The following is a 62500-nucleotide window of genomic DNA, read 5'->3' as shown; positions in this document are numbered from 1 at the left end:
GTATATCTTTGATTTGAATGAAGTGGTTAACAGCTGCAATATTTGCTATGTGTTTATAACGTGTATCAGATATATTTTCGCTGAATGATGATCGAGCAAGTGATAACCTTTTGAATCAAACTCACACATACATACTACAGGTCAAGCATCTAGTGTTCACTTCCACGTAACTGGATGATGTTAAAGTCTTATAATCGAGCTAGTAAAGCCAGCATTCGTGAGTGGTAGATGTTACGAATAATGAACTTCTGTAACAAGTCTAAGAAACATTAGATAAAATGTTGCAGATATATGAGACGATAATTATAAATATTCTTATGACCTCGCCTGAAAGTTTAAGATGACAGGAATCTTGAGATATATTTGACCATTGTGCTGGACTTATTCAGAAAGTTTCTGTGGTTCAACAATTTTAGTCGACATGACTTATTGGAAAAGTTATAGATGTATTATGTGAGGTGTGTGGAAAGACACTTTTGTGTATGTCGTCAAAATTGCTTGTGGTATGACCAACTAGTCATAAACACAGATTTATTTTTGATAAAAAGCTGACCCTTAATAAGTACTCAAAAATGAGCAAATTTCATGTATAGAAAATATATGGAATAGAAAAGGATGGGTCGATTTTTGTCTGTTTCCTGGCGCTAACAAACTGAAGCTGGGAACGGCGTTCAAGTATAATAATGATTTTAAGGAAATAGATAGATAGTTAGATTAGATAGATAGATAGATGTTATCTACCTGAACTTTCGAAAGAGCTTTCGATAAGGTTCAGTATCAAATATCAATGGTAGAAATTAAGTCATATGGCTTATGATCAAGCTTCGATTGGTCTGTCATAACAAGTGGAGTGCCATAAGGTTCACTCTTGGGACCAGTTCTTGTTCTCATATACATCAGTGATATTGATAATAGGACAGCACCGCAAGATGTCAAGATACAAAAGTGTCTTTCCACACACCTCACATAATACATCTATAACTTCTCCAATAAGTCATGTCGACTAAAATTGTTGAACCACAGAAACTTTCTGAACAAGTCCAGCACAATGGTCAAATATATCTCAAGATTCCTGTCATCTTAAACTTTCAGGCGAGGTCATAAGAATATTTATAATTATCGTCTCATATATCTGCAACATTTTATCTAATGTTTCTTAGACTTGTTACAGAAGTTCATTATTCGTAACATCTACCACTCACGAATGCTGGCTTTACTAGCTCGATTATAAGACTTTAACATCATCCAGTTACGTGGAGGTGAACATTAGATGCTTGACCTGTAGTATGTATGTGTGAGTTTGATTCAAAGGTTATCACTTGCTCGATTATCATTCAGCGAAAATATATCTGATACACGTTATAAACACATAGCAAATATTGCAGCTGTTAACCACTTCATTCAAATCAAAGATATACAAGGGATAAGGTGAAGTAAGTTCATCAGATATTTGCAGTTTTATTGCCATCTTTACCATGGAGACATAGATGAAAAAAAGAAACAACAATGTTAAACTAGTGATGAATTTCTTTTTGTTTAAAAGCAGAAGCAAGCAGTTCTAAACATTTGCGAACTCAAAATCATCAGTATACTGAGGAAGATCCAAACAACGATGGGTTCGTCATCAAAAAAGACAATTTACGAAGAAGATTAGCGAAGGCTTCGATTCCAGGGTCTCTGATTTTCTTCTGTTGGTTTAGGTTCATCTCTGCTACTTACGACCTGAATCAACACAGCAAATACAGCTACTGCTTGAACATAAGCCAGGGAATCTCGTCCCACTACAGGCTCTTCTGCACCTGCCTCCAAGTTGATTACATAGATAGGTAGACGAGCAACCTTGAAAGGAAAAAGAATAGATTCAGGCAAATTTTGGATGGCTAGATATTCATTACAGTGTCACCAGGATCAGGACACATTACCTGTGTACACAGGGGAGGGCCAGGGAAGGTGATATCGGGAAAGTGCTTCCAGATATTTTTGACTGACATTTGTGAGTGAAACGACAAGGTGACAGATGATGTATACGGTCAAATGGGAGTGATAGAAATAAGGAGGTATTTATATATGTGCCCCTTCTTGAAATTCGTAATGATCAGTAGTGATATGTCATTGGAAGTGAGTGAAAGGTACAATAAGGTATTGCTAAATATACTACTGTCAATCACTAGGTAATAAGGGATTTAATTCACCATGTAAGATGGACTTTCACGTGCTAAGGTAACAAATGCAGTTCTATCATCATGAACTAAAGTCAACATATTGTATAAAAAAGAAAAACTTACCATTAACCTCCGCAATGATGGCTACCATGAACACCACCAGAACAAGCAGTATAATCGCCTTGGAGTTCATCTTTCAAGAAACCTGAAGAGAAGAGAGAATTTAGTCCTACTCTCATCCAAAAATATGAGATCAGAACCTGTTTAAATCATTGCACATCTTATCAGCTTCAGCTGCGAATCTGATATCACTCACCTAAAAATAATCATAACTACCTCTCACTAATGCCAAACAAGCATAACGTGTTGCACCATGATATTAAGCCACCATCGATTCTAACAATGTGAAGAGCAGCGGTGCATCAATATTATTGAATATCATTAAGTCTGATAAACTAACGGGAGGTAAACTCATATACAGGATGTTCTTCATATATATACATATGTGAGTATGTGAAATATAGATGATAAAGTAGTTCTTTTAAGATATATTCCTCACTACCAATACTTCGTATGGACATTGGAGTACGCTGAAAGATCCAACTCATAATTTCTCTAACCCTTTATGGATATTCTTGTTGTATGTTTATTTCCTTAGCGCTAGCAGGATGGGAGATGCTGGAACATAGCCCAATGGTGTAGTTTAATATGTTGCTGAGGTCAGAGACTGACGAAATAAATCATAGCAATATTGATCGTTGTTGATATCACTACCAATTACGAAAAACCTTACTCAGATTGGAGTACAATGAACTTATAATGAACCATGGAAAACGAGCGAGATGATAGGTGGTGTTATGTAAAATATTACATGTATCATTAACCCAAATGTTCTTAAGCTTACAAGTGAATCGGGAATAGCAGATACAGATGATCATTCTATCTTCATGAACACATAACTTCTGAAATGTTTCTTGACGCCATCATGGCTTCCCACCAGTTTTTAACCCTAGTGTGTAGGATAGGGACAATGGATGTGCTGCTAAGAGTACAACACCTCTCGATGAACAACACGGAGAGAGCAAGTTTAAAAAGAATAATTCTTGAAAACCTTGTGAGCTTTTACCTTCAAATCTAGATGGACCTGCTTTCAGTAGGAGACTGGTGTGCAACGGTTACTGCCCACTGTTTTTATACCTTAGAGCAAGTGAACCCGGGATGTCAGTTGGGAATATCTATTTCATATCTTCTATGCATATCAAGAATTTCTAAACGCTGACGGAATATCTGCTTACGTAAAATTACTTTGCAAAATAAATGAGGTAGATGCGGAAGTAAAATAACCCTTCAATTAGCTATGTCATCGACATAGTAAAATACATTATTCGATAACCGCTAGATTAACCAGAAAAAGAATAGAAGGTAAGTCTTTCTCAGAACTTGATATGCAAGACTTGCGTCACTCCTGCCCTATCACCTATGTTTGACGTCATGGACTCAAGACTGCGCCCCACCCAGGAGCAGTGAATGATAGATTTCTTTTGAAAGAGAAACTCTTCCATTGACGGAGTTAATGTCCTGACTTAACGTAACAAAATGACCTTTTGGTATATATATATATATATATATATATATATATATATATATATATATATATATATATATATATATTCATATCTATTTTCCTTTGTCGCTCTCTCCCGCGTTAGCGAGGTACCGCAAGAAAACAGACGAAAGAATGGCCCAACCCACCCACGTACACATGTATATACATACACGTCCACACACGCAAATATACATACCTATACATCTCAATGTACACATATATATACACACACAGACATATACATATATACACATGTACATAATTCATACTGTCTGCCTTTATTCATTCCCATCGCCACCTCGCCACACATGGAATAACAACCCCCTCCCCCCTCATGTGTGTGAGGTAGCGCTAGGAAAAGACAACAAAGGCCCCATTCGTTCACACTCAGTCTCTAGCTGGCCTGCCGAAACCACAGCTCCCTTTCCACATCCAGGCCCCACAGAACTTTCCATGGTTTACCCCAGACGCTTCACATGCCCTGGTTCAATCCATGGACAGCACGTCGACCCCAGTATACCACATCGTTCCAATTCACTCTATTCCTTGCACGCCTTTCACCCTCCTGCATGTTCAGGCCCCGATCACTCAAAATCTTTTTCACTCCATCTTTCCACCTCCAATTTGGTCTCCCACTTCTCCTCGTTCCCTCCACCTCTGACACATATATTCTCTTGGTCAATCTTTCCTCACTCATTCTCTCCATATGACCAAACTATTTCAAAACACCCTCTTCTGCTCTCTCAACCACACTCTTTTTATTACCACACATCTCTCTTACCCTATTATACTTACTCGATCAAACCACCTCACACCACATATTGTCCTCAAACATCTCATTTCCAGCACATCCACCCTCCTCCGCACAACTCTATCCATAGCCCATGCCTCGCAACCATATAACATTGTTGGAACCACTATTCCTTCAAACATACCCATTTTTGCTTTCCGACATAATGTTCTCGACTTCCACACATTCTTCAACGCTCCCAGAACCTTCGCCCCCTCACCCACACCATGATTCACTTCCGCTTCCATGGTTCCATCCGCTGCCAAGTCCACTCCCATTTATCTAAAACACTTCACTTCCTCCAGTTTTTCTCCATTCAAACTTACCTCCCACTTGACTTATCCTCAACCCTACTGTACCTAATAACCTTGCTCTTTTTCACATTTACTCTCAGCTTTCTTCTTTCACACACTTTACCAAACTCAGTCACCAGCTTCTGCAGTTTCTCACATGAATCAGCTACCAGCGCTGTATCATCAGCGAACAACAACTGACACTTCCCAAACTCTCTCATCCCCAACAGATTGCATACTTGCCCCTCTTTCCAAAACTCTTGCATTCACCTCCCTAACAACCCCCATCCGTAAACAAATTAAACAACCATGGAGACATCACACACCCCTGCCGCAAACCTACATTCACTGAGAACCAATCACTTTCCTCTCTTCCTACACGTACACATGCCTTACATCCTCGATAAAAACTTTTCACTGCTTCTAACAACTTGCCTCCCACACCATATATTCTTAATACCTTCCACAAAGCATCTCTATCAACTCTATCATATGCCTTCTCCAGATCCATCAATGCAACATACAAATCCATTTGCTTTTCCAAGTATTTCTCACATACATTCTTCAAAGCATACACCTGATCCACACATCCTCTACCACTTCTGAAACCACACTGCTCTTCCCCAGTCTGATGCTCTGTACATGCCTTCATCCTCTCAATCAATACCCTCCCATATAATTTCCCAGGAATACTCAACAAACTTATACCTCTGTAATGTGAGCACTCACTTTTATCCCTTTGCCTTTGTACAACGGCACTATGCAAGCATTCCGCCAATCCTCAGGCACCTCACCATGAGTCATACATACATTAAATAACTTTACCAACCAGTCAACAATACAGTCACCACCTTTTTTAATATATTCCACTGCAATACCATCCAAACCCGCTGCCTTTCCGGCTTTCATCTTCCGCAAAGCTTTTACTACCTCTTCTCTGTTTACCAAATCATTTCCCTAACCCTCTCACTTTGCACACCACCTCGACCAAAACACCCTATATCTGCGACTCTATCATCAAACACATTCAACAAACCTTCAAAATACTCACTCCATCTCCTTCTCACATCACCACTACTTGTTATCACCTCCCCATTTGCCCCCTTCACTGAAGTTCCCATTTGCTACCTTGTCTTACGCACTTTATTTACCTCCTTCCAAAACATCTTTTTATTTTCCCAAAAATTTAGTGATACTCTCTCACCCCAACTCTCATTTGCCCTCTTTTTCACCTCTTCCACCTTTCTCTTGACCTCCTGCCTCTTTCTTTTATACATCTCCCACTCATTTGCATTATTTCCCTGCAAAAATCGTCCAAATGCCTCTCTCTTCTCTTTCACTAATACTCTTACCTCTTCATCCCACCACTCACTACCCTTTCTAATCTGCCCACCTCCCACGCTTCTCATGCCACAAGCATCTTTTGCGCAAGCCATCACTGCTTCCCTAAATACATCCCATTCCTCCCCCACTCCCCTTACGTCCCCTGTTCTTACCTTTTTCCATTCTGTACTCAGTCTCTCCTGGTACTTCCTCACACAAGTTTCCTTCCCAAGCTCACTTCCTCTCACCACTCTTTTCACCTCAACATTCTCTCTTCTTTTCTGAAAACCTTTACAAATCTTCACCTTCGCCTCCACAAGATAATGATCAGACATCCCTCCAGTTGCACCTCTCAGTACATTAACATCCAAAAGTCTCTCTTTCGCGCGCCTATCAATTAACACGTAATCCAATAACGCTCTGTGGCCATCTCTCCTACTTACATGCGTATACATTCCCAAACCACTCTTCCCCTTTACCCTTGAGCTTCGTTTCACTCAGAGCCAAAACATCCAGGTTCCTTTCCTCAAACATACTACCTATCTTTCCTTTTTTCTCATCTTGGTTAAATCCACACACATTCAGACACCCCAATCTGAGCCTTCGAGGAGGATGAGCACTCACAGCGTGACTCCTTCTGTTTCCCCTTTTAGAAAGTTAAAATACAAGGAGGGGAGGGTTTCCAGCCCCCCCGCTCCCGTCCCCTTTAGTCGCCTTCTACGACACGTGAGGAATGCGTGGGAAGTTTTCTTTCTCCCCTATCCCCAGGGATAAATATTATATATACGTATATATGATATATATATATATATATATATATATATATATATATATATATATATATATATATATATATATATATATATATATATATATATATATATATATATATATATATATATATATATATATATATATATATATATATATATATAAAACCTTCCTTGTGGTTAAGACAAAGAAGTGACTGTGTTGATAATGAGATATTCTAAAGCGCCAGCGAGGCATTACTCTGTTGACTCATATTCATGAAGGTCATATAGTCATTACAGCAACATTGTTGTCACGGTAAATGCACAGTCATATATAAACACACACACACACACACACACACACACATATATATATATATATATATATATATATATATATATTATATATATATATATATATATATATATATATATATATATAATGAGGGGGGGTGGAAATATGGAGTAGAATGAGGAATTAAATCAAGGCTCGGCAGGTGTTTTTACACCTTACCCCTGAAGGCAGTGATGTTCATAGTGAAAAAAAAAAAAAAAAAAAAATAAAAAAAAGAAAAAGAAAAAAATAAAAAAGAGGGAGAAAGAAGAAAGTCGCAAGGAATACTTCGCTCTTCATTCAGTTCACGCGAGGGACGGAGAGAGAGAGAGAGAGAGAGAGAGAGAGAGAGAGAGAGAGAGAGAGAGAGAGAGAGAGAGAGAGAGAGAGAGAGAGAGAGAGAGAGAGAGAGAGAGAGAGAGAGAGAGAGAGATGAGTTAATAGTGGGAGAGAACACGGCATTCCGAGGCCAACACTAATCTTTTGCATATACTTCTGGCTTTAGGAAGTGGTTGCCGAGGGTGTTTTCAGTATCAGAACGAAGGAAAATTTCATATATTTCATCATTCCTTCATGTAACTTACTGAGTGGGCGGTTTTATATGTATATGTATAGTCATATATTTGACATTATTTGGCCTATCAACAATGATCCGCGTAATGAACAAGAAATATCAATCTATATTTTTTCTTAGTGGTAATATCTGGTTACATGTCTTTCAGTATATAAGTGAGTGAATGGGCTTGTCTCCCATCACAGTGTCCTGTCACCCGCAGTTCCAGCGACATCAAAAGGTAGGATAGCACGTCCAGTGCTTTCGAGAATCAAGTATAGATTTAAGTTAATATCTGTTTATCCAGAGATGCTGAAATATCTCTAGTCCTGACACTAGGTGCGTGTGACTGAAGGTTATAAGTCTATATCTTTCAGAAATATTAGTGACACATAGATCTTACAGCTGCATTTTTCTTATCTCTAGTCAGGTTTGAGGACATATTGCACACACGTCTTATGTGATACCGCGTCAACACTTATCTCCTTTTCTGGGTTGGTGAGGCCGTTCCTTTCCTGCTTTTGACAGCAAAATAAGCAAACGTGTTAGATACCGATCGTCCATACTACATCACACTGACGAGGCCTCTGTTCTTACAGAGTTCAGTCTCCTTTTTTTTTCCCACCCACGTCAGTTGTTCCTATGCGGTCTCTCTCACTCTTCCGTGAGGAGAGGCTGGCGGTCACCCAAGGTTATGGCGTTGCAGCACTGGCTGCCGGTGAGGGAGGCTATTCGCCCGGCGCACCACGCCGTAAGAAAAGAAGGAATATTGGTTTTTGTACTTTGACCTTTACAGCTTATGTCTTACTCCTCCCTCTCACTGTATCTGCAAAGAACTGATGTAGGCTTGGTGGAACCTGCAGGGATTCGTGGCCTAAGAGAGGTGGGTGTTGTGGATAGATTTGCAGTATCTATCATATTTTACTGCTCTTGGCTTTCCTCGGTATTTCTCCGTATGGTTGGCCATACGCTGTTTGCTCTACGCTTATTGAAGAGCCGCGGGAGTTCCGAGTTGACCAGCTTATCCAGTATTGTTCATGTCATGGATGATAATCGCATTGCTGACAAATATATCATGGGTATGTATTCATATATCATGGGTATGTATTCATATATCATGGGTATGTATTCATATATCATGGGTATGTATTCATATATCATAGGTATGTATTCATATATCATGGGTATGTATTCATATATCATGGGTATGTATTCATATATCATGGGTATGTATTCATATATCATAGGTATGTATTCATATATCACGGGTATGTATTCATATATCATAGGTATGTATTCATATATCATGGGTATGTATTCATATATCATGGGTATGTATTCATATATCATGGGTATGTATTCATATATCATGGGTATGTATTCATATATCACGGGTATGTATTCATATATCATGGGTATGTATTCATATATCATAGGTATGTATTCATATATCATGGGTATGTATTCATATATCATGGGTATGTATTCATATATCATGGGTATGTATTCATATATCATGGGTATGTATTCATATATCATGGGTATGTATTCATATATCATGGGTATGTATTCATATATCATGGGTATGTATTCATATATCATGGGTATGTATTCATATATCATGGGTATGTATTCATATATCATGGGTATGTATTCATATATCACGGGTATGTATTCATATGGTGTGTCAATATGTAAGTAACAATTGTTTCCTATACATGCGTCACTCACGCTGCTGACAGCCAAGACATTAACATAGCCACTCAGTAATAATCTCCTTCAGTAAATGTAACGTGCACAAAGAACCACAGCTATCCCTGAAAATCCTGGTCTTCCTTGAAGAAAGCCAATCTACGAGAAGTATAACCACAATATGTTATCTTTCGATAATTGTATGTTATCATCCATATCATTAGGAAAGATTGGGCAAAAAAAAATCGAATACTGAAGATGGAAACTGACTCATTTGTGGACTGCGTTTCAAATCCTTCATGGAGATTAATATCTTTGGGTTGAGTTCATGTCATATCACCATGCTGTACTTTCATGCATATCACAGATATATTTTCTTTTCTACCAGCTTGAAAATACTGTCATATTGAAAATACTGTCGCAACCACGCTGGTTTCAGCAGCTCCCTTTCTTGAAAAGGTCTTGTCAGGTAGAATCAAAGACAACAGCATCCTTGATATAAAATCTGACAGTGTATTTACCATAGAGAAGCAGCTACTATTAAGATTACAGAGCCACCATATCAGTTAATTTTAAGACTAAAGTGTTCAGCTACTGCTTAGATTACAGTATCCCTGTACCCGCTACTGGTAAGATTACAGTGTCGCTGTAAGAGCCATTATTGCTACTGTTAATACTGCAACGTAATTGTACCAACTGCCGTAAAACCTTCAGTGCTGCTGTACCAATATATCTTAAAAAGTTTCACTGCCCACCAAACCAGCTTCGACGGAGACTTCGATGCATCCGTAGCATGTAATCCAAAGACTTCAACGCTGCCACAGCAAGTAATCCTTACTTCGGCCCCTCCATTGCCGAGGCAGGGCTCAGAAATAAGTAGGTCCTCACTAAGATCTGGACGAAAAGCTTAAGTGAGAGTGGTTCCTTTTCATGGTACTAATATAAATATGTTCTTTCTATACCCCACCTATAGATAATGAAACATATAACCACTGGTTTAGCACCGAATGCATAATGTCATGAATGAGATACAAAAATTCTATTGAACCTTTTCTTTTGATTTACTTCTGCGTTTTATGTTTGATTTACCAAAAAGTGAATTATTTTCAATACACCTCGAATATCTATACTAATATTTTTATTTTTTTTTTCTAACAGGAATGGGAAAGATGAACACACAGGCCATACTGCTCCTACTGTCATTGGTGATGGTGGGAATGGTAATTGCCATCGAAGGATATGGTAAGTAACCTTTGTCCCTCACACGTAGCCTTTCTATAAGGTGACCTTGTTACCTGACAAGTGACATGTTTATACTAGTCTTTGGTTTATCTACGTAACGGCTTTTGTGCCCAGTAATTATGATTTCTTTGTACGTGATGACCGTAGGACTTTCAACATGACTAAATCGTATAGCATATTATGATCTGTGAACTTTGAATGATCCCAGTATATGTTGAGTGACCACAAAACTGATAACTATAAATCAAAATTACTTTAGTACCGCGTGTGGGAAACTTTATCATGAACATAGTGCAAAGGAGATGGTAAAGATGTGGAGGATTTAAAGCCTACTGCGATATAGACCTTATTTTCAATCTATTTTATTGCCTGTTATAGAGAAAAAATATCTGCGGAGTCTTTGGACAATATATTCTCATCTGGACAAATGATAATTTACAATTCCCTTAACTATAGTCGTGTCCTGGAATACTGTAGAACATTAGAATGGGAAATTAATACATTGTCTTAACCTTCGAGATGACATTGGTGTCTCACCAGTTGTTCTAACCGTGAAACATTACTCATTGGACAGTAAACACAATACCTTAACTTACCTCAGTTTGAATGAAAAGTTACTGTTTCGACCAAGAATTCATAGAACTCAAGAGATAATCATTATTTTCTGGATGGCAGATGACAATGATCGAGTGGTATGAAACACCTTCCGCGTAGATCTTTCTTCAGGGGATGGATAACTTCTTCTTGAGGTAGTATTGCCACCAGGGAATCTTCCACTCTTTTCTTTATCATTCTATTTACAATAGCCGAGCTAAAACGTTCCGCTCATGTGGGCGTAGAGGATCTGAGAGCCAAGTAGAAGGATCAGAGAGAGTGGTGAGGCGCTAGGGGAAGTGTACAGAAGGCTGAGGCACATTTGGTTGAATTTGGAAAATCAGTGTGACATATGGTCATTCTAACACCTTAGAATCATTGGTCCCTTTCCCTCGAGGTGGTTAACACGAGACATAGGGAGGTGTACGGTGGAATGAATACTTCTTCTAGTTCAAGGTAGCCAGTGTCCAGCCACTAACTTCCCTGACCCTCCTCTCTGTCCACAGGTAAAGTGGCAGGATGCTGGTGTCACAGTAGCCAGTGTCCAGCCACTAACTTCCCTGACCCTCCTCTCTGTCCACAGGTAAAGTGGCAGGATGCTGGTGTCACAGTAGCCAGTGTCCAGCCACTAACTTCCCTGACCCTCCTCTCTGTCCACAGGTAAGGTGGCAGGATGCTGGTGTCACAGTAGCCAGTAACTGATCCTGGAAACACTTGTAACCATTAATTTCCTTAACATCCCTTTTCTCATCTGTTTTCAGATGAATCGGCATAAGAGAAGAAAAGAATACCCGCTTTGCATATTTCTTAATGTTTCTTTTCTTACTACCCTCTCAGGCTGCCCCAGGTTTGATTATCAATGCCACAATGATGGAGGCTGGTGTGGGGATCCAGAAGGCTGTCCGAAGAATATACACAGTAATCTCGGCTTGTGTGGAAACTGCGTATGCTGTTTACCACTACAATATGGTTAAGGACGAAGGGAGTGGATCTGAAATCATCGGAGAGGTGTCTTCAAGACTGAGTCCCATGTCGTGCGTCTGATGAGCATGTCAGTGAAATGATTCCGAGTTCTCAAGTGTACTGAAAATTCCTACACTTCTCGGTCAATAATTCGGAATCATTTTTTCTTTTTTGTTACAGAGAAGAAAACATATACTGCAAGAGAATCATTTGCTGTTTGTATTATCTCAAGTTTGAAAATGAAGAAAATTCTTCATGATTCACCTTTCCTGTTTGAGCCTTTCTGTTGCTTTGTACTTCCAGGTGATAATAAATAAACTTTGGTAAATGTGTTAAGAAGACAAAGTATTTTTCATTTTATGGTTTATGATTGATTTGTGCCGGTGTCCCCAGCAAGTTTATTGTGCACCTCAGGTTCATCCTGTGAGTGGTAGCGCAAAAGGATTACAGAGGTCACAAAGGGTTTTAGTCAGACCCCAGTGGGTTGATATCACATAAGATGCTACAATTCGTATTTCAGTACATACATTACATAGTTTCATAGGGTACGTTTTACCAACTAGACGCAGAAAGTGGATAAAGACTTAAAAATTCAGGTATCTTGTTACTAACACATAAGATGTGGTGACATTTCTTGCAGGGTTTGTTTAGATCTATCCTAAAAAGGCTCTATTTTTTTCTCCATTCTAAGACATGGTGTTCCACTTTTGTATTAAAATCTTGACCACAAACTTTACAATTCACACGGTTAACATATCTAGTTAGGCCAAAGAGTCAATAGTACCTGTAGCCTTAGTCTAGCAGTTACATGATCACGTAATCTACTGATCTTATTACTTCCTCCATATACATGTTTTACTTTACACATTTTCACTGTGATGGAAAATGTTTCTACTTATGCTTATCTGAACTCGTCTTCGTGCTTCCAAGAGGTCAATCAATTCCTTTCTAATCGCAGTTTTCGAGACTTATAATTGACGACCCAAACATTGTTTTCAACATCAAGTTTGGCTAAGGCACCAGCTTTGTCATGCTCACGGTAAGGTTGGTGTTCAAGAATGAGTGAACACATGTCACCAAATATCACTCGTTTCACGCACGGCAAAATTGTACACAACTGTATCACGTACTTTCTAAACAGTTCATGGGAAACAGAAGGCATACGTAACACTACTTTGATTTGACGTAGAAGCTGCATTTGATACTGCCAATCAGCATTGGATATAAGTGGCCTACTCCATGCTTTATGACCATGTATGTTTCCTGTAACCCAGGCCAAACCCGAAACCCTCACAAACACACACACACACACACACACACACACGTGTGTGTGAGTGGACAACCCGAAGTCCATCTCTTGATACTATCATCGGAGGTCAGGCCCAGAGCTAGGTAAACATCCTGGCCCAGAGCTCTCTCCTCCCCCCCAAAAAAAACCCAGAGGCGCAGTAGCCTCTCACCCCAGGTGGAGGAGGGAATTACCCACCGACCCCTTATCACTGTCCTATCACCTGTGTCTTTCCCAGGTATCTAGACTTGAGGGCATCTTTGACGACGTAGGTCCTATGGGGGGGAGGGGGGGGCGGCCTGACCTTTAAACCGTAAGCGGGAGGAGGTGTTTTTGTTGTTGTTGTTGTTGTTGTTGTTGTTGTTTAGGTGGTGGTTGTGGTGTTGTTGTCGTTGACGGTGTTGGTCGTGGTGGTCTTGGGCGAGGGCTGTCGACACAGGATGTTCGGTGGTGTGATAAAGGAAGGGATTTACCAGACTCCACCCCAGGTGGAGAGGGATCTCTCTCTCTCTCTCTCTCTCTCTCTCTCTCTCTCTCTCTCTCTCTCTCTCTCTCTCTCTCTCTCTCTCTCTCTCTCTCTGAATATATATATATATATATATATATATATATATATATATATATATATATATATATATATATATATATATATATATATATTCTTTCTTTCATACTATTCGCCATTTCCCGCATCAGCGGGGTAGCATTAAGAACAGTGGACTGGGCCTTTGAGGGAATATCCTCACTTGGCCCCCTTCTCTGTTCCTCCTTTTGGAAAATTAAAAAAAAGAGAGAGGGGAGGATTTCCAGCCACCCACTCTCTCCCATTTTAGTCGCCTTCTACGACACGCAGGGAATACGTGGGGATGAGAGAGCTTGGGAAGTGAGTCAGTTGTTGTCCGCTGATGATACGGCGCTGGTGGCTGATTCATGTGAGAAACTGCAGAAGCTGGTGACTGAGTTTGGTAAAGTGTGTGAAAGAAGAAAGTTAAGAGTAAATGTGAATAAGAGCAAGGTTATTAGGTACAGTAGGGTTGAGGGTCAAGTCAATTGGAAGGTAAGTTTGAATGGAGGAAAACTTGAGGAAGTAAAGACTTTTAGATATCTGGGAGTGGATCTGGCAGCGGATGGAACCATGGAAGCGGAAGTGAATCATAGGGCGGGGGAGGGGGCGAAAATCCTGGGAGCCTTGAAGAATGTGTGGAAGTCGAGAACATTATCTCGGAAAGCAAAAATGTGTATGTTTGAAGGAATAGTGGTTCCAACAATGTTGTATGGTTGCGAGGCGTGGGATATGGATAGAGTTGTGCGCAGGAGGATGGATGTGCTGGAAATGAGATGTTTGAGGACAATGTGTGGTGTGAGGTGGTTTGATCGAGTAAGTAACGTAAGGGTAAGAGAGATGTGTGGCAATAAAAAGAGCGTGGTTGAGAGAGCAGAAGAGGGTGTTTTGAAATGGTTTGGGCACATGGAGAGAATGAGTGAGGAAAGATTGACCAAAAGGATGTATGTGTCGGAGGTGGAGGGAACGAGAAGTGGGAGACCAAATTGGAGGTGGAAAGATGGAGTGAGAAAGATTTTGTGATCGGGGCCTGAACATGCAGGAGGGTGAAAGGAGGGCAAGGAATAGAGTGAATTGGATCGATGTGGTATACCGGGGTTGACGTGCTGTCAGTGGATTGAATCAGGGCATTTGAAGCGTCTGGGGTAAACCATGGAAAGCTGTGTAGGTATGAATATTTGCGTGTGTGGACGCATGTATATACATGTGTATGGGGGTGGGTTGGGCCATTTCTTTCGTCTGTTTCCTTGCGCTACCTCGCAAACGCGGGAGACAGCGACAAAGCAAAAAAAAAAGAATGTTTATATATATATATATATATATATATATATATATATATATATATATATATATATATATATATATATATATATAATCGTCATTTCCCGCGGTAGCGAGGTAGAGCTAAGTACAGAGGACTGAGCCTATGGGGATAAATCTTCACTTGTCCCCCTTCTCTGTTCCTTCTTTTGAAAAAGTAAAAAAAAAAAAGAAAAAAGTAAATAGAGGTTAGAATTCCAGCCCCTTACTCCCTCCCCTTTAAGTCGCCTTCAACGACACACAGGGAATACGTGGGGAGTATACTTTCTCCCCTCTCCCCAGGGAGATAATTGAGGAGGTAGGGAGATAATTAGGTTGGTAGGTGATAATTAGAGTTAAGCAGAGATGGTTACGGTGATGGTTGAATCATTATCAAAGTGGTGCATAGATAAATAGGGTGATGCATAGATAATCAAGGTAGTGGGTAGGAGTGGCGAATAGATGATTAGGGCGGTGGATAGATAATTAGAGTTGTGATTAGATGACTAGGGTGATGGATAGATAATTAGAGTGTTGAATAGATGATTGAGGCGGTGGATAGATAATTAGAGTGGTGAATAAATCACTAGGGCGGTGGATAGATGATTAGGGTAATGAATAGATGATTAGGGCGGTGGATAGATAATTAGAGTGGTGAATAGATGATTTAGGGTGATGTATAGATAACTAGAGTGGCGAATAGATGATTTAGGACGATGGATAGATAATTAGAGTGGCGAATAGATGATCAGGGAGGTGGATAAATAATCAGAGTGGTGTATAGGTAATTAGGGTGGTGGATAGTTGATTAGAGTGGTGCATAGATTTGAATCAGGGTGGTGGATCAATAGTTTAGATAATGGAATAAGAACCATTGATAGTCACCAGCCACTTCTGTGAAGTGTGACGTCAAGCACATATTACATTGTGGTATTATGTAATGATGGGGAGAAAAGGGAGCCCGTGCTCGTGTGTTCGTGTGTGTGTGTGTGTGTGTGTGTGTGTGTGTGTGTGTGTGTACGTAATGACGTGGTTTTTCCCATAGGTGCTAGCTGTTGCCTAAGCCTCACTATATTTCGAATAGTATGAGAACTCATCAAAAGAAAAAACGAAATGAATAAGAATAATGTTATTTAAGATACAATGTTCCCTAATATCATCGTTTTTCATCAAATATCATCGTTTTCATCAAAATGAGCGATATTTTATGATCACGAAATTGATTGAATTCTTGGCTTCGTCACCCTGGACTTTCCCGACATCTTCGTATTAATACAGGGGGTCTAGGAAAACCGCCTTCATTCCTCGCTGGACGTTGTCGCACCTAACTACACTTTCAGACAACGTCATCAGGTCAGTATAGTCTCAACTACCATGGTTCTTTAATTTGTTTATGGATGGGGTGGTTAGGGAGGTGGATGCAAGAGTTTTGGAGAGAGGGGCAAGTATGGAGTCTGTTCTGGATGAAAGGGCTTGGGAAGTGAGTCACAGGGTGGTGGAGGGGACGAGGGTTCTGGGTGCGTTGAAGAATGTGTGGGATGCGAGAACGTTATCTCAGGGAGCAAAATTGGATATGTTTGAAGGAACAGTGTTGGAAATTAAATGTTTGAGGACAATATGTGGTGTGAGGTGGTTTGATCGAGTACGTAATGAAAGGATGAGAGAGATGTGTGGTAATAGACAGAGTGTGGCTGAGAGAGCAGAAGAGGGCATGTTGAAATGGCTTGGACACATGGAGGGAGTGAGTGAGGAAAGATTGACAATGAGGATATGTGTGTCAGAGGTGAAGGGAAGAAGGAGAAGCAGGAGACCAAATTGGAGGTGGAAGGATGGAGTAAAAAAGATTTTGAGCGATCCGGGCATGAAAATGCAGGTGGGTGAAAGGCGTGCAAGGAATAGAGTGAATTGGAACGCTGTGGTATACCGGGGTCGACGTGCTGTCAATGGATTGAACAAGGGCATGTGAAGCGTTTAGGGTAAACCATGGAAAGGTCTGTGGAGCCTGGATGTGGAAAAGGAATTGTGGTTTCGGTGCATTACACATGACAGCTAGAGACTGAGTGTGAACGGATGTAGGGGAGGGGGATGCTATTTTCTCATGTTACGAAAGCTTTCTCATTATTAATATTTTCTATATTTTCTTTGTGTCAAAATTTGGCATTTGTCTGCTTGCACCTCATTTCTTTTGTGCATTGCACTGTTCTTCTTTTCACAGAGAGAGAGAGAGAGAGAGAGAGAGAGAGAGAGAGAGAGAGAGAGAGAGAGAGAGAGAGAGAGAGAGAGAGAGAGAGAGAGAATTTCTACGGACCGCCTTTTACGGGAATGTAATGTTGATTCTTAATATTGCAGGTTGCTCAGCAATGCAGACCAATACATTGATCCTGCTTCTGTTTGTGATGGTGTTGATGACCGCCGATATGGCCTACGGTGAGTGACGTTAGTGCACACTGATTGACCTTAATGACTGACCGCATTTCATAATGACTCACCTTAATACAGAGAACGAGATTGGGTAGATGAAGAGGGACTTTGGTGCATGATCTTTCAGGCAGTGTAGTTTAGGGATGACCCAAGTACATGGTGAAGTGAATTTAATGCACAGTCGATAGTCTTGCTTTATGATGTTGATAAGTAAACTCTATGACTGCTGGCTGATTTCAGTGCGTGGAGAGCGATCTCGGTGGTGAATGAACATGTTTACCAAATGGCGTCCTAGCTACGTCTCTTCGTTGTATATCAACTGACTGTTATATTTCTCTCTTGTGTTCTCCCCTGATGATGTGATTATTACACGAAAGTGCACTTGAGAACTTATTGTGTTTCATTTCCCCGTAGACTCTAAGGAATATGTATATATATATATATATATATATATATATATATATATATATATATATATATATATATATATATATATATATATATATATATATATATATATATATATATATATATATATATATATATATATATATATATATATATATATATATATCCCAGTGCATGCGTTAATACGCATATCGGATCGCCACTAATCTTTCTAAATTACTATTCCTTTTCAGGCAGTTTCTTGTGCAGACTCAGAGGTGGTTCCTGTGAGACGGTCAGGACCTGTCTTTTTCAGCTAGACCCAGATGTGCGTTGTGGTGGAGGGACATTCTGCTGTGTGGCTGGTTAGCAATGACATAAGGAGGCGCAGTGGGACACGGGGAACGAGACGAGACCTCTTGCACCATCTTGGACTATGTTACATCAACCTGTTACATTATGAATCTGTTTACGTGTTACACCTGTTACATATTGAATCTGTTACGTGTTACACCTGTTATGTTATGAATCTGTTACATTTGCTTTGCAATCCTCTCCTTCTACTGCTCCTAAGACGACTGCGTGTTTTATTTTTTCTCAGGAAAGGTCAGACCGCTTCGTTTGTACCTTTGGCTCTAAGTGATGTGATGTGTGTGTGTGTGTGTGTGTGTGTGTGTGTGTGTGTGTGTGTGTGTGTGTGTGTGTGTATCTATGTCTATTGTTCCCAAGAGGCCTTGCATCATCAAGAGTTCAAGTTTTCCAGTTACTATGCTTATTTTCAGTGATTTTCCTTGTCCCTCATTGTTCCCAGCGTGTGTCTTGATGGAAATGTTCATTAAAAAGAAAAAAAAATGAACTTTTTTCTCTCCTTTTCGAGGTGAATTCACCATTATTTTAATGAGATACGAGTATATAAACGTCTGGAAGTGCCAAAGGTGTTCGGTACGAGTAGATGAAATCAAATTCTTGACTCAACACCTCTTCCCCATCTTGCTGCACATTTAAACACGACCCTTGGAAGTTCTGGAAAATTGTTGTTTTCTCTCTGTATGGTCAACAATTTCTTAGAAGTGCTACTATTGGATGACTATTATGTAAATGCTTTTTTATTTACCCTTGATCATTCCTTATCTGGAAATCTGTCTCATACCGCCTGGTACCCAGAGATTAAATGAGAGTCAGAACTAAAATGAAATAACGTCAAGATTGATACGAAGGAAAAAAAAAGAATACCGACAATGACAATAGAATGATTATCCCTAGTGTAAAAGAGACTATTTCTACCTAGTGTTTTCAGATAAGACCCTCGCCAAGGAAACACAGTATAGTTTGTGAGTTCACAGTGGAAAGGAAGACTCCATAATTCTGAGCCATGAACCGTAATGGTATGACATGCACGTCTCTCTCTCTCTCTCTCTCTCTCTCTCTCTCTCTCTCTCTCTCTCTCTCTCTCTCTCTCTCTCTCTCTCTCTCTCTCTCTCTCTCTCTCTCTCTCTCTCTCTCTCTCTCTCTCTCTCTCTCAATGGACATCACCACAGGGGCGCAAATCCGAGACGACTCACATGAGGAGCTATCCATTACTCACCAGACGGATCATGGATGAGAACACAACAAGAACTTTGATCACATTCGACGAAAGAAAAAGAGAAGTATATGAAGCCACAGACACCAGAGAAAAAGACATCTAAATCTGTCATATACATCATAGCTGCTGTAATACAGAATATATATATATATATATATATATATATATATATATATATATATATATATATATATATATATATATATATATATATATATATATATATATATATATATATATATATATATATAATACAATCTATATAGATATATTCCTATGAGCCCATGGGGAAAATGAAACACAATAAGTTCCCAAGTGCACTTTCGTGTAATAATCATATCATCAGGGGAGACACAAGAGAGAAATATAACAGTCAGTTGATACAAAACGAAGAGACGTAGGTAGGACGCCATTTGGTAAACATGGGATTGTCCAAGACAGACAACGAGCGTATCATAAACTTCTTATGTGGACAAGAAGGTGAACTGTTTACAAATTTCATCAACAATAAAGTCATTCAATTTGTATAGACCTTCACTGATATTAAGATTTACCAAATGGCGTAGTAGACCAAGGCGCCAACCAACAGTGGCTCGTACCTCCACAAGGTCATACCAAGTGCGCCACAGTGTTCATGCGAGGCCGGGTGGCTGGACAGCGAGTCTCCAGTCTTCCACAGGCGCCGGTGTATGACACACAGGTGAGAAGCGTAGCAGCTCTACCCACGGCAACCATGCGCGCGCGCGTGTGTGTGTGTGTGTGTGTGTGTGTGTGTGTGTGTGGGTAGATAGATATCAATCCTCAAATTTTTTTTATATATATATGTTTTTGCTCCTTAGTTGGCTTAGATCTACTTGAATTAAGGAAATATGACCTCAGAAACGTGTGTGGAATACTTGAAGGTGTTCATTGTTTTTCTTCGTTCCACTGGGTGGTTGGTGATGACACCTGTCAGTTGATGGTTTCAGGGCTGAAAATAACCCCTTAATCAACCAGCTCTTTCCATGGGTCGTTGACGTAGATTCCTTGAACAGCCACACACACACACACACACGCGCGCGCGGGTTTTGGCTTAAAGAGCCTTTCTTGTGTCCTGGATTGTTGTCGTCAGGAAAACTAGAGACAAACCATTAGCTTGTTTCGAGTACGCGAGGCAAGTCATGACTCACTCTATTGATGTATTACTCAACGACCGAACTCACTTCAGTGTCACGAAGAACGCTAGACATTCATAGTATCTCAATCTAGCGTCTTACTATCTCAATCTAGCGTCTTACTATCTCAATCTAGCGTCTTACTATCTCAATCTAGCGTCTTACTATCTTAATCTAGCGTCTTACTATCTTAATCTAGCGTCTTACTATCTTAATCTATCGTCTTACTATTAATCTAGCGTCTTACTATCTAATCTAGCGTCTTACTATCTTAATCAAGCGTCTTACTATCTTAATCTAGCGTCTTACAATCTTAATCTAGCGTCTTACTATGTTCTTTGGGGGATGGTGGTGGGGACCACTGTGTTTGTTTAGCGTCTGATGAGATCTGTCCTCTCGACAGAGCCCACGAGATGATGATGAAGATGATGATGATGATGATGAAGATGATGATGAAGATGATGAAGATGACGGCCAAGACGAATGCACTGCTGCTTGTGTTGGTGGTGGTGGCGGCCATGGTGACGCTAGTGGAAGGTGAGTTTCGTGTCTGGGGGAAGAAGAAAGGAGGAGGAGGAGGAGGAGGAAGTGGTGTGGTTAGGGCGGGTGTGTGTGACCTAAGTGGTAATTTCAAGACAGCGTGAACGATCTCAAGGGGTCAATTCACGCGTTGACGTCCCCTTACTGTATATATCCCCCTCCCCCTTTTCTTTAATGACTGCCATTATCACTGTCCATTTTTGTTTTCATTCATCAGGGGACGGGCAAGAGTGTTTTGAGAGAGAGGGAGTTTGTATCCCGTCAAAGTCTTGTGTGGGCACAGTGGTTCAGTCTGACTGCTCCTCTCCTCTGGCATGCTGCATTGGGTTGGTGTCATGAAGAGAATAGCCCATCCTACCTTCCCTACGACTTCTGTAGATACTGATTATACCACAACAAGAACAACGAGAAAATTACTACTACTACTACTACTACTACTACTACTACTACTACTACTACTACTACTACTACTACTACTACTACTACTACTACTACTACTACTACTGCTGCTGCTGCTGCTACTGCTACTGCTACTGCTACTGCTGCTACTGCTATTACTACTACTACTACAGTAGGAAATGGAGGAAGGAAGACGTAGTAAAGGCTCATAAAGCTAAGCCATTCTAAACGTGATTGATTCTCAAGTTTTGTATAATGTCAAGTGGAAATCCATGCTTTGTGGGGGAAGGAGGAGGTCTTTCCCTGTCTATCTCCAGTAACTGTAATGAAAGCTTATTCATGAAACTTAAGAAATCCATGATCTGTTTTTTACTAAATTCCTTTCTATCCATCTATATATCTATTTATTTTATTTATTTATTTTGCTTTGTCGCTGTCTCCCGCGTTAGCGAGGTAGCGCAAGGAAACAGACGAAAGAATGGCCCAACCCACCCACATACACATGTATATACATACACGTCCACACACGCAAATATACACACATATATACATACCTATACATCTCAATGTATACATATATATACACACACACAGACATATACATATATACACATGTACATAATTCATACTGTGTGTGTGTGTGTCTGTCTGTATGTCTGTCTGTCAGCGTGCGTCTTCCTCACAGACGCTTGAGAGAAAGCGACCCACAGACCACCTTTAACAAAGGAACTAGTTTCGTGTCCTTGGTCCTCGGGCAGCGGCGTTGCCTCACAGGGAGGGTCCTCCGCCACCACTGCAATCTTTTCCTAGTGTGGCTGGTGGGCCGTGAGCCACAACAGGAACAGGGGGTCTGACGTCAAGACCTCGCGAATGTAAACCAGTCATCATCGTTATCTAGTATTTGTCTGTCTGTCTCTCTCTCTCTCTCTCTCTCTCTCTCTCTCTCTCTCTCTCTCTCTCTCTCTCTCTCTCTCTCTCTCTCTCTCTCTCTCTCTCTCTCTCTCTCTCTCTCTCTCTCTCTCTCTGTGAATACATCAGCACCAACTTTTTCTTTCGATTTTTCTGTTGTCTTATAAGGCAACAGAGAAACGCATTAGGACCTCACGACTAGGAAAAGATGTGAATGGGGTAACGTTTATAGAGTATCAGTCTGTAAATGTTTATATATATATATCAGTTTATATGAATGCAGTTCCAGTGCAGTGCGGTATATATATATATACATCGTTGAATGTTGAGTTCAGAGTGATCTTATCGTCGATGAGGCGTTACCTAACGTACTGTAAGTAATCAACGAACAGACAACTGCTTGTTACCTATCCTGGATGTATATATATAAAGCGCAGCGGGACGATATTTACTTTCCACTCTTCAGCCACACGCCTCTCCGCGCACACTAAACGGTAGAAGCTCATGCTACTCTGAGTATATATATATATATATATATATATATATATATATATATATATATATATATATATATATATATATATATATATATATATACACATATGACCTTGGCTATAGCGTTTCGTTACGGTGTATTCTTCCATTGAATATAGATATGTTCCTTTTTTCCACATAGGTTGAGACACAATGAAGAACAGGTCTGCATTACTGTTGCTCTTGGCGATGCTCTTGGTGGCAGCGACCTTCGTGCATGGTGAGTGAACCTTAGAGTGTAGTATCTGACCTTTTCCAAATGGTCGCTGACCTTTAGCGTGTGTGTGAGAGAGTAACTTTCCGTCCAGGTGATTGTCCCTGTGCCGTTGTATGTGACCTCAGTGCACTTAGAGTTCCCTACTAAGAACTTTTTTTTTTTTTTTTGCATGACGTAAATTGGGAGAATCGAGTTACCCTTCGTGTGAGGTACAGGAAGGACCAGTGACCTTAGATATGACGGTGAGTGACGCTTTACATGAGTTACGTCGATGCAGGTGGAAGGACATGAGTTAACTTTGATGATAACTGTGATGTAAAGGCACCAAAGTGTATACCAAACTTGAATTCAGTACTTGGTAAGTGACCAACGTACAATATGAGTGAGCAGAGTGAATGGTGAGTGACTTGATTATATAATGACCTTATGTCGGCCTCAGTGAAGTTTAGTGACCTTAGTATCTGGTAATTGCTGACCTTGGTTTTGCAGTGACCTTAAAAGTTTCGTAAATAGTGCAAAAGGGGAACTTGATAAGGCCATTACGAACTTGAGTATTGGGTGAGTGACTTAGTTAAATGGTGGCTTCTTCTCATGATATGGTACTGAGTTTACATATGAAATGGCCTTGGAGTTTACCGAATTTAAACCAATGGTAAATCTACCTAGCAAGGTCAATTAGGTCATTCAACCTATGGTGCGTGTAAGACTCCTCCTCCACACGGTTTAAGCGTCAGTTCATCTCAAATGAGAGGATCAGACGACATTTTTTTTTATCTTTTAAAAGGTCCATCCTAATTAGTTCTACTCTCTCTCTCTCTCTCTCTCTCTCTCTCTCTCTCTCTCTCTCTCTCTCTCTCTCTCTCTCTCTCTCTCTCTCTCTCTCTCTCTCTCTCTCTCTCTAGCCCCGCAAGACTTTACAACTCTCACATCGTGACTGCGTGAGAGGATCGACCGATGCCCTGTGTATGAGGACGACATCCTACCTCATATCTCTATTTCTTTTTTTCCCTCCCTCTCCCAGGCAAGGCGGTCCTCATCGGCTGGCAGGCTTGCTGGGACGAAGGAGGTGAGTGTGAGAAGATGTCTATATACGACGCCTTTATCTACGTTACCCCTAACAATGTCTGTAGTCCAGGGTATGTGTGCTGCCTTCGAGACCATAACTAGTGAGGGTGAAGTCTGCTAGGATCACCATTTCTCGTTTTCCTTCATCTGCTCTGGATTTAGATTATAAGATAATGTGAATTTTATGATTATATATATATATATATATATATATATATATATATATATATATATATATATATATATATATATATATATATATATATATATATATATATATATATATATATATATATATATATATATATATATATATATATATATATATATATATATATCTTTTTTTTCTTTTTTTTCTAAGACTTTGTTTTTGTTTATTAAATAAACTTGTTAAGGACATTTGTTGACGTAGTTTCATTGACTGTCCCCCTAAAGGATATGTACATATCCTGACTCAGTGGAAGTTCATTGAAGTCCATCTTCGTCTACAATAACATCACTGAAGTGAGTATGGTTATCTGAGGAATTAGGGATCAGGTATCTGTTTCTGACACTCTTATTACCATAAACTCGAACGTAACATCAAAACTTGAGACATTTTCCATACAGGGACTTGGATGCTTCGGAATACAGCGGGCACGTCATCAGATGCGTTTTATTTAATGGGGATTTCAAGGGAGTTTTAGACAAAGGCGAACTGTAGGAGTTTCGACTTTATTCTGTGTGCATGCATTTTGAAAGGAACACTTCAGAAAACTGTTCATTAAAAGAGCCCAGTTCTGTTTGTCTTATATATATATATATATATATATATATATATATATATATATATATATATATATATATATATATATATATATATATATATATATATATATATATATGTATGTATGTATTTAAACAAGGCCTGTGATGGAGCAGCTAGCACCTTAACTTTATGACTGAGGACAATCAAGAATGCACAAGTCTGAAGCCAATGGAGGTCTGTAGACAGTAGAATCGTGAAGATAACAGAAAAAGTCTGAAGTGGTCAAGTGATCATTTCATCTGAAGTTGGCAGCATCTAGACGCTCTCCCTCGCCCATCGTCATTACTGGCAGCAGAGGTGACCCGCGGGGCAAGATTCCGCTGGGCAGCACAACCCCTTTGCAGTCTTGCCAAGGGACACAGATACCATCAGGACACACCTCGCCTGACCGGCCTAGATAAAGAGAGACGAACTTTTCAGGTGGTCGGAGAAATAAAGATTGGGTGGGGTTGTGTTGAGGTGAGGTGGGAGGAGGGAACGTGCTGAGAGAGAGAGAGAGAGAGAGAGAGAGAGAGAGAGAGAGAGAGAGAGAGAGAGAGAGAGAGAGAGAGAGAGAGAGAGAGAGAGAGAGAGAGAGAGAGAGAAAGAGAGAGAGAGAAGAAAACGAGGTAAGGATAGCTGATATTCAAAATGCACTTGATCATCTATATTCTGGAGTCTCCACGTGATGAAATATACATATATACGAAGGGCTTCTTTTATATGGTGACCTTATATATATATATATGATGACCCTATATGAAGGTCAATGTATGCTAGATATATGATACTAAAACACCAGCAGACTTAAGTTGATGTGCTATTGAGTAAATCCACTCACTTACCAGATATTAAGGTCACCATTACTAAGGTCACCAGGTAGGTATTAAGGTCATCTTCCTGTATATTCATGGCGTGCTAAAGGCACTTGCTATGTCATAAGCTAGCTATAGTTCTGTGTCCAGGTCTTCATGTTTAGGAGCGTCGTCAACTCGGACCTACATCTGTAAAGGTCAGCGAAGCGGTAAGACATCTTGCAGTAAGGTCATCTACCATACACCGTCAAGTTCAAAGGTCATCATTCACTAAGGTTATTCAGAGTAAACTAAGGTCATCATTCACTGAGGTCATTCAGAGTAAACTGAGGTCATCATTCACTCAGGTCATTCAGAGTAAACTGAGGTCATCATTCACTCAGGTCATTCAGAGTAAACTGAGGTCATCATTCACTGAGGTCATTCAGAGTAAACTAAGGTCATCATTCACTCAGGTCATTCAGAGTAAACTAAGGTCATCATTCACTCAGGTCATTCAGAGTAAACTGAGGTCATCAATCACTAAGGTCACGTCTCATGTAGTACAAGATCACTCCACTGGCGTTCAAAATGCTAAACACACCAAGGTCACTACACGCTAAGGTCACGCTCAAGATGTAATAGCGGACGCATGCGATGCACTAAGTTCACTCACCTTCCACTAAGGTCACCCCAAGCACCAGCATCGTCATCATCACCAGCAGCAGAAAAGTCTTGACCTTCATTGGCGCACAATCTGTTGAAACCCTAAGTTCATTAACTACCTCAAGAACCCTGAAGTTCTCGAGGGATCTGGTTCTTGATAACTGGTTTCTAGCAACAGATTGAAAACCTGGCGTGTCTCACAGTCGCTCTCTAACAGGAGGGATACACCTGCAATTAGCATCTAGCAAGAGAACATGTGTGGGGTTTGAACAAGCTTAAAAAAGGATTTAAGATGAGAAAATCCTTTCTATTTTTCCCTTCCACTTTTTCTGGGCACACACTCACACATACACACACACACATACGTATATGTATGGACGGATAGTTCAACGTAGGCGAAACGACATTTAGCAACTCAAATGCCTTATAATGATCACTGTAATCAATACACTCCGATCCTTGAGATTCTAACCTTTGTAAGTCGGTGGAGATAATTTTGAATTCATCTCTCGTTGTCCCTCTCTGCTTGACGCTGGTTAAGCGCGACTAAGACAGGTTCTTAATACCTAACTCGAAGGCAAGTCTCGCTGCTCCCCACACCAGACACCACCAGAAGAAGCAGCTCGATGCCCGCTGGGTAAATATACTTCAGTAATCTGTAATCACTTTACCGCCACTTTAGCGACTGAATTAGTCTTATTTCTATGATCTTATTTCATTAGACGGATGATTAGAACGTCCCTTCTTCGAGTGTAGCTTATTAAGCCATGATAACGAACTGGTAACTAGAAGGTGCATTTCTAAGAACACACACCCCGGTATCTTTTTTTTTTTTTTCTCACGCCACCGGAGACAATAATTCTGGGAACATCAGACTCAGGTGGTCGAAGGTTGAGACATCATCCTCGCCCTCAGTATTCCGTAGACCATCTCCTCATTACCAAGACCACTCATAGTTTACCTACATGCCGTAGACCATCTCCTCATTACCAAGACCACTCACAGTTTACCTACATGCTGTAGACCATCTCCTCATTACCAAGACCACTCACAGTTTACCTCCTTCATCACCATGTCCATAGACGGATTATACTACCGTAGTGACGTTTCAGATTTCAGCGGGTTAACACGAACTCACTGTAAAACCACAGACGTAGATAACAGATACTCCTGCCCAATTGAAGGTCGTGAAGTTCAGCAGGATCGTGTGAACTACGTTGGCATGACTACTGCATCGCTCAGCACAAATAGATAACCGTTGCATACGCGACGATGACCCCCCAGCCAGAGGAAGTGTAGAACTCCCCCACCCAGGCCGTCCGACGTAAACTGGTCATTACAGATGTGAAGGAAACCTCTGCTCGGGGGATCGGCAATGCAAGTTCAGCAGGAATCAGTGGATGTTCGTTTGAGTGTCGGAGGTGAGGGCTGGCTGGGATGCGATGCTCCCTCCGTGGCGTCTCGGCGAAAGTCGAGGTCCGCCGTTATCACGAGAGGAGGAGGAGGAAGACGTTCCCACAACAGATCCAACGAGAGAGAGAGGGAGAGAGAGAGAGAGAGAGAGAGAGAGAGAGAGAGAGAGAGAGAGAGAGAGAGAGAGAGAGAGAGAGAGAGAGAGAGAGAGAGAGAGAGAGAGAGAGTAGAGTTTGTACGAAGGAACGTATGAGGAAACAAGTGAACGTACGTGCTAAGGGTGGGCTGGGGTTGGGGGCGGTGGGCGACTGATGTAAACAGACACTGATGGTGAGATTCACTTCGGCTTCTCCTGCTTTAAGCTGTGTCCTCTTCTTACCCCCCCCCCTCTCTCTCTCTCTCTCTCTCTCTCTCTCTCTCTCTCTCTCTCTTGCACTCTCATCATGACCTTTTTAGCCTCCAGATGTGTGGCCTTCCCTTAACCTCCCCTTCATTTCTACCGCCTCACCAAACCCTTTTCCTCCCCACTTATCTTCCCTCCTTCCCTCCCTTTCCGTACCTCAAGTTTTACCTGCCCTCAACCGCATCTTCCTACCCTTCTGTACATACACACTCATCCTCCCTTGATGGATCTTGGTGTGTGTGTGTGTGGCTTTACACCTCCTGCACTTCTGCCTCTCCTCCTGCATTTGTGACCCACCTCCTACACTTGTCCCTTACCTCCTACACTCGTCCCCCGCCACGTACAATTGTCCCCATTTCTCCTACATTCGTCCTCCACCACCTACACTCGTCCTACACCTCCTACACTCGTCCCTCACCTCTTACACTCGCACCTCATCTTCGTAACGCGTCCCTCACCTCTTACACTCGCACCTCATCTTCGTACCTCGTCCCTCACCTCCAACACTTGTTCCTCACCGTCTACAGCCTCCGCGCCTCTCGACACAGTTCCCACTCCGAGCCACGGGCGACGTGTGCACATACCCCCTCGTAATTCCCTCAGTTTTCACTCGCCAGCAATCCTTCTCCGCCTCCCAGGAATCCGACGAACTCGTGGCGACGGACATCACCTGAAGCTCTCGTGGATCCTGTGATCCTTTCCCGCCACAAAGCTGGCCTGGGGCAGATCTGCATAAGGGATCAGGGCTCCTTGGAAAGGGCTGTAGGGAAGTGAGAACCAGAATTAGGAGGGTTATGATAAGGGTTCGAGCGCTCTAGGAGGTCGATGAATACACCCCTAGCTCTCTAAGGAGGTGCATAGGAGGCGGACTTAGCAGCGTATGAGATCTATAAAAAAAAAAAAAAAGTAAAGAGGAGGATTGAAGACTTTAGGACGTCTGTGAAAAGTCTATTAAAAGAGGATCGAAGTGAAACAGGCAGAACAGATGACGACCTCTGAATGAAGCGAAACTCTCTTGAGAGGAGAGGAATATGGAAAATCAATATTGAAATCAACTTTAGATTATTTATCGCTTTCATTTTTTTTAGAAAAGCTCTACGTGCTAAGTTTGGTGATGGTTCGAAATTCTTGAATATCGAAATTTTACTCCAGTGGTTTTAAGTCTTCTGTTCTTTAGCAATTCAAACCAACGAAGCTACAACGAAATGACTCATTTTTCTTTCATTAGTGTATTCAACCGCAAAGAACTATCACTAATTACTGTGAAATAGATATGTTTTTAAACGAAAACATTGTTATTTGTCACCGCATCACTCAAGCCAAGAAAAATCCAATACAATTGAACAAAAAGATAATAACGGTAATCTTAGTCGACCACAAAGAGGAAAAGAATCCTAATAATGTTCATTTGGCAGCCTATGGTGCGACCAAGACCTGGAGGCTATCCTGGGAATGCAAAAACCTGGTCGTGTTAATCCTAGGAAATCAAAGCTTGTTAGTCGTAATCCTAGGAAACCAAGACTTATTAGTCGTAATCCTAGAACTCCAGATCTTGTTAGTCGTATTTCTGGGACACCAAGACGTCACTGTTGGTCATCCTGGAAAACGATATCCTGGTGGAGGTGATCCTGGGAAAAGCACAAAAGCATTAGGGTCTGAATCTTTCATAGGCGTTATGATCTTCAAGCTCCCAAGTCGCGGGGATACACAAACGAACACAGACACACAGACATACAAACAATTAGACAAACATAAAAGCAATTAGACAAACATACAAGCAATTAGACAAACAGACAAGCAGTTAGACCAACTGACAAGCAGTTAAACAAAGACACAAGAAGTTACACAAACAAATAGGAGAAATACAAACACAAACAAAAAATATATCTCACCTTCTAGAATAAATTCAATACTGCAAGAAGAAGAAAAAAAAATTATTTCACTGACATACGAGAAGTTCGCGTGGATTCCCAGCCAACGACCCAACTCTGGAGGACCATAAAGATTACGCTGGATTTGCATATCATCAACACATTTATACCTACGGTTGTGGAGGCTCTAACCCCTTGATGGGGGTGTGTCCCTGGGCTGCAATGACGTGACCGTTGACCTAACCCTTATGGGGATTTTAGGTCGTCACACGCCAGGGTCGTTGTGACGTGCTCATGGGATACCTAAGGGTCGTCTTGACGTGCTCATGGGATACCTAAGGGTCGTCTTGACGTGCTCATGGGATACCTAAGGGTCGTCTTGACGTGCTCAAGGGATACCTAAGGGTCGTCTTGACGTGCTCATGGGATACACCCAAGGGTCGTCTTGACGTGCTCAAGGGATACCTAAGGGTCGTCGTCACGTGCTCAAGGGACACACCCAAGGGTCGTCGTGACGTACGCAAGGTTGGGAGAGGTAGTGAGAGTGGCAGTCTTGGTGTGGCCATTGTCTCGGGTTTGTGAGGATGCGGAGTGAGAGTGGTGACTCTCTCTCTCTCTCTCTCTCTCTCTCTCTCTCTCTCTCTCTCTCTCTCTCTCTCTCTCTCTCTCTCTCTCTCTCTCTCTCTCTCTCTCTCTCTCTCTCTCTCTCTCTCTCTCTCTCTCTCTCTCTGATGGCCAAGATGGAGCCCTAAACATCTGACGTCCCGAAGGAATGTCCTTCTGTTTCTCTGGCCGTTCCCCCCCCCTCACGCCCTACCCTCTTTCCCACCACTGGGAATAAAAATTTCCCTCCACTGGGAATAGATATCCCTTCCAACCCTCCCCCCTTCCCTTCTCCCTTTAACTCCCTCGCTGTTATTCTTCCTTTACCCCTCACCGTTCCTTAGCGCCCCTATCACTCCCCAACCATTCACCCTCATCCTTCCTCCCCTTCCACTGAAAGAAAATGACCATCTATCACTCTAACTACTATTGTTATGATACTTTCAAATACCTTCCCCTTTCCCATACACTCGTCCCTCCTTTCCTATCCTTTCCTTCTATGCTACTGGCTCCTCCCCCTCCCACCCTTTCCACCTATCCCCATCCCGCGTCATCCTGTCGTCTGTTCCGATCTACAGAGTCCTCCTCTCTACCCCCCCCCCCCCCTGTTCCATCCACCTTATTCCATCTTTTCCTTCCAGAGTTCCCATTCTCTTTCCTACGTCTTTCTGGTTGTGGGGGGGCACCAGCCTTGCTGAGCTAAGCTAATCCGTATCAGTCTAGCTGAGCTAAGCTGATCCATATCAGTCTAGCTGAGCCTGGTTAATCCACGTCAACCACCTGTCAGCTATGGGGGATATGTTCACTCTTGTATGATGTAACACTCTCTCTCTCTCTCTCTCTCTCTCTCTCTCTCTCTCTCTCTCTCTCTCTCTCTCTCTCTCTCTCTCTCTCTCTCTCTCTCTCTCTCTCTCTCTCACACACACACACACACACACATACAGAAGCCTACGTCATTTTCTATCTGAATTCTTTTCCATCTTAACGCATATGAAGATAAATGACCAGAAGGAGGAGAAGGGGATAGAAATATAGAAAAAGACTAATATGCGTCTAATATGGTGAAAGTCTGACTAAACCTATGATAAACATGATGTGCTGTAGGGAAAACGGACTTACACTTATCATTTCGCTTTCATAACATTGATCTGATGCTTTGATTTGCAGATGAGGCAGTTTTGGTGGTCGAAAAAAAAAGAGAGAATGTAGAATCAACTGGAAAGAACTCGCCATGCAAAATGACAACTTGAATTAGTAATTTAAGGAAGATAACCCGCCACAAAGGAGAACACGGAGGCTACATAAAGTGACCAACCCTACCCCCATTTTTTCTTTTAAAGAAAACCATATGAGTCAACTGGTCTTCTTCAAGTCCCTCAAGAGTGAGGAAGATGGAAGGCCACGGAGGAGACCCCGAGCTGCCAGGAGCCACTGTGGAATACTTGATGGATGTAGGGTGACCCGCGCCTTCCTGTAAGACCGTACGTTTCCAGTACACGAGAAAGAGAGAGAGAGAGAGAGAGAGAGAGAGAGAGAGAGAGAGAGAGAGAGAGAGAGAGAGAGAGAGAGAGAGGAGTACGTCCCCAGCTCTAGGAATATCCCAGATGCTATCAGGGCTACGTGCCCACCTCCAGGGATATCCCAGATGCTGTGGGGCAGCCCACAGCGTAGCGTCTCACTCAAAAAGGTTTGGGTTATGACCTGTTCACGTATTGAGGCCTAAGTCAAACAGATATACGAGACTGAATTCAGATGGTATCACATGAGTTTACATGAGAAGGACAGACAACAGGAAGCCAGACCGGCACACCACTGGGTTGTATGATACAAAAAAAAATCTAACGACAAGAAAATGCCAGAAGAATGATCCCTCTTTTTTTGTGGTCGTCGCTTTTATCCATGATTTTGAGGACTACAAAAGCCATCAGGTGAGTTCCATGACTTGATCTTTCCCGGCGTTCCAGGATTGACAGAGCTCATGTCACATACTAGCTGGTTTCGTAGAATTTCCATTCCAGGAGATTTCCATGGAGTTCCAGGAAGCGCACAGGATGTAATCCAGTCTGATAATCTTCCAGGATCTTCTTAAGTCTCACAGAACCCAAGGCGGTCGTCATTCACATCAGTATGCAGAGGTAGAGGAATGGCTGGAAAGGCTGGAATGTTAAAGCAATGGAGATACTGATGTCTTGCGCTCGACTGGAAAAAGACTGGAAAGAGTTGGATGCGGAGGTATTTCATGTTGTGGTGAACGTCTTTTTTTTTTTTCATACTTTTTGAGACATTTTGCACTTGTCATCCATCATCGTAACCCACTTTTGTTTCCTCGATTCTTGTAAGGAAAAAAATATATCCTTTTCTATTTGGTTGTCACTTTTTTTCTCTCTTATGAATGGCGCTGTTACTACTGTGCTTCATTTAAATCATTTATCATGACGATTGCTATATTATATTGCTGAGTCCATCATTGCATATGAGTGAGTGTATCTATCTATATATCTACATATATATATACATATATATATATATATATATATATATATATATATATATATATATATATATATATATATATATATATATATATATTTATATATATACATTGTCATGTACTCTCCTAAGATCTTGTTTAAGGGTATTGGATCACTAACAATCGAATAGTCGTTTCCCTGTTAGGGTCGATCATAGCCTTGCAGTTAGCGTTCCCAACTACCAAGCAAATGGTACGGGGCTCGAATCTTTGCATATATGTATATATATATTATCATGTACTCTCCTAACATCTTGTTTAAATTTAAAATCTTGTATCATTTTGTCGTCCATACTACGCACTACTGCCTCCCTGCCACGTTGCAACTAGCTCGTTCTGCGTTCATTCAAGTCCTTGTTGCTTCGTCTCACTTTGACTGAGACAAGCCGGGCTTCATACCCCCTCCTTATATATCAGTGCCGATGCCTTCCACGGCAGTCTCAACCCAGACGGCATCCTGAGGTGTAGTGGCTCTTCCCCGAGGTGTGCTGGTGTGGTAGGGGAGCGTAACGATTTTTTTATGTAAGTTAAGCTGCCTTTGTGGTTAAATGCACTTATGGTTGTATTAACATAGTTTTATGTTGTGTGCTGGGAAATAGCTTTTTCATTTGATTTGTGGTTAATTAGTTATTATACTTGCTGTTACTTCTATGTTTGATTAATGATACTGATCATTATCAACCTGGGCTCATTCTACACCTGTAATTTTTCACAATCATTTATGACGGGTCTTCTACTCGCACTATAACCTAGACTACAGTGCTCTATATCGACCATCACCTTCATTACTGTGAGAGCTAGAGTCGTTATAACGTGTATATATATATATATATATATATATATATATATATATATATATATATATTGAGAAACTGGCATATGATAGAGTTGATAGAGATGCTCTGTGGAAGGTATTAAGAATATATGGTGTGGGAGGCAAGTTGTTAGAAGCAGTGAAAAGTTTTTATCGAGGATGTAAGGCATGTGTACGTGTAGGAAGAGAGGAAAGTGATTGGTTCTCAGTGAATGTAGGTTTGCGGCAGGGGTGTGTGATGTCTCCATGGTTGTTTAATTTGTTTATGGATGGGGTTGTTAGGGAGGTAAATGCAAGAGTCCTGGAAAGAGGGGCAAGTATGAAGTCTGTTGGGGATGAGAGAGCTTGGGAAGTGAGTCAGTTGTTGTTCGCTGATGATACAGCGCTGGTGGCTGATTCATGTGAGAAACTGCAGAAGCTGGTGACTGAGTTTGGTAAAGTGTGTGGAAGAAGAAAGTTAAGAGTAAATGTGAATAAGAGCAAGGTTATTAGGTACAGTAGGGTTGAGGGTCAAGTCAATTGGGAGGTGAGTTTGAATGGAGAAAAACTGGAGGAAGTGAAGTGTTTTAGATATCTGGGAGTGGATCTGTCAGCGGATGGAACCATGGAAGCGGAAGTGGATCATAGGGTGGGGGAGGGGGGCGAAAATTTTGGGAGCCTTGAAAAATGTGTGGAAGTCGAGAACATTATCTCGGAAAGCAAAAATGGGTATGTTTGAAGGAATAGTGGTTCCAACAATGTTGTATGGTTGCGAGGCGTGGGCTATGGATAGAGTTGTGCGCAGGAGGATGGATGTGCTGGAAATGAGATGTTTGAGGACAATGTGTGGTGTGAGGTGGTTTGATCGAGTAAGTAACGTAAGGGTAAGAGAGATGTGTGGAAATAAAAAGAGCGTGGTTGAGAGAGCAGAAGAGGGTGTTTTGAAATGGTTTGGGCACATGGAGAGAATGAGTGAGGAAAGATTGACCAAGAGGATATATGTGTCGGAGGTGGAGGGAACGAGGAGAAGAGGGAGACCAAATTGGAGGTGGAAAGATGGAGTGAAAAAGATTTTGTGTGATCGGGGCCTGAACATGCAGGAGGGTGAAAGGAGGGCAAGGAATAGAGTGAATTGGAGCGATGTGGTATACAGGGGTTGACGTGCTGTCAGTGGATTGAATCAAGGCATGTGAAGCGTCTGGGGTAAACCATGGAAAGCTGTGTAGGTATGTATATTTGCGTGTGTGGACGTGTGTATGTACGTGTGTATGGGGGTTGGGCCATTTCTTTCGTCTGTTTCCTCGCGCTACCTCGCAAACGCGGGAGACAGCGACAAAGTATAAAAAAAAAAAAAAAAAAAAAAAAAAAAAAATTGAGAAACTGACATCCGTTGAAACTTTTTCAAAACTTACGGTACTTTCGCACTTACAAGGTCTAAATTTGTCCTAATTCTTTCAAAAACGTTGACTTGAAAGTCATAGAAAATTACCATAGGTCGTAACAAAGTTATGAGGGGAAAATATCCTCTTTTTTTCCTCTTTTTTTTTCTCCTCAGGTAAAAGTTTCTCAAAGTTATAATCTACTTGCGCTATCAGAAGTCTTTAGGTGCGAACTTTTACTATATTCTTCCATCATTTTAGCATAATGGAGTCTGACGAAGGGAGCTGGAGATATGCCCCTCTGTGTCTGACCTGTCTTAGCGTTAGTTATAGTTGGTTTAAGACTCAGAGTCGTAATCAACTTTCCAGCATCTATATCTTTTTCTCCGTTTTTGCTGTATCTGTAGAAATATACGAGTAATTCTGGGAACTATATTTCGTCTCCATATGATCTAGAGCCAAGAGCTCTCCGGAAGAAAGACCCAAGGAGGTTATGAGCTGAGTTATAGAGCTCCCATAGTTATAAGTTTATTTTCTTCAGTGTGTAATTCATCGTCATCCATTCCACTTGATGACATGTATATTATTTTCAATATAACTCTTAGAGTTATGCTCATTATTTCTCAGGACAAGATTCTTCTATGAAAATGTCTGTAGTTATGTCTGTGTTTTTAAGAGCACTAGGGATATGTGCTCCCATAGGCCTGGTAGACGACTGCAGTCTTATAAAACATATCTTTAGGTAGTTACATTTCCCCGATTGGTTTGTGAACAAAGCTTACTGGAAAGCACTGAGACATTGTATGTTTCTTGTTACAAAAATGTGACAAATAAGGATCTCTAAATGTTTTGTATTGCCCTATTATCCCAACTTAGCTAATCTATGTTCTAAAACCAGTGCTTGTAATTTTGGTTTCCAGTGCAATAACACCATCAGTAAGACCTTACTAAATAGTAGGCCAAATCATGCAACAGTTGGGAGTGTTTACGCCACCAGATTCAAGGCATGTAAAGATATTCATACAGGCCATACAGGAAAAACTGTAACGAAGAAGTGTTATTGGCACCGTCATTCAGTAGGCAGGGATGACCACAAAAATGCGATCGCTAAACATTGTCATGAAAATGATCACCCCAGAGATCTTGAAAATCCCGTTATTTATATTTGTGATGAAAATGATCACCCCAGAGATCTTGAAAATCCCGTTATTTTATACCCCTCTACTGATTATGACACACGCAACGTTAGGAAACGCTGAGGAGAGCGAGTGTTAAGGAGAATTCAAAGACTCTGTAGAGAGCTGGAATGAGAGTAATGGAGGAATGGTCTGAAGGTTTATGACGGTGTTATAGAACCTACTGTATTTGTTCCCCCTTTCCCTTCAGACTCTCTATATTTTCGATATCCAAAGGATCGTATTTCATCCTGTACCAAAAGGATCTGAGATGGGATTCGAACTTCTCCTTTTAAGACATAGTCTCTCATGGAATCATTGTCTCCGTTAGGAGCAAGGAGAGACTTGATATTATCTAATGCTTCTTCTTCCATATTCCAGTCTTCGTAAGGCATTCAACTCTCTTCAAGAGGAGTTGAACCGATCACTTATCTGGTGCCCAAATACTTCAAAAAAAAAAAAAAAAAAGACGATACGGTCTTGGGAGACAATTTTCTGGTACGGGCAAATTGCATGATGTTCTGTTTCTGTTCATGAAAACTTCCTGGAAGAGCCAGATCGAAGAATCAGAGTGGGATTGATGAGCTCTCTCTCTCTCTCTCTCTCTCTCTCTCTCTGGAACGTGCGTCTTCCTCCGGTCCCGCTCCTTTATCATACCGCCTTCTTCCCTCCTTTCCCCGTTATCAAAGCTCCCTTTCACACCACTTTATTTTATTTTCCAGCTCGTATGAACACTGCCATAACCGCTTAACCCATTAAGACCTTCTCTCCTCACTATGTTCCAGCCAATTGTCTCTTTCCCCTCACCACTCTCAGACCAATCGTCTCTCCCCTCACTATATCCATGCCAATCGTCTCTGCCCCTCTCTCTCTCTCTCTCTCCATTATCACGCATTGTCTCTCCACTCCATCATCATCTGAACATCCATAGCGCACCTCCACACTCTCAGCAGCTTCCCCACATAAACCCCAACACACTTCACACATCTTGCAAACCCAATAGTCTTTTTACGGGGGGATGTCATCGAATCCACTAAAACGCGCGCGCGCGAGCGTGCGAGAGAGAGAGAGAGAGAGAGAGAGAGAGAGAGAGAGAGAGAGAGAGAGAGAGAGAGAGAGAGGGGTGGAGGAAGGGAAGGGGAGGGATAAAAAGCTCAGTCGATCCGCTTTCTGCATCAGCACCTCAGCATAGCCAGTTTGAGAAAGGGAGGAGGACACACAAGCGACATCTCCTGGTTCACACTGAACTCTTCTCTCCTCGCTCACCTCTCCACGCGTTTAGCCACTCTCACCACGACTCCTTGGGCCCATCAGTGTGCCTCCATTCCTCACCCAAGGCAATTATAGACTTTTGTCGTCGCGATAAATAGCGTCATTTTTAATGAACTCTCAGAAAATTGCATTAACATCTAGAGTAAAATTTATCACAACCGTTAATTGTTAAGATTTATTCCCTCCTAAATAGACAAGGATGATCAAATGCTCTGGCTACGGTTAATTAAGAAAACGTTTTGATGATTTCCAGTTATTCATTAATAATAATGATAATAATGATAATAATAATGATAATGATAATAATAATGATAATGATAATAATGATAATGATAATAATCATGATAATGATGATATTAATAATGATAATGATAATAAAAGCCACCATTACCGTTACTATCATCATTGTTATTATCGTTTTCAATATCATTATCATTGCTTTCATTATCAACACATTAACATCATTAATGATACCAGAGTCCTCACTATTACTGTCATTGTCATTATTATACATCATTGTTACTGCCACTGATAATATCACTACATCTGTTATCATCATCATCAATGCTTGTTATGATAATGATATTGACCTGGGTTGAATCATTGTTACCCTTAGCTCTGTTATGTGTGTGTGTGTGTGTGTGTGTGTGTGTGTGTGTGTGTGTAAGACAGACAGTCAAAAAACAAGCAGAAAAAAAAGAGACAGACAGACAGACAGAAGGCAACAGCCAACCTGGCCAATAGAAAGATAGATAAACAGAGAAACACAACTTCACAATACAAAGCCATCCCCTTACCCACCTCCTCCTCAATGGGAGGGTTCATCCAACCTCCTCCTCCTCACACACACACACACACCTCCTCCTCCTCACACACACACACACCTCCTACCCCCTAGCTCCATCCTTTCCCCCTCCTCCGCAAAGAGTCATCCAGGGGTATCCAGCAGCCCACCAAACGACCTCATTTTCAACGCAAAACAGATAAAATACCTCGCCATATTGCATGGAACTTGAGGAAACATAAGCAGAAGGATTTCGACCTTAGAGATATATATATATATACATACGCTCATCTCATTTGCATACAAGATTTACCCCTGTGCGTTGTCATTAGTAACCAGAGGGTGATTCCATTCGTGAATAAATTCGTCATAAATTGTCCAGTTTATCTCAAGTTGCCAGATATTGGATGGCCTCAATGTTGGTGGAATTATGTCTTGAGACAGTGTTAGAGATTCATCATGTAGCGACATCACATATCATTTATAGTAGGTGGATTGGGTGGGTGTGTGTGTGTGTGTGTGTGTGTGTGTGTGGAGTGGGTATGTGTGTGTGTGTGTGTGGAGTGGGTATGTGTGTGTGTGTGTGTGTGTGAGTGGAAATATCCTTTTGTATTCATCTATTTGGACAGTATAGGGAAGGAGTCTTACTTAAACTCGTGGAGCCTATCTCTTGAATATATGATGATAAGCACACACACTACACTCACACACACACACATACACACATACACTACACACACACACACACACACACACACAAAGACAGATATCGACGGGAGCACAACCTCCTCCCCCGTACGCTCTCTCTCTCTCTCTCTCTCTCTCTCTCTCTCTCTCTCTCTCTCTCTCTCTCTCTCTCTCTCTCTCTCTCTCTTTTTCCTTTTTCTAATGCATGGAAATCACCTCCCAAGAAGTGTGATAAGTAGGTTACTTTGGGATCAGGCAAAGCTTTGGTTGAATATAATATCAGATATGCCTTCAGTGTGTCTCATAGTCGTTTGCATAATGTGGGAGTCTCCAGAGTGCTGTGTTGTGGGGGAGAAAGAAAATGGGGGGAGAGGGTGGTGTCACTTGCCGTGTTAAAAGGCCACGTTAACAAAGATTTTTATCATAGCCTCGCTAGGTTCAGCCTGGGATCATAAGGTCAGATGTTAATGTCCTTTCTCTTCGATAGCGTACGCCCCACAGAGCTATACCATAACACTGTTTATCCTTTGGGATGTATAGTGATAGAGAAAGGATTTTTCGACGTATGTTGAATGTTGATGAATCAAATGCCACCGTACGAGAAGACAATGTGAGCTTCAAGCTTTCTTCCTCGCCCACCAGGAACGCTTCAAAATCCAGCTTAATTAAGCTGGTAATGAGATCTCTCAGCGTAACCAGCTTAGAAGGGTATGGCGATACAATCTACGTGTTACTTGAGACGACACGGGCAACTGAATGTCCTAAACGAAGCCACGGGGGGCGAGAAGGATGAACAGCTGTGTTGACTGTGGACAGACTGCCGCGACCAAGGAATCGAACCTGTGTAGATTCGGACCTCCCGTGAGTGCTAACTGATACACCACATACAACCAGGGGCTCACAGAACTACACACATTCAACCCCTCTGTACCATAGCTGGGGGTCAGGCAAGTAGCTGAATCCACACCTCTGTGGAAAGGATCAGTAGTCATCATATTGACGCCCCAGGGTGTGTGTGTGTGTGTGTGTGTGTGTGTGTGTGTGTGTGTGGAGAAGCTTCTTGAACTTCTTGAAAGCTTCCTCGAACCGCACTGTCAATATTGTGTGCAAACTTTTGCTATACATCTCCATCCTTTTCTTACGAACAGTGCAATAAACCGTCAGTTATTAGCGTCATTATTATCATCAGTATAATCATTATCATCATTATCATTACTATTGTTAACCATTTATTACATAGGATTGTAAATGCCTCCCACAAGTCCCTCTCTTTCTTATATCAGACATAAATCTCTCAAAGGGAACATGTGGTGCACACATCCTCTATCAATTCTGAAGCTATATTGTATATCTTTTTTGGTTACTTTTACCATTACGCTTATCTTTAGCAGTAGTAGTAGTAGTAGTAGCAGTAGTAGCAAGTGGTAATGGCGCGCGGAGAGGTTCTGGTTGGGGATATTTCAGCAAGTGAACTATTATTGTATTAAATTGAATTTGTCTGTCTTTCTCCCACCCCTTGTTAAAACCTCGATATTTCCCACAATGCTTCCCTCCGTCACTTCTTTACCTTCCTCCTTCTCCTCCTTCTCCTCCTCCTCCTCCTTCTTCTCCACCTCCTCCTCCTCCTCCTCCTCCTCGCCACAAACATGAAAGAGATATGCCAAAACTCTAGCATCATGGCGAACAGCCTTTTTAATTGGTTCTTCTGCGCTCGAGGGTGGGTGGTGGTGTGGGTGTGGGTGTGGGTGTGGGCGGCGAGCGAGTCTGAGGAAGGGGTTTGAGGGGGTGTGGGGGTTGGGAAAGCCGTAGCCAATAAACTACTTCACCTTTAACGACCCGTCTTGATAAAACTAGTGACATTAATGGCTTTCAGATAAGTCTATGACCGGATGACAAACCATAAAGAAATGAAAGACGTCGTCCACATGAGCCCCTTTAAGACCCGTTCGAGTGTTCGAAGGCCCATAGTAACGTCTTCAGTACAAACGTTTACAAAAAGAAAATGAAAATAAATGAAATAATGATAATGATAAGGAAAACGGGATAATTCTATTTTTTTTTTTTTTTGTGAAGTTGTGGGAGAAAAATGAAGAAATGCCATTGGCTTTCTACATCGTAGTTATCCCCCACATACACACTGATCTTGGGCGCTGCAGAATCTCTTCAAAAAACATGAAAGTCAACATTGTGTGTGTGTGTTATTTTTCCACTGAAAGACTAAAGACGTTCTCTATGGCATTCGTTAGCGAGGAAGAGACAGGCCTCAGAGATGCTGCAGGAGATGAGATAGCTCGAGATAAAAGATAGTGTGTGTGTGTGTGTGTGTGTGTCTGTGTGTGTGTAAAGATATTAAGCATTACATCCAATGTCAAGAGGAGACTGGAGAACACGAGTGTAATACTCTCTCTCTCTCTCTCTCTCTCTCTCTCTCTCTCTCTCTCTCTCTCTCTCTCTCTCTCTCTCAGCTGAGTATGATATCATCTTTTCAAAAGGTTCTACCCCTCTTTTCTTTTTTTTTAATCTTATCAAGACCTTTCATAAAGTTTCGGAACCACTGCTGAATCTGTAATACAATTGTCACACTTAGTTTCTCTTTACAAAGCTCAAGATTTGCATTTCACTTGTCAAAGAGAAAAAGTTTTTCAAAATATTGCCGATATTGAGGCGTGTGCAAGTCAATTGAGGAACGCATCCTTTTGATCAAAATTGTGAGCATCAAAACATAATAATCTCATAATACTTATATGAGTTTCAATTAATCTTCTATACTAAAACTCTCTGGTTCTTATAATTATAAAAATTTGATAAGGCTATCTATCATAAAACAGCGTTGTCTGTTACGAACGCTTGATGTATATTTTCTGCTGCCATATTCACAAAATAACAGTTTTCGCTAAATGGTTCTTACACTCTTTTATTACGATGACGTGCGAGGGGGTTTCTGGAGAGAGCGTAGGGTGCGTTTAGAGAGTGTCTCAGACACGAATGTGGGTGCATGTGCTTCCAGTAAGGACGCACACTGACCAACAACACACCTTTAGGGACGAGGCCACACACACATGACATGTGCACCTGGCTCTGTTGCACCACACTGAGGATGAGTGATGCGTCTGCTCTCTCACTTACACACACACACACACACACACACACACACATAGGAGTTCACACAATTTCATTTAACATGTAATTTTTCTATACATGTGGCACGACATGTTTCGTGGAGACAATCCACCTCATCAGGTGCCAGCACTAAACAAAGTTATTTAAATCCCAACATCACACTTGATTCCCGCCGTCCAACACCAATCTTTATAGACCAAGCAATGTCTGCTTTGTCTGGTCGTAACCGTTGTAAGGGAGAGTGATTAAGGGGGATCACGTGGCGGGGGTTGACCTGGGTAGCTGGGTGTGTCTTGAACAACTTTTTTCTGTTTTCGTGTTCTGTCAATTCTCTCATAATGATTTGGTTAATGCTAGGATGGGCTTTAAAATTGCTTGGGGACAAATTCAAGTTCTTAGTATTAGCAATTACGACAGATTCAATGACTACATGTGTCATAATCAGCAGATGGGTATAAAATAACGGGATTTTCAAGATCTCTGGGGTGATCATTTTCATCACAAATATAAATAACTGGATTTTCAAGATCTCTGGGGTGATCATTTTCATGACACTGTTTAGCAATCGCATTTCTGTGGCCATCCCTGCGTAGTGAATGACGGTGCCAATAACATCTCTCCGTTACAGATACCTGTCTGGCCTACATAAATATATTGACAAGCCTTGCATTTGACGGCGTAAACACTCCCAACTGTTGCATGATTTGGCATGCTATTTCTCAAGGTCTTGCTGATGGTGTTATTGCACAGGAGAGCAAAATTACAAGCACTGTTTCTTTTCTTTTTTAAGGTTTGTGGGACTAAGCGGGTGTTTTTTTTATAGATATTCTGAGTGTTCGTTAATATCGCTACTACAGTCAGATTATCATAAAGCTAAACCCTTCTGTTGTTCAGTGGTCATTCTATCATGAGACCAGCGACCCTATTTGAATGACCATAAAATCACACTATTTGATAATGGGGCACGACCGAGAGCAATGATGAAAAGAAACTCTTTCCTTTGATGAAACAAATCAATGATTTCTCTCTCTCTCTCTCTCTCTTGCTGATATTGAGAGAGAGAGCCTCGTCATTACAAACTTAAGGCAGTGTTAGAGTAAGAGAGAGAGAGAGAGAGAGAGAGAGAGAGAGAGAGAGAGAGAGAATGGTTCTTTATCGGTCACAAACACACCAGACATCAAAATACGTTTATCTCTCTCTCTCTCTCTCTCTCTCTCTCTCTCTCTCTCTCTCTCTCTCTCTCTCTCTCTCTCTCTCTCTCTCTCTCTCTCTCTCTCTCTCTCAAAGGGATACAGTGATTAGAACATATCAATATTCAACGTTAACAAATTTACATTTTCTCTCTCTACTGTTTGATTGATGATGGGGTGAGGCGCATTGACTTGGTTCCCAACCAACCCCTTCCCTCCCTCCTCCAAGCCAGCCACCTGACACCCAACTTCGACACAGCCCCTTACCTCTTAGAGGAGAGACAGGAAGTCTCCGAAGTAAAGAGGGCCTTACCTGACCAATACAAGTTTAATTAACATCGTTACCCATCAAGAGACGCGATGAATTTTTCCGTTTTCTGTGACAGAAAACAGTACAAGGGATGTCTACAGCAAAGTTCGTGGGTCATGAAATGCTTAATCCACGCAAGAGATGTTGGTCCAATGGAGGGGAGAGACGATGGTATACCCCATGACAAATCTAGTGAGTCGACTTGTGGTCTTTCTTTTTTTTTTAAGCTGTGAATTAAGAAGGCTTAACCTAACCTAGCTTCCTGGGTAGACAAACAATGGAAAAATTAGGATAACAAACGCACACTAATAGACACCCAAAATAACCAATTTTACACTCATTCGATTCCCTAACCCAGCCTTCACAACAGAAACTATAAATATTCATTCTCTGCGCGACACCTTCCAAGGCAGGAACAGTAGTAGCAACGGAGGCAACAGTGTCTGTTGGTCAAGTAGTAACAGTACTGATGCAGGAACATCTTCAGTATCATTTATCTGGCCTTGGACGTGGTCTCTTGCTCGTGTCATTTTCATCAATACAAGGTCAATAGTCATGTTACTCATCATCATGCTTGTTTACATCCTCATACCTCATATTCTTGATCTTCGTCACCCTCATTTTGATTATCAGTCATTCCCCTTTTATGCATTTTTCAGTCTCGTTCTCTTTACTCCAACACTGTGTATGATTTTTTTTTTTTAGAAGCAAACTTAGAAAACTGTTTTGTATAATATCCATTTTTCGTAACCCCACCTTAATGGAATCCCATCACACGTCTTTTTACTGTCTATTATGTCCCTTAACTCATCGAAATATCTACAAGAATAATACTTGTAATAGAATTTAGCCCATATTGTACTATTGTAGCTTCGTTTACCCTTACAACTAATCTATCCCGATATTTTTTGTCTTCTCTTTCTCAAATGATCACGATCTCATTTTTTCTTTCCTTATCTTTATGCAAACTTTGATACTTTAAGGACCCAGTGACTTCATCACGTAGCCTCCAACTCCGCCACTTCAAGATGTTCTTTGCATACAAAGCATCTCCTTTGTCTGACTTAGAGCCCATACTTACTCAAGGATAAGTTTATATAATGATGGTCCAGGCGAAATGGCCCATTCTTTTCCTCATCTCTGGGTGACGATAATCATTTATAGTTCTTGCAAAGGTGTGTGGGTATACGGCAGAACGTCAAGGAGGGACGTGGGTGGAGTCCAGTAAAATGATTTCCCTCCTTCCCTCAGTCTTCATGACTGAGGATGGACACATTTTTTCTTTTCTTTTTTTTATTTACACACACACACACACACACACACACACACACACACACACATGGATGTTGAACAAGGGATGGAAAGAGAGGAAGAAATGACATTCATACAATTTTATTAAACATGTAGTTTTTCTATACATGTGGCACGACATGTTTCGTGGAGACAATCCACCTCATCAGGTGCCAGCACTAAACAAAGTTATTCAGATCCCAACATCACGCTTGATTCCCGCCGTCCAACGCCAATTTTCATAGACAAAGCAATGTCTGCTTTGTCTGGTCGTAACCGTTGTAAGGGAGAGTGATTAAGGGGGATCACGTGGCGGGGGTTGACCTGGGTAGCTGGGTGTGTCTTGAACAACTTTATGTTTTCGTGCTTTATCAATTGTCTCGTAATGATTTGGTTAATGCTAGGATGGGCTTTAAAATTGCCTGGGGACAAATTCAAGTTCTTAGCATTAGCAATTAAGACAGGTTCAATGATACTACGTGTGGCATAATCAGCAGAGGGGTATAAGATAACGGGATTTTCAAGATCTCTGGGGTGATCATTTTCATCACAAATATAAATAACGGGATTTTCAAGATCTCTGGGGTGATCATTTTCATCACAAATATAAATAACGGGATTTTCAAGATCTCTGGGGTGATCGTTTTCATGACAATGTTTAGTGATTGCATTTTTGTGGTCATCCCTGCTTACTGAATGACGGTGCTAGTAACATCTCTCCGTTACAGTTTTCCCTGTCTGGCCTACATGAATATATCTAAAAGCCTTGCATCTGACGGTGTAAACACTCCCACTTGTTGCATGATTTGGCCTATTACTTATCAAGGTCTTACTGATGGTGTTATTGTACTGGGATGCAACATTTCAAGCACTGTTTTCTTTCAAACATGCCTCGGGCGGCCCGTGAATGGGACATGGTCAGGAACGCTAAACGTTACACCAGTGAGGTCACTTCCTTCTCTTTCATATTCATTCTTCCTTTTCCAGGCATTCTACATCCCTCCGTCCCTTCCCATCTCGACTTATTCTTGCTAGAGTTCCATTCCATTTCATCCCCCACCATCCCTCACAACTCACACCCTCTTCCCTTTTACTATTCCTTCTACTTCAGGGGGTTTGGGATCCACCAGAACAAACCAGCTCAGGCAAGCAAGACTTAGCTTTTCCATGGGAGGCGATTTTCAATGTAAAAGCGCAGATGACGTGTGAATTTTGTCGTTTCGTTTTGGTTAATCTCCTCGCCACACTGGACTCCACGTCGTCTGATGTCGCGTTCATATCTTACGGAACATTTTGGGTGTGTGAGTGTATTATCATGGTATGTGTGTGTGTGTGTGTGTGTGTGTGTGTGTGTGTGTGTGTGTGATTGCCTAGTTGCATACTCGTGGGGCCGAACCTACCATTACTAAAGACAAGCATACACCAAGCCATTAACTGAAGACAAGCAGACACCACGCCATTACTGAAGACAAGCAGACACCACGCCATTACTGAAGACAAGCAGACACCACGCCATTACTGAAGACAAGAAGGTGGTTGCAAGCTTGGGGAAGCAAAAAGACCCACTATATGTGTCACAGTCAGGGGAAAACAATCAATTCCCAAACGCACAGGGAAGTGCGTTATGATCTGTAAGCCAAGTCAAGCTCTTTCTCTCTCATCGTTAGCGAGACAATAGATGGCTATTGGCCATTTACCAGCTTTTGTCTAGATGAGGCCATTAAGAGGATATTCACCTTTACTAAGGCTCATATATGGTCATGATTCCAATGGACGGATATGACCCAATTACCTTGAATATTTAAGGTGGGGAGAGACGAATCATATTCCCGAATAGGAATGAAGGTCCAAATACATCCCGAAAAGGGATGACCCTTTCCGGAAAAGGGGGAAAGAGACAGGCCAGAGTTCACAGTGGGAGAATTCACTCAGTTTCCATTAGAAGGTGGGTTGGGGGTTGGGGGAGGTAAGACAGATAAACACGATACCTTTAGCAGATGATTTTCTCTTCTTAAAGTTGTGAGTGGGGGGGGGGGGAAAGAGAGAAGAGAATTTCCCACATATATGGGAAGCGAGAGCCATCAGGCCCAGGTGTGTGTGTGTGTGTGTGAACGTGTGTCCACTCCCCCAAGTGGCACAAAGAAAACAATTATTTGTTCTTTGTCCTTTTTTTTTTTTGTCCTTGCGGATAATAACGTGTGTGTGTGTGTGTGTGTGTGTGCCCATGTCTTACTGAGATACATACATCCTCTTTTCTTTCCATTGGTATTTACACAAATACACACATGGAAATGTGTACAGTCACATCTAAATACACACACACACACACACACACACACACACAACATGGGTCGCACACGCACACGCTCTAACACACATACACACAACATGGGACGCACACGCTCTAACACACACACACACAACACGGGTGGCACACGCACACGCTCTAACCTACTGAAGAAGGTCGCAGCCACTGTGTTACTCCTGACGACACCATCCACTCCAGCAGGTAGTTCCTCCTTGGCATTTACTGGCCAGAAACACACACCGGCAAAGTTTACACCAGCTGAGGAGGCCCTGAGGAGCCTAGGATGAGAAGAAAGAGAGTGGAAGGAATTGTTCTCCAGTAGTAGATAGCCCTCAGTCGTGCAGAGGGACGTGCAAAATGATGATATGAACAAAAAAGGGAGTTCAGTCCTTTGAATTCGCTAGATTCACGAAAGTATCAAGATTCTTTTTTGTTTTTCTCTTTTGAAACGTTGTATATCTTTTAGAATGATTTGATCTATTTTTTTTTTCAAACTTTTAGTTTTATAGAAATGCTTCATCTTTTTTTTTTTTTAACTTTGTATTTACTTTATAAATTGGTTCAATTTGTTGAAGCTTTGGATTTATCATATTGGTTCATTTTTTGAGACTTTGGATTCATTAAGTTGGTCAAATCTTCTGAAACTTTGGCTTTATTGAATTGGTTAAGTTTTTTGAAACTTATCAAATTATCAAATTGGTTAACTTTTCTGAAACTTTGGACTTACTGAATTGGTTAAACTTTTGGAAACTTTGGAACTATCAAATTGGTCAAATTTCTTGAAACTTTAGACTGATCTAAATGGCAAAAATTTCTGAATCTTTAGACTTATCAAATTAGATTAAATTTGATAAATTGAAGTCAATTATGGTGCGACAAAACTAGATAGATTGATCCGATAGATAGAAACATGTGTAGGTCCATGATAAAGAATGTATATAAACCTTTGGTCTCTATAAACTCCCTTTTCTCTCAGAGACCAAGGTTGTGCGGCCGCCTGGGGAGACATTTGGCAACAGAGGGGAAAGGAGTCCCAAGGAGGCCCTTCTAACCTCCAGCAGAAGGCGCTGAAGAGGGACTAACTCGACCAAGTTGGTGAAGTTCCCCAGCTTGTGTCCATCACCCTAGGCTAGCCAGACGTGTTTATCCCACACACAGGTTTTTGTTTTTTTTCACTCCACCACTCACCCCACACACACACACACCCACCTTTTTCAGCCCTCTCCTCTCCTCTCTTTCTGATTCTTGCTTTTATTTTCCTTTGATTTTGCGTCTTCGTTCTTGATTTTTTTGTGTAGGTTGTGCTCCTTTATTGACTTCAAGAACTACTGTGTCCTTATGGTGTTTTATTCCACAGATTTATATATACATATATATATATATATATATATATATATATATACTCAGCTCTTAGCTGGATTCAGTTAAAGCTACAATGATTTGTAAGTAGAAAAATATAAATAAGCCTCTTAATGTGCATACATTTAATGTCAATTATTATTTTTTGGGTTTTCTATTGAAGTACAAACGACAAAAATGATAATTTACATAACTTGAGGCATTCCAGAAACTAATACATCAAGAAAACTTTTTTTTTCTTTTTTTTATACAGATATTCATTTTCATGACGAAGGATCAAGTGACTCAAAGACAGGAAGGTAGGTAAGTAGGTGAATAGAAATGTAAGTAGGTAAGTAGGTAAATAAGAACGGATGTGAAATGGAAGAAGAAAAAAAAGGAAAGAAAACGAGGTTTTGAAAAATGCACAGAGGAAGGTGTATAACTTCTTGTCAAGAAAAGGATTCGTTCTGATGGGACACAGTTATGAATACCAGCAACTCCAATACTGAGGCTGTTACATGGGATACAACATACACATCCTGAATGACAGGAAGGTAGTATTTCCTTGGAGAGGCTGCTGTCTACAGCCTACAACCACAGAGGGTGTCAGATGGGTTCCAGGAATCACTTTCACATCCGTAAATATATATATATATATATATATATATATATATATATATATATATATATATATATATATATATATATATATATACTTTATTTTTCGTCCTGGTACATTTTATGGACTTAACCACTTTGGTTACCACAAACTTGTCTGCCAGACGAAAGCCCCTGGCGGCAATTTCGAAATGTATAGAATTCTTCAGTGCTTAATATGAATATGTTTTTGGGATATGGAAGGCTATTGCTTAAGTAAAAAGATCTAGATAAATGGGTATACATATGAATCTTATCATAATCATGGTCTGATTTTTTTTTTTTTTTTTTTTGCTATATTTACCTAATGAGAAAGGATATTCCTTACTTTCTGAGCCAGAGAGTTGTAATAAATCAATTATTGATATCTGCATCATGCAGCAATCTATGAGTTTTATTTTTTTTTCTTCAATAAACCAAGAAATTCCTGAACAAAAACAGTCTTGAACTAAGTATATCAATTTCTTAAAGAAGAGACAATAACTTATGCTAACAATTTCACTAAGTAACAGCTGTTAAATACTCATCAGTGTCTGCACTTGTTCTAGTCCATGCGACAGGTGTACGGTCTTTGCAAACAACAGGTGTGTGTGGTAATTGTACAAACCATCGTTTGCAGCTTTTGCCATCAGGCAACAGGTGTGTTATCTTTACAGATCATTGTCAGTGGTCTACAACTATCAAAGAACAGGTGTGTTGTGTTTACAGATCAATGTCAGTGGTCTACAACGAAACAGATGCGTCTCGCAATAGACAAATCGCCTCCAGTGGAGTAATCAAGCAATGGACGCATGTGTCGTCCCCCAGTGTTATCTTTAACGAGTCGTGGTCCATCGAAGACTATTCACCACGGCAACAGATCTGGGTCTTGCAATGAGACCTGTGGAAGCAGAACCACTTGCAGGCTACCGTAGTCTCCTTGAGGACAATCCCTCTTCGACCAGCGTCCAAACAGTTACCGTTGGCGCAGGGGCCTGAGCCATCTTGCCAACACTTGTCTGGATTGATCTAAGAGAAGCATGTGAAATTTTGGTTAGAGTGACTTGTGTTTAGGAAGACGTTATGAAGAAGCTGCATTATCAACACCATCGTTATCATCATTCATTGAAGTTACGTAAGTAGCATTTAAGTAACGTAAGTAGCGTTTAAGTTACGTAAGTAGCATTTAAGTAACGAAAGTAGCGTTTAAGTTACGTAAGTAGCATTTAAGTAACGAAAGTAGCGTTTAAGTTACGTAAGTAGCATTTAAGTAACGAAAGTAGCGTTTAAGTTACGTAAGTAGCATTTAAGTAACGAAAGTAGCATTTAAGTAACGAAAGTAGCATTTAAGTAACGAAAGTAGCGTTTAAGTTACGTAAGTAGCATTTAAGTAACGAAAGTAGCGTTTAAGTTACGTAAGTAGCATTTAAGTAACGTAAGTAGCGTTTTTAAGTTACGTAAGTAGCATTTAAGTAACGTAAGTAGCGTTTTTAAGTTACGTAAGTAGCATTTAAGTAACGAAAGTAGCGTTTAAGTTACGTAAGTAGCATTTAAGTAACGAAAGTAGCGCTTAAGTAACGTAAGTAGCGTTTTTAAGTTACGTAAATAGCATTTAAGTAACGTAAGTAGCGTTTAAGTTACGTAAGTAGCATTTAAGTAACGAAAGTAGCGTTTAAGTTACGTAAGTAGCATTTAAGTAACGAAAGTAACGTTTAAGTTATGTAAGTAGCATTTAAGTAGCGTGCTCCGTCTTACCTTTTGGCCGTCGGGTAGTACCCAAGTAGATGAACCTCCTCCACCGCCGCCAGTCAGCAACGATGCCCCAGCGCTGATTAGCGCTTGAAGAAGTAAGGGGAAAGATAAGATCAGATCAGTCGAGGGATGAAGCAAAGTGAAGAGTGGAATGATCGAGCTATATTGAAATAAAAAAGGGGGGGGGGGGAGTCACTCACGCCTCCACAACATCCAACACCCCTCTCTGTCATTACTCATTCCATATGGCAGATCATCCGTGCTCGTACATGCCAGGGGGGGGAAAAAAACAGAAATCTCTCTCTCTCTCTCTCTCTCTCTCTCTCTCTCTCTCTCTCTCTCTCTCTCTCTCTCTCTCTCTCTCTCTCTCTCTCTCACCTCCTGTGATGACCCCGCCGTCTCTCTTCACCCTCTCATTCGTCACCGATGCGCCGTTAGATGGACCCAGGCAGCATGCCGACACCAGACAGGCCACTACTGTGAGACAGACCTTCATCTTCAATTGAGGGATTGTGTTCCTTCTCTGCGAAAGGACCAGAGGAAAGATGAGTGATACGTTTTTCCCCAGACAATGCAGAGACATTGGTTGGTCTGTACAGATTGGAGTTGGTCGGCGGGAATCAAGTGTGATGTTGGGATTTAAATAACTTTGTTAAGTGCTGGCACCTGATGAGGTGGATTGTCTCCACGAAACATGTCGTGCCACATGTATAGAAGAATTACATGTTAAATACAATTGAATGAACCCCTACCGAATTGCGATTTCACGGAATAGTGTGATAATCATATCTACATAGGAAATGAAACACGATAAGTTCCCAAGTGCACTTTCGTGTAATAATCACATCATCACGGGATATACAAGAAAGAAATGTAATCATCAATTAATATACAACGAAGAGACGTAGCTAAGACGCCATTTGGTAAACATGCGATTGTCCAAGACAGACAACGAGCATTCATAAACTTATCATTACAAATTTTATCAACACTAAAGTTATCTAATTTGTATAGACCATCACTAATATTAAGATTATGATTCTTTGTGTATTTAATGATAGAAGATTCAACGATATTTCTCGTCGTAATAGAGTTAGATTCAATAACTGAGATGGCATTACTCCAGTCAATACAATGATCATAATTTTTAACGTGATTAAACAAGGCATTGGATTCTTCTCCAGTTCTTATACTATATTTATGTTACTTAAGTCTAAAGGCCTGTCTACACGAGCGGGCCTGATCGGCGGGCTTTCCCGTTAACGGGCATATTTGACGGGCAAACGATCAAATTGCCCGAAAGCCCGCCGAGCGAAATCAGTGAGCTGGTGCCCGTTAGCTGGAGTTTCTACCCTGCCAGACGCAAGATAATATCGTGGACCCACAGCGGGCCTTCTTCCCACATCCCACGGCATAGTAGCACAGTGAACATTTAACGATGGCAGCCCAGGATAACTCTAGTGAGCCACCAACAATTTTTTGGTCTAAAGCACTTACTAGTAATTTGATTGACCTTTATCGTAAGAATCCATGTTTATGGAATGTGAAGCTGAAATGCTATAAGAACAGAGACAAACGCATAACAGCAGTGAAGGCTATTGCTGCGGAGATGAGAGAGCATGGTACTTCCATTACGACGGATGACATAAAAAAGAAAATAGACACGCTGCGTAACCAATTTCGGCGTGAATGCAAGAAAGTAAAGCATTCACTCATCCTCAGGTAATTTCTGAAGTCGTGTTCCTCACTACTTTGTAGTTCATGAAGTATTGTTGCAGTTCTTCCAAACATACTTCTTTTCTTTCACCAATCTTTACACCATATCCTTTTCTTCTTTTTCTTCTTGAGACACAAAGCTATTATCATAGAGCACAAAATCTTTTTCTTGACAATGCTAGGCACCATGGTTCTCGTACCGCACTCCACTGGCAACATCGTCGGGCAGGCCCGGCTGTTCATCACTTCGGTCGTGTGGACAACATTCACGGGCAGGCCCGCCAGAATTTGCCCGTTAACGGGCAAAGCCGCCGATCAGGCCCGCTAGTGTAGACAGGCCTTAACAGAAAGATCCTCACCAGTCTGCCCAACATAAAACTTATCGCAATTTCTTCATGGCACTTTATAGATGCATCCAGGAGAATTTTCTGGTGAATTTTAGATTAAGATATTCTTTATAGTATTATTGTTTCTGAAGGCAACATTTACATTAAAGGATTTAAGCATATTCGCCACCTTCCGCATTAGCGAAGTAGCGCTAAGAACAGAGGACTGAACCTAAGAGGGAAAATCCTCACTTGGCCCCATTCTCTGTTCCTTCTTTTGGAAAAGTCAATGACCCAAAAGGCACCCAAATCAAGATGATATCTTTATCACACGAGTTTAGTTTAATAATGATGCTGTCCTGAATCTTATTTGATGTGGTATAACCTGAGTTTATAGCTTTAAGAGCTGACAACGAATGGGTAAAAATTATTGTTTTAATATGAATTGAGTTAATCATATAATCTATGGTTTTATCAATAGCAAATAATTCCTCACAGAAAACAGATGTATGGTTCGGTAGTCTGTACCGAAGAGAACATTCGTTTGACCACACATTCACTGAGTCTCTTGGAGCAGCCATCTGTGTAGAAGTGGACATATATATATATGATAATTGATCCATGATAATTTACAGAAATCTTGAACGTACTCACTCTCCGGCGCGTTCCTTACCCTTTGTTCTCGACGGCTTGAGGCAGGATATGCAACTGCGTTTGAGATTGAGGCGTAGTTGGTCTGAGACAGTATTTATATAAACGCTCAGTCAGCCAAGAAGTTGCCACATATCGACAGAATCAATTCAGGAACTGAAACTGTGAAAATTAGTGAATCGCAGAACTCTACGTCCATGCCTATAAGACTATTATTCTTTGCTTTTCTTTATATATTCTGTGAAGTGTGCATATATATATATTTTTTTGTTGTTGATACTTATATAGATGTGACCTTCAACATGAGTTGATTTGGATGGTGGTGTGTGGAGACTACTTCGTTGGGAATCTCCAGAGATGGTGGTGACCATGGGAGATATTGTAGTCTAAAGCTTTCCACTGTATGAGTGACTGAGTGACTTTTGTTTGACGATTCTTCAATTTGACTCTCGGCCTGTTTTCATAGTCTTTAGCACCATACCTAAAACTCACACATATCGATACACTTACACATGCGTACATACGGAAGCACACGAATGTCTAGAGGTTAATGAATTAAGTGGTTATCCTTGTGAACGCTAAATATAGTCGGCATACTACCTAAAGAACTTTGGCCATTGTAAATGAGGCTATAAGTAAGCATACCTGGAGCATAGCACAGGTATGCCTAGTGGCAGAGAAGGACAAGTCAGGAGACTTAGAGGATGGTTGCCAAAGTAGCGAGGATGTGTTGCACGCATCGCCTCCTCTCTCTCTCTCTCTCTCTCTCTCTCTCTCTCTCTCTCTCTCTCTCTCTCTCTCTCTCTCTCTGTTGGGTATCTGCCCCCCCGCACCCTCCACCTCTTCCTTTACCCACGCTCAAATCCCATAGAATCTCCGCTTGCTTCTTCCTCAACAGCTTTGGGCATTGTGTGAACGTAACCTTGGGTGGATCACAACACCCCAGGCAATTCTTTTGTCATTAGCGTCTAGTTGTTTCCGTGTAGCCATCGGCGTCTTATGACCTTCAGTTCTCCTCTGGCAGATATCAACCAGAAATCCTCCCTTATATATATATATATATATATATATATATATATATATATATATATATATATATATATATATATATATATATATATATATTTCTATTTTTTTATTATACTTTGTCGCTGTCTCCCGCGTTTGCGAGGTAGCGCAAGGATACAGACGAAAGAAATGGCCCAACCCCCCCCCCCCCCATACACATGTATATACATACGTCCACACACGCAAATATACATACCTACACAGCTTTCCATGGTTTACCCCAGACGCTTCACATGCCCTGCTTCAATCCACTGACAGCACGTCAACCCCGGTATACCACATCGCTCCAACTCACTCTATTCCTTGCCCTCCTTTCACCCTCCGTGCATGTTCAGGCCCCGATCACACAAAATCTTTTTCACTCCATCTTTCCACCTCCAATTTGGTCTCCCTCTTCTCCTTGTTCCCTCCACCTCCGACACATATATCCTCTTGGTCAATCTTTCCTCACTCATCCTCTCCATGTGCCCAAACCACTTCAAAACACCCTCTTCTGCTCTCTCAACCACGCTCTTTTTATTTCCACACATCTCTCTTACCCTTACGTTACTCACTCGATCAAACCACCTCACACCACACATTGTCCTCAAACATCTCATTTCCAGCACATCCATCCTCCTGCGCACAACTCTATCCATAGCCCACGCCTCGCAACCATACAACATTGTTGGAACCACTATTCCTTCAAACATACCCATTTTTGCTTTCCGAGATAATGTTCTCGACTTCCACACATTCTTCAAGGCCCCCAGGATTTTCGCCCCCTCCCCCACCCTATGATCCACTTCCGCTTCCATGGTTCCATCCGCTGCCAGATCCACTCTCAGATATCTAAAACACTTCACTTCCTCCAGTTTTTCTCCATTCAAACTCACCTCCCAATTGACTTGACCCTCAACCCTACTGTACCTAATAACCTTGCTCTTATTCACATTTACTCTTAACTTTCTTCTTCCACACACTTTTCCAAACTCAGCCATCAGCTTCTGCAGTTTCTCACATGAATCAGCCACCAGCGCTGTATCATCAGCGAACAACAACTGACTCACTTCCCAAGCTCTCTCATCCCCAACAGACTTCATACTTGCCCCTCTTTCCAAAACTCTTGCATTTACCTCCCTAACAACCCCATCCATAAACAAATTAAACAACCATGGAGACATCACACACCCCTGCCGCAAACCTACATTCACTGAGAACCAATCACTTTCCTCTCTTCCTACACGTACACATGCCTTACATCCTCGATAAAAACTTTTCACTGCTTCTAACAACTTTCCTCCCACACCATATATTCTTAATACCTTCCACAGAGCATCTCTATCAACTCTATCATATGCCTTCTCCAGATCCATAAATGCTACATACAAATCCATTTGCTTTTCTAAGTATTTCTCACATACATTCTTCAAAGCAAACACCTGATCCACACATCCTCTACCACTTCTGAAACCACACTGCTCCTCCCCAATCTGATGCTCTGTACATGCCTTCACCCTCTCAATCAATACCCTCCCATATAATTTACCAGGGATACTCAACAAACTTATACCTCTGTAATTTGAGCACTCACTCTTATCCCCTTTGCCTTTGTACAATGGCACTATGCACGCATTCCGCCAATCCTCAGGCACCTCACCATGAGTCATACATACATTAAATAACCTTACCAACCAGTCAACAATACAGTCACCCCCTTTTTTAATAAATTCCACTGCAATACCATCCAAACCTGCTGCCTTGCCGGCTTTCATCTTCCGCAAAGCTTTCACTACCTCTTCTCTGTTTACCAAATCATTTTCCCTAACCCTCTCACTTTGCACACCACCTCGACCAAAACACCCTATATCTGCCACTCTATCATCAAACACATTCAACAAACCTTCAAAATACTCACTCCATCTCCTTCTCACATCACCACTACTTGTTATCACCTCCCCACTTGCGCCCTTCACCGAAGTTCCCATTTGCTCCCTTGTCTTACGCACTTTATTTACCTCCTTCCAGAACATCTTTTTATTCTCCCTAAAATTTAATGATACTCTCTCACCCTAACTCTCATTTGCCCTTTTTTTCACCTCTTGCACCTTTCTCTTGACCTCCTGTCTCTTTCTTTTATACATCTCCCACTCAATTGCATTTTTTCCCTGCAAAAATCGTCCAAATGCCTCTCTCTTCTCTTTCACTAATACTCTTACTTCTTCATCCCACCACTCACTACCCTTTCTAATCAACCCACCTCCCACTCTTCTCATGCCACAAGCATCTTTTGCGCAATCCATCACTGATTCCCTAAATACATCCCATTCCTCCCCCACTCCCCTTACTTCCATTGTTCTCACCTTTTTCCATTCTGTACTCAGTCTCTCCTGGTACTTCCTCACACAGGTCTCCTTCTCAAGCTCACTTACTCTCACCACCCTCTTCACCCCAACATTCACTCTTCTTTTCTGAAAACCCATACAAATCTTCACCTTAGCCTCCACAAGATAATGATCAGACATCCCTCCAGTTGCACCTCTCAGCACATTAACATGCAAAAGTCTCTCTTTCGCACGCCTGTCAATTAACACGTAATCCAATAACGCTCTCTGGCCATCTCTCCTACTTACATAAGTATACTTATATATATATATATATATATATATATATATATATATATATATATATATATATATATATATATATATTCTTTCTTTCAAACTATTCGCCATTTCCCGCGTTAGCGAGGTAGCGTTAAGAACAGAGGACTGGGCTTTTTTTGGAATATCCTTACCTGGCTCCCTCTGTTCCTTCTTTCGGAAAATTAAAAAAAAAAAACGAGAGGGGGAGGATTTCCAGCCCCCCACTCCCTCCCCTTTTAGTCGCCTTCTACGACACGCAGGGAATACGTGGGAAGTATTCTTAATCCCCTATCCCCAGGGATAATATATATATATATATATATATATATATATATATATATATATATATATATATATATATATATATATATATATATATATATTTATATATATATATATATATTTATATATATATATATATATATGACAGCATTCTGATATTAGCAGAAGAGCCAAAACATAAGAAAGAGACAGGCGCCACATTTCATGTGAAGAGATCTCAAAGCTGAGGAGGGATCAAGGAAATGTTTTCTGTGATATAAAACTCAAGTTTGTGAAATGTTCCAGAGCGTAATGGAGGACAAAGCATATATCAAGAGACTCAGATTTCATTGATTTATCGACAGTAAAGTGCTGTGAATGCAGTGGTCTGGAGACTGAGGCAGACCGAATATAATCTCTTCCTTCGTTTCATTCTCTGTGACTTACAAAGGCGATATCGGATATGTGAAAACATTCGAATTCCTGTAAACTGCACTTAGGTGTCTATTGGAGGTCATCCAGCCCCAGCATCGTCATCCCGTCTGGCAACGGAAACAAAGGAATGACGTCGGTATGTACACTACGCCTGGCAGCGGAGACAAAGGAATGGCAACAGGCATCCTCACTACGCCTGGCAGCGGAGACAAAGGAATGGCAACAGGCATCCTCACTACGCCTGGCAGCGGAGACAAAGGAATGGCAACAGGCATCCTCACTACGCCTGGCAGCGGAGACAAAGGAATGGCAACAGGCATCCTCACTACGCCTGGCAGCGGAGACAGAGGAATGATCCAGGGTATCGTCACTACGCCTGGCAGCGGAGATACACACACACACACACACGCACACACACACACACACACACACACACCACTAAAGGTTTAAGGCAAAGGATAAAAAAAGACTCACATAATCATAAAATGAAGTTTAGGAAGGAGGGAATAGCACTAGAGTCGATATGATGTTGATGGAATAAAGACAAGTGCCTCTTTCGACCCGTGATGCCTCTCTGTGGCATGAATACGTTTGGAGGCAGATAGATAACGATGGCGTAATAGATAAAATGTTTCAGAGAGATGGATTCCCCATCCCAGGGGGATCGATGAATGACATGCACACGTTGTACTCACCCTCAATTATGTAGTTTTACATCTACTCTAGAACACATATTAGGCTACTTTAGACATACGTGTTTTCTCCTTCTTTTTAAGGAAAAACTTAATGATTCAAGATTGAAGTAGAAGAAGAAGTTAGTGATGGTTTTTTAGTGTCTTAATCTGAATATAATACAAAGTTTTGGGTCAATATTCGCCACTTTTACAGACACAAACTTCACATGTTGCTGATCCTGACTGAAAGAAAAGGGACATATATATATATATATATATATATATATATATATATATATATATATATATATATATATATATATATATATATATATATCGATTCTTCATCCCTAATGGTTTTAGAAGGAGCTTAGATACGGCTCAGTACGTAAATTAAAAGAGGCGACCAAAATCTATCGTGGTACAACATCAAATAGACTCCTTGAATTACACAAGGTTGGGGAAAAAGAACATCGAATTTCATAAGAAGAAAAAAAATTTTCCTAGTTACGTAATCAACTCCCTGTTACATCCCGTGGTTTTTACCCAACACTGAGTGTGTACTGACATGAGGTACTGCATAGACCTTATGACCCATAAGAACCCACGTATGAGCCCCTTACCTTAGAAGGGCACCCCATTATCTTCTAATAGGTGCAGTTGACTATAAAGTAAAGTGACTTGATATGGCTTCCACCAACGTCCTTACGTAAGACATCAGACTAACGTCCATACGTAAGACATCAGACTAACGTCCATACGTAAAACATCAGACTAACGTCCATACGTAAGACATCAGACTAACGTCCATACGTAAGACATGAGACTAACGTCCTTACGTAAGACATCAGACTAACGTCCATACGTAAGACATCAGAATGTGTTTTGTTATTCTTGTGGTGTTTTTTTTTTTCTCATTTTCTTGAGGGTGGGGTACACACACACACACACACACACACACACACACACACACACACACACACAACTTGTGTCCAGTGTGGTAGGGTAAATAAAAGCTTCCACACGCTTCAAGCATTGTTCAATTATTCACTATGTACACTGCGTTGATTTGCCACTTGGTTGAACGAGCTTTTAGGCGCAAAGGGAATAACAAGATCTCTCTCTCTCTCTCTCTCTCTCTCTCTCTCTCTCTCTCTCTCTCTCTCTCTCTCCCCCCTCACAATTGGTAGACGTCGACACATCTGGCCATCAGAATGATCAAAGGACATATCAAATTCAACGAAGCAGTGTTGGAACATGAAGACATATTGCCACAGCGTAAATCTAAGAAATACGACAAAGCCAGTAAAGACATCTGTATTCGAGGAATCAATATTTTGGAAAGAAATCCCCACCAATCCATTACACTGGAGGGTGTTTGAAAGCAATGAAGCGATCTTGCATACATTTAGCGAGGGAATTGATTACCATGAGGATATACAGAGCTAGCAATTTATGATAAGAGGAATGCGAAAGGGGAAAACAATATCATTTGTGCATGGGTATAAGTGAGAGAGAGAGAGAGAGAGAGAGAGAGAGAGAGAGAGAGAGAGAGAGAGAGAGAGAGAGAGAGAGAGAGGAGAATTATAAAGGGAGAAGACGCAAAATAAACATCCAATCATAGGAAGACAGGTTGATATAATGAAGCAAAGCAGGCAGACACATGGGCACAAAGATAAACAGAGTGGGAAGACAGATAAGAAGACATATAGGAATTCGAGCTGAGCAGAGAGAGGAGAGAGAGAGAGAGAGAGAGAGAGAGAGAGAGAGAGAGAGAGAGAGAGAGAGAGAGAGAGAGACATGAAGACAGGTATCAGTAGAAAACGGGAACGTGAAAAACAATACAGAGGAATTAGTATTAATATAAAGGATGTTTATCAGTATTTGTGGTTTTATTTTGGTGGTCTGTGTCGGCCTGAAGTTTGATATCAAGGCCTTACCCATGTTCTGTTTATGTATTCTCTGACAAGTGGGACTTTCTGAAACATACAATCTCATTTACATATCCCTTTTTCTTTGTTAACTGAGTAACGTGTATACAAGAATATTGTTCAGATATATGTGAAAAAGTGGAAATGTATTGGATTTGAAAATGAATTTCCATGTCTCCGTGCAATGTGCTTATATATATATATATATATATATGTGTGTGTGTGTGTGTGTGCGTGTTTTAAGCTTATACGTCGCATGGTAGGCAAGAGCCCTGAATACAGCTACTGAACAGATGGTTCAAATGTTATCTCATTGCTTTGCCTCGTCGAACAATAGAGTGACAATGATTTCGTCTGGTGGGCTCAGAGCGTGGGTGGAGATTGGACGTTGGGGTATCGAAACTCGAACTCAAAGGAGTTGAAATGGGTTCGGTTGGGTTGAAGCCTTTATCTACTCGTTTAAACCAACCCGTCAATTATGGGATGGGATAAAGGCTGACTTGTTTGTCTTATAGGTAATCCAATTCTCCTTCTGTAGTGAAATGGACTCATCGTAAATTGGTTACGTAATTTATATGATCTACACTGTCTCGTTATCTTGTATTGTATCATTCGATTGCCGGTCCGAAAATATATTTTCGTAGACGAATTTCGAGTAGACGAATCCCTTCCATCACAATGAAATCTTCCCTTTCCATGGGAAGGGAACCTTCTTTCATTTGCAAAGAAAAGGAAAAAAAGGAGAAAGAAGTAAAAGGAGTGATGGGCTTTCTCCCCCCCCCCCCCCCATTTAACTGGTGTGTTGATATAAGAAAATAAGATACTACAGCATCGACTGATTCAACATTTACTCTGAAACCTGGTTCGCTCAGAGACAAGGGGGAGGCGCGCGGGGGGGCCTCCCTGTTGGGCAGGTGAAGAATTAAACAATCCTCCCTCTCATAATTAGACCTAATTAATAATTAATTCCGCGTCAATGCCGTAATTATTCATCTCTCTCTCTCTCTCTCTCTCTCTCTCTCTCTCTCTCTCTCTCTCTCTCTCTC

At 41.2% G+C, this 62500-nt stretch overlaps 1 protein-coding gene and 4 long non-coding RNA genes across 8 annotated transcripts; 3 read left to right on the top strand and 2 right to left on the bottom strand.

Moving 5' to 3' along the window:
• Window positions 1-1445: 1445 nt before the first annotated feature.
• Window positions 1446-3360, bottom strand: LOC139746935 (uncharacterized). The gene is made up of 3 exons (XR_011712267.1): window positions 3289-3360; window positions 2286-2367; window positions 1446-1839 (listed from the first exon to the last, which is right to left on the bottom strand). It is a non-coding gene; the product is annotated as an uncharacterized lncRNA (long non-coding RNA).
• Window positions 3361-3569: 209 nt separating this feature from the next.
• Window positions 3570-12649, top strand: LOC139746936 (uncharacterized). Its single transcript, XR_011712268.1, has 4 exons — window positions 3570-3584; window positions 7983-8054; window positions 10664-10747; window positions 12179-12649. It is a non-coding gene; the product is annotated as an uncharacterized lncRNA (long non-coding RNA).
• Window positions 12650-16727: 4078 nt separating this feature from the next.
• On the top strand, window positions 16728-19360 carry LOC139746712 (uncharacterized). The gene is made up of 3 exons (XR_011712202.1): window positions 16728-16806; window positions 17803-17880; window positions 18516-19360. It is a non-coding gene; the product is annotated as an uncharacterized lncRNA (long non-coding RNA).
• An 873-nt stretch (window positions 19361-20233) lies between these two features.
• On the top strand, window positions 20234-24880 carry LOC139746709 (uncharacterized). Of its 2 annotated transcripts, none has more exons than XR_011712200.1 (5): window positions 20234-20546; window positions 21404-21537; window positions 21758-23342; window positions 23525-23602; window positions 24621-24880. It is a non-coding gene; the product is annotated as an uncharacterized lncRNA (long non-coding RNA). The 2 variants fall into 2 exon arrangements; XR_011712201.1 differs by lacking the exon at window positions 20234-20546 and adding an exon at window positions 20603-20999.
• Window positions 24881-50395: 25515 nt separating this feature from the next.
• On the bottom strand, window positions 50396-54640 carry LOC139746925 (uncharacterized). Of its 3 annotated transcripts, none has more exons than XM_071658608.1 (4): window positions 54484-54640; window positions 52147-52291; window positions 51772-51854; window positions 50396-51045 (listed from the first exon to the last, which is right to left on the bottom strand). In XM_071658608.1, the coding sequence occupies exons 2-4, from the start codon at window positions 52262-52264 to the stop codon at window positions 50878-50880; spliced, it is 369 nt and encodes a 122-aa protein (XP_071514709.1). In that variant the 5' UTR covers window positions 52265-52291; window positions 54484-54640; the 3' UTR covers window positions 50396-50877. The 3 variants fall into 3 exon arrangements, with proteins under 3 accessions (XP_071514709.1, XP_071514710.1, XP_071514711.1); XM_071658609.1 differs by having other exon boundaries at window positions 54465-54534; XM_071658610.1 differs by having other exon boundaries at window positions 54461-54527.
• Window positions 54641-62500: the final 7860 nt, after the last annotated feature.

Source organism: Panulirus ornatus, chromosome 66, assembly GCF_036320965.1.
Source record: "Panulirus ornatus isolate Po-2019 chromosome 66, ASM3632096v1, whole genome shotgun sequence".
Classification (NCBI taxonomy): Eukaryota; Metazoa; Arthropoda; class Malacostraca; order Decapoda; family Palinuridae; genus Panulirus; species Panulirus ornatus.
This window is presented reverse-complemented; position numbering and strand designations above follow the sequence as displayed.

Bases quoted from the DNA above. Each gene is read 5' to 3' on its own strand.
- LOC139746925 (XM_071658608.1), bottom strand. From the start codon at position 52,264: ATGAAGGTCTGTCTCACAGTAGTGGCCTGTCTGGTGTCGGCATGCTGC. The intron at 51,855-52,146 runs GTGAGAGAGAGA...TACTTCTTCAAG, and splicing joins CGGCGGGGTCATCACAGGAG to CGCTAATCAGCGCTGGGGCA. The intron at 51,046-51,771 runs GTAAGACGGAGC...TGCTTCTCTTAG, and splicing joins TACTACCCGACGGCCAAAAG to ATCAATCCAGACAAGTGTTG.